At 36.8% G+C, this 72,089-nt stretch overlaps 5 protein-coding genes across 14 annotated transcripts; 4 read left to right on the top strand and 1 right to left on the bottom strand.

Annotated features, from left to right (window-relative positions):
* The first annotated feature begins 13,137 nt into the window (after positions 1 to 13,137).
* On the top strand, positions 13,138 to 16,212 carry LOC111920401 (metal-nicotianamine transporter YSL3). Its single transcript, XM_023915981.3, has 7 exons — positions 13,138 to 13,690; positions 13,769 to 13,941; positions 14,027 to 14,124; positions 14,203 to 14,337; positions 14,441 to 14,630; positions 14,701 to 14,812; positions 15,131 to 16,212. The coding sequence occupies exons 1-7, from the start codon at positions 13,327 to 13,329 to the stop codon at positions 16,051 to 16,053; spliced, it is 1,995 nt and encodes a 664-aa protein (XP_023771749.1). The 5' UTR covers positions 13,138 to 13,326; the 3' UTR covers positions 16,054 to 16,212.
* Positions 16,213 to 17,356: 1,144 nt separating this feature from the next.
* Positions 17,357 to 18,270, bottom strand: LOC111920432 (uncharacterized). Its single transcript, XM_023916017.3, has one exon. The coding sequence runs from the start codon at positions 18,111 to 18,113 to the stop codon at positions 17,460 to 17,462; it is 654 nt and encodes a 217-aa protein (XP_023771785.1). The 5' UTR covers positions 18,114 to 18,270; the 3' UTR covers positions 17,357 to 17,459.
* A 7,722-nt stretch (positions 18,271 to 25,992) lies between these two features.
* LOC111920402 (cytochrome b5) lies at positions 25,993 to 27,531 on the top strand. Of its 2 annotated transcripts, none has more exons than XM_023915983.2 (4): positions 25,993 to 26,138; positions 26,271 to 26,375; positions 27,008 to 27,074; positions 27,152 to 27,531. In XM_023915983.2, exons 2-4 carry the CDS (start codon positions 26,289 to 26,291, stop codon positions 27,409 to 27,411), a joined length of 414 nt encoding a protein of 137 aa, XP_023771751.1. In that variant the 5' UTR covers positions 25,993 to 26,138; positions 26,271 to 26,288; the 3' UTR covers positions 27,412 to 27,531. The 2 variants fall into 2 exon arrangements, with proteins under 2 accessions (XP_023771751.1, XP_023771750.1); XM_023915982.2 differs by having other exon boundaries at positions 26,268 to 26,375.
* A 19,201-nt stretch (positions 27,532 to 46,732) lies between these two features.
* Positions 46,733 to 47,910, top strand: LOC111920403 (cytochrome b5). The gene is made up of 4 exons (XM_023915984.3): positions 46,733 to 46,890; positions 47,005 to 47,105; positions 47,381 to 47,447; positions 47,523 to 47,910. Exons 2-4 carry the CDS (start codon positions 47,019 to 47,021, stop codon positions 47,774 to 47,776), a joined length of 408 nt encoding a protein of 135 aa, XP_023771752.1. The 5' UTR covers positions 46,733 to 46,890; positions 47,005 to 47,018; the 3' UTR covers positions 47,777 to 47,910.
* A 2,044-nt stretch (positions 47,911 to 49,954) lies between these two features.
* Positions 49,955 to 54,593, top strand: LOC111920398 (uncharacterized). Of its 9 annotated transcripts, XM_052767184.1 has the most exons (11): positions 49,958 to 50,657; positions 50,864 to 50,923; positions 51,162 to 51,215; positions 51,595 to 51,663; positions 51,743 to 51,846; positions 52,438 to 52,539; positions 52,715 to 53,112; positions 53,241 to 53,393; positions 53,550 to 53,616; positions 54,119 to 54,175; positions 54,357 to 54,593. In XM_052767184.1, the coding sequence occupies exons 1-7, from the start codon at positions 50,565 to 50,567 to the stop codon at positions 52,743 to 52,745; spliced, it is 513 nt and encodes a 170-aa protein (XP_052623144.1). In that variant the 5' UTR covers positions 49,958 to 50,564; the 3' UTR covers positions 52,746 to 53,112; positions 53,241 to 53,393; positions 53,550 to 53,616; positions 54,119 to 54,175; positions 54,357 to 54,593. The 9 variants fall into 9 exon arrangements, 5 of the variants coding, with proteins under 5 accessions (XP_052623147.1, XP_052623145.1, XP_052623144.1 ...); XR_008226236.1 differs by lacking the exon at positions 52,438 to 52,539 and adding an exon at positions 51,412 to 51,503 and having other exon boundaries at positions 49,957 to 50,657; positions 52,715 to 53,393; XM_052767185.1 differs by having other exon boundaries at positions 49,957 to 50,657; positions 52,701 to 53,393.
* The last annotated feature ends 17,496 nt before the right edge of the window (positions 54,594 to 72,089 follow it).

Here is a 72,089-nt window from a genome sequence, read left to right as displayed (position 1 = left end):
ACAACCAGTCAAACAGATATGCAGATCACTAAGCATAGCATCATCTTATATACTATGATACCGATCTAACAGATCACCACAGTACAATATCAAGCATAACATGATATTGATCCAATGGGCCAACATTGATCACACTGAAAATATCCGATTGATGGCTCACTAAAATCCTTGCGCTATCACAAAAAAATCATCCAATTAATAATTGGATTCCAGCATTTAACTATCAGTCCAAAAATTAAGGTAAAAGGCCACTTTACCCTTTCTCCTAGCTTGGGCCAAGGCTCAAGCCCAAAACCAAGTAATCACTCAAGGCCCATATTCAGCCCAATTTTCCAAATTGGGCCCAAACTCCTACTTGGGCCTTACCCTAAGTCCCATCTCTTCACTTAGTCCAAACACCTTCACTCAAACGACCTAATAAGGGACCAAGCATCTAAGTCCAAAAGATGGCCCAAACTTGAAGCCAAACTCGTTAAGCCCAACAGACTGAGTACGCAGGGCATACTCAGTTGTACACTAAGCGTACACACATTGCAGCTTGTACGTTGCGCGTATTGGCTTGTATGCCTAGCATACTCCGCCTTTGACCAAAAAATAAGCTCTCGACCACCTACGCCCTAGTATGCCTAACGTACGCAGTGGCCATGCAAACTCCCCATTAAGTGCTTAATTCATCCAGTCCAAACGTCCAAATTCCAGATCCAAGTCAAAAAAGGTGATCTTAACCATAATGTTTCCAACTTTATGGTTATGCATGCATTATTAAGTCCCAAAACCAATTTCCTAGTTTGTCTTAACCATTTAAGACCTTTATACTTTGCATGCAAGCATGAAGTGAGTCGAGAAAGCATTTTTATGACTTAGCACAACTTAAATCTTCTTAAAGGGTAGATCCTTTGGTCTTAGAGTAGCATTTACTCATTAAGTCCAAGAAAAGGGACTAAATTCATAAAACTTCATGTGGCTAGATCTCTAAGAAATACAAGTCAAGATCAAGGCTTTATATCTTCTAGAGCTTCCCAAAGAGATAAGGATCTCAGATCTACAAGCTTGCTTCTACACCAAAGCTCCTTAATGAATCCTTTCTTCTTTCTTCAACACAAAGAACACAGACACACTCAAGCTCAACACACACTCAAGGGCTAAGGCTTACAAAAGCGTATCAAGGAGAGTGGAGGCTGAAAAGGTGAGGGAAATGAGGCTATAAGGAGGATTATATATGTCTTAAACCTAGTATTTAGGGTTTTCTACATCTGATGAGTACGCCTGCGTACATTGACGTACGCCCAACGTACACACGTACACATGGTGTACTCTAATTTCTTCCAAATTACGGTTTCTCCATTAAGGGTTCCAATGGCTACTTCCTTTTACTATAGGGACCAGAAATAACATGAATTTAAACTATAAGAATGAATTTAGAAGTACTTGAAAACCGGGGTGTTACAATTCTCCCCCACTTGAACTATACTTTGTCCTCAAAGTCCGATGTGGTAAAAACTTAGGATAATGCTCCCGCATCTCAGCCTCTGACTCCCATGTCCACTCGGAGCCCCTCCGGTGCTGCTATCGTACCATTACCAAAGGTATTTCCTTTTTATGCAAAACCTTCACCTTCCTTTCGAGGATGGCCAGCGGCTTCTCAACATAGTTCAGGCGCTCATCGACTTAAATATCATCCCAGGAAACCACTACATCCTCATCTAGTATGCACATTTGTAGTTGCTAAACATTGAAAGTGTTGTGAATCTAATTGAGCTCCTTAGGAAGATCCAATCTGTAAGTGACCTTGCCAACCCTGACAATCACCCAAAAAGATCCAATATACTAGGGACCCAATTTTCCCCTCTTCCTGAAGCATATCACACATTTCCAAGGTGAGACCTTCAATAATACCATGTAGCCGACCCGAAACTCCAACTCTAATCGGCACCGGTTGGCATAGCTCTTCTGCCGACTCTGAGCGGTCTACAGTCTCTGTCTGATCTGTTGAATGAGCCCTGTGGTCTGAAGGACCACCTCAGTCCATCCCATAACCCTGTGACCAACTTCGCCATAACAAACAGGGGTACGAAATTTCCACCAATACAAAAGATCGAAAGCTGGAGCACCAATGTTGGAGTGATAATTGTTGTTGTAAGAAAACTCTGCAAGAGGCAGGTAGGAGTCCCAACTCCCACCGAAATCAATGAAATAGGCTCGCAACATATCCTCAAGGGTATGTATCGTCTGCTCACTATCGTCGTCGATCTGCGGATGATAAGCAGTACTGAAGTGCAACCTCGTGCCCATTTCCTCATGGAACTTATGCCAGAACCGGGAGGTGAACCGAATGTCACAGTTTGAAACAATGGAGACCAGAACCCCATGGCGAGCAACGATTTCGTGGACATACACATCGGCCAATTTCTCGGCCGAAGAACTTTCCCAAATTGCCAGGAAGTGGACACTCTTGGTCAATTGATCCACAATGACCCAGATAGCATCGAAACCCTTTGTCGTCCTTGGCAATTTGGTGATAAAATCCATCGAAATCTGCTCTCATTTCCACATGGGAACCTCCAGAGGCTGCAGCTTGCCATGTGACCTCTGATGCTCAGCCTTGCCATCCTACAGGTCATGCATCTCTCAACATACAAGGCTATATCTCTCTTCATACACAACCACCAATAGCTTAATCTAAGATCCCGATACATCTTGGTGGCCCCCGGATGAATATAAAAGTGAGACTGAGACTTATGAGCCTCATCTAACACAATCTGCCTGACCCCACCAGTCATTGGAACCCATACCCAACCACAACGGGTCAACAACCCAGGACTATCTATGACAAATCTGTCAATCTCACCTCTGATGCATCCTTTCTTCCAGTTCACTTTTCGAACTCCCTCGGCCCGAGCCTCCCTAATCAATCCCAAAAGCGGGGAATCAACTGATATCCTCATACATGACACCCCAACTGAATACCCTGCCGACTTGTGGCTCAATGCATCCGCCACTACATTCTCTTTACCCGGATGGTAAAGGAACTCGCAATCATAATCCTTAACTACGTCCAGCCACCTATGTTGTCTCATGTTTAGGTTCGGCTGATCCATGATATGCCTCATACTCTTGTGATCCGTGTAGATGGTACAACGGGCCCCTTAAAGATAGTGCCTCCAAATCTCGAGGGCAAAAACCATTAATCCAACTTCAGGTTGTGAGTGGGATATCACATCTCATGCGGCTTCAGCTGCTGCGAAGCATAAGTAATCACCTGTCCTCTTTGCATGAGGACTGCTCCCAAACCGATGATGGATGAATCACAGAATACCACAAAGTCCTCAAATCCCTCTGGTAGGGTCAAAACTAGGGCCTCACATAGCCTATGCCGAAGAGCCTCAAATGTTGATTGCTGCTCAGGGCCCCATCAGAAATCCACCCCTCCTCATCAGATGAGTGAGGGGTACCGTAATCTTGGATAAATCATGAATAAATCTCTGATAGTACCCTGCCAAACCCAAGAAACTCTTTATATACGAGGGAGATTTCGGAACCTCCCACTGCATCACGACCTCAATCTTGGCCAGATCGACCAAAATCCCATCCTGGTTAACGAGGTACCCAAGGAACTGGACCTCTTGTAACCAAAACATGCACTTCGAGAACTTAGCATAAAGTCGTTCTCGCCTCAAAACCCCTAGAAGCTCGCGAAGATTCTCCTCATGCTGCTCTCTGGTCTTGGAATACACCAAAATATCATCAATAAACACAATAACGGAATGATCGAGCATCAGACTGTATACCCGATTCATCAAATCCATGAACACCGCAGGCACATTGGTGAGTCCAAACGGCGAACTCGTAATGCCGATAACAAGTCCGAAATGCGGTCTTCTCCACATCCTCTTCTATCACTTTAACCTGATGATACCAAGACCTCATATCTATCTTGGAGAACCAAGATGCACCATGCAATTGGTCGAAGAGGTCATCAATCCGTGGAAGGGGATAACGGTTCTTCATCGGTAACTTGTTCAACTCCTAGTAATCAATGCACATCCGGTATGAACCATCCTTCTTCTTGACGAACAATATCAATGCTCCCTATGGAGAACTGTTCAGCCCGATGAAATGATTGCCTAGCAGCTCCTGCAACTGAGATGACAACTCCTGTAGCTCAGGCGGTGCCAAACGGTACAATGCCTTGGTAATTGGGGTTGCACCTGGCACAGGGTCAATCCTGAACTTGACCTGCCTCTCGGGAGGTACACCGACAACCCCTACGGAAACATATCTGCAAACTCCCTGACAACCGGGACCTCTGAGACTGAAATCGGATCCCTAACACGCGTATCCACCACATAAGCCAAGTAGCCCGCACACCCATGCTGAATATACTGATGAGCCCTGACCGCTGAATAAAACCCTGATCCTATCCTAGTGACCTCTTCATAGATAACTAGTTCTAACCCACTTGGGGTTCGAACAACCACTCTTTGACCCTCACAATCAATCATGGCACGAAACCGGCTCAACCAATCCATAGCTACAATCACACAAGCATCCACCATGGGAATATGGATCAGATCGATCAGATAAGGAACCCTGGAGATCTCCAATACATATCCATGATACGCTGATGATGCAAAAACACTGTGCTTATTGGCAATGGACACCCACAACGGACACTCTAGCTCCCCAATAGGCATATCAAACTCCCTACTATTGAAGGATCGTGATACAAAGGACCGAATCGCACCCGAGTCAAACAACACAAGATCATGCAAAGAGTTCACTAGGAACGTACCTAATAGAGGTACATAATAATAAGCATAACACAAGCATAATCAAACCATGTTGGATAAAAACATACCAGTCACAACATCTGGAGCTGCTCTGGCCACCTCGGCAGTGAGCTGGTAAGCATGTCCTCAAGCCCTCGGGGGCTCCACCCTGCCCTGATTCCCATATAAGATCCTCAAAGTAGCCAAAGTTAGGGCCTGCATCGGCCTAACAGCAAGCAAGGGAGACTAGGCCTTCATATGGCCCACCTGATCACAGTGATAATAAAGTCTGATGCCGGAAGCTGGAGCCTATTGTTGGCAGTCCCTCGCAATGTGACCCTGCTTGCCACATTTGTGGCATCCCGAAGAAGATCAGCAAGCTCCACATGTACCTTACCACATGCACTTCCCAAAAGTGTGTCCCCTCTGACTCCCCGACCTAGAATTAGTGGTCCTAAACCACTTCGGCACAGGCTGTGACGGTGTTGGGGCCGGTCTCTTCTCCCTCGTCTGCAACTCAATCTCAATCTCATGCCGCCTGGCGGCCTCCTGCAACTCCAACAACGAACCATAGCGTTGGGTGGATACAATCTGTCTAATCTCCATATTGAGCATGCTCAAGTAAAGGGTCATCTAAGCCTGCTCAGAGGCGGAAAACATAGGACAAACCATGGCCCTCTCCGTGAACATCTTTGTGATCTCCGTCACCGACTCCGTACCCTGCCTCAAATCCAAGTACTCTTGGGTCAACCTCTCACGCTCCACCAGATGCACATATCTGGAGCGAAACATCTCTGAAAACTGCTCCCATAACAAAGTAGCTCTCTGCTCAGAAGAAAACTAACTAGTAGCAAGTCTCCACCAATCCTTCGCTCCGGAACTCAGAAGGTTCATAGTGCACATGACCTTTTGGTCAGCTGGGCAAGAGCAGCTGAAAAAACATCCCTCCACATCATATAGACACCTCATGGCTATATAGATACCTCATGGCTATGATCGGGTCCTAAACTCCATCAAAAGTCAGGGGCTTCGTATTATCGAAAACCCAACACTGAAAAACTCGCCCCGCACCAATCCCTGTAGCCGCGATGGCTGCAGCAGCAACATCCTCAGACAAAGCATCATATATGTCATCAAAGAACTCCATCATTGTGGTTTTAATAGACCCAAATAGCTTCGGAATCTGCCCCTGGAAAATGCTTACAACCTCCTCATGGATAATCTCTCTGATACGGTCCTCAGTCACTACTGGCCCACCCTAACTGCCTGCTCCTGATTCCGATCCGGATCCAACCTCAAATCGTATCGTCATCACCATACTGAAAATAAACCTAGGAGATATCAAATAACACGCATATCATATCAGGGGATCCCAACAAAGCCGTAAGGGTTGTGTTTTCCTTGTTACGCGTACGAGTCCTATGCTTTCGGTAGTACGGGCTCATACTACCTTCCACACCTACCTGTATTTGTCCCAGAGGATCATCACAACACTCTAATAGTACATACTATCAAGCGCATACTCTCAATCCTTACTCCCTAAAGGAAGGCTAAACATCACGAGACTGGCCGGATAACCCCACACATCCATCCATGAAACTTCCGCCAACCCTGCAGCACTTATGTATGCTAATCATACATAACATTGGATCCAATAGACAGTCGAATATCTGATCCTACCCTAAGCCCTTCATCAAATAAGAACAGGAAATAAGGACAAACCAAGCATTCTCAGGCTATATAATCTTAATTATGTATAACTATGATGCATACACAAAGCAATTACAGTAATGATGTCAATTCCATTGAAGAAGAACCCTAGGCTATCAGGAATCATATAATCAAGCAATTCTATCATGCAAATTCCTGAAGATCCCTAGCCAATCACTAGCATGATGTTCTAACATATCATAGTATCAAATAACAGTGTGGTATTTTGGGGTCTACTTACTAGATCCGGCTGATCGTACCCTAATTTTTGGACTGATATTTTGAAAACCATTTGAAAATTGTTTAAAAATTCTATGTCCTTAGTTTGATTATTTTTGGACTGATAGTTATAGGCTATCACAAACAAAATAATCATCCAATTAATAATTTGATTCCAGCCTATAACTATCAGTCCAAAAATTAGGGTAAAAAGCCACTCTACCATTTTTCCTAGTTTGGGCCAAGGCCCAGGCCCAAACCTTTGATCCAAAAGGCCCAAAACCAAGTAATCACTTAAGGCCCATATTCGGCCCAATTTTCCAAATTGGGCCCGAAATCCTACTTGGGCCTTACCCTAAGGCTCATCCCTTCACTTAGTCCAAAACACTTACACTCAGATGGCCCAATAAGGGCCCAAGCATCGAAGTCCAAAAGATGGCCCAAATTTGAAGCCTAAACTCGTTAAGCCCAACAGACTTAGTACGCGGGGCGTACTTAGCTGTATGTTAAGCTACACACATTGGATCTTGTACTCTGCCTTGGACCAAAAAATAGGCTACTGACCACCTACGCCCAACGTACGCCCTGGTATGCCCATCGTACATATTGGCCATGTAAACTCTCTATTAAGAGCTTAATTCGTCCAGTCCAAATGTCCAAATTCCAGATCCAAGTCTAAAAAGGTGCTCTTAGCTTGAGAAACCTTCTTCTTGTTTGTACCATGTCCAATGACCAAGACAGAAGCAGTAGGGGTCGAGATTTTGGTCTTAATCAAACTAGCTTCAATGGTTTTCAACATACCATGAAACTCCAAAAGGGCCTTATTGAGATTGTTCGTATTATAGTTCATGAAAAACATATGGTATGAACCAGAGAGCGACTTTAATAACATGTTAATGGCCAACTCCTTTTGAAACTCAACACCCAAATTCCCCAGTCTGTTAATGCACAAGTTCATCTTTTGAACGTACGTACACACATATATGTTTACATGCCACCAAGGATTTGACGATCTCAAATCTTTCTTGGCGACTTAAAAAATAATATTGTTATTATAACATATAATTTCAAATATTTATATTACATTATTGTATACAACTCAAGTGTTTGAAACTCCCATGTAACTCAAGAGTTTTCTATTTTAAATGTAGTTTTATTCCAAATTTATTGTAATTAGTCATGCCTTTTTATTTTCCACCACATTCAAAAGTTTTTTTTTAAGTTATGATTATTAATGTTTAATGTTTTTTTTAGTTTCCACTTATTTATACACATTATAGCTATATTTGTATAATATAAATAAGTTTTCATCAAAATATGTTTGAAAATATCTGTAATTCAAATATGAAAAGAGTTGAAAAAAATGAGTTTTGTGGCATCAATGGTTATTTCAATGCGATTTTTTTTTGTAATAATGTTTCTATATATATTAAATGTACGTTGATTTCTAAATATTCATTTTAAATGATTTATAAGTGCTTAATAAGTTTTGTTTGATGTAAATGTTATACTAAATGTTGTAATGTTTTATGTTGTTAAAAGCTATAGAATTTTTCCATATTATTTCTCATTTGTTTTATATAAAAATCAACAAATATTTTATATATAATTGCACAACTTAGAACAATCTATAAAATCATCGAAAGTTATAATATTTATTTTTTCATACTACTTTTTATTTTATATATATATAGAAATCAACATATATTTTATATATAATTTACACAACATAAAACAGTCTATAAAATCATTAATTAATAATAGAAATAAGCAATGATATAAACTTATTACAATTAATAAAACTAATAGGTTAACTATATGTCTTATTATGCTACTGACATTGGTTTTTGTATGTATAAATACTAAATCACAATTTGTAAAATTTTATTATTTTAATTATATCAGGGGCGTACTATCTATGGGGCTAGGAGGGGCAGTGGCCCCCTGATTTTTGGGCTAGAAGTAGGAATTATAGTTCAAAAAAAATTAGTCATTAGCCTGCTATCTTCAAACTTGGGCTTTGTCCCCTCCCGATTCCTTATCAGACTCCAATAGTCCGAATTCTCTAAGCAATGTCAAGAAATCAAAATCGGTTCATCCCCATTTGCCCAATTCGCCATTCGCTGTGTCGTTGTCTCGCCTGTTGTCACTGTGTTGCTGTCTTGCTTGTGTTGATGTCTCGCATGGTCTCACTCTCGCCATCACCAAGTGCCCAAGTCGCCATTTAAAAAAAATCAGGTATGGAATCTCGAGACCCGAATCCAATTCTTTCTTTCTTGATTGTTGATTATTGGTGTTGCGCTATTGCTACTATTTGTTGTTGCTGTTTTTGAGTTTCTCTAATTCTCTACATCTCTTTTTTATAATTCTCTAGGTCCAAACTCTAAATTAGGAATTAGAGTTTCTTTTTTAACTTGGCTGTCATTTGCCAATTTGATTTGTCAGTTATGAACATATGATTTGTTTAGCTCTTCTAGTATTCTTTCAGTTTTGATTTAATGTAAGCTCTAGGACACCAAACAGGCATAGAGAAAAATTGATATGGTTATGCTTCAAACAAAACTGAAAACAAAGATTGATTTGGTTATTATTTTGATTTTTGATTTCTGTTTTCACTTTTCAGCTTTCACACATTGTTAATTGTTAAATGACTTATTGGTTATTGTTATAATTTTGATTTTGATTGAATCAAATGTTCCTTCATTTTGATTTTTCTAGATATAATCATGGGAAAGATAAACACCTTAGATTACTTTTTCAAAAGAAATGTAGATGATAAAGAAACTAATCATGAAAGTGAAGAGAGTAAACGTCACAAAGCTTCAACAAGTGAGCCACAACCGCAAGAAACGACAAATCAACAAGAGAATGAGCCACAACCGCAAGGAAAGGAAAATCTACAAGAGAATGAGCCACAACCACAAGAAAAGGAAAATCCTAATGAAGTTGATTTGAAGAATCTAGAAAGAGATCCCGCTAAACGAAATCAAATGTTGGATTATCCGATCAATTTAAGGGAACAAGTGAGACAAGCTTATATGAATTTAGGACCTTTCCAAATACGTCTTATGGAGTATAAGGCTAAAGGTTCAACGAAATTATTGGATTCGTGTCTAAGCCCGTAACTATATTTGGTAAGTACTTGACCCGGTTATGCATGGTCCTTTTGGGTTGCCTTCACCAAAGCAACATGATAGGATGATTTATAAATAAAGAGGTTATTATGATTTATTAATATATTATATGATTAATATATTAAAGGAGAAATCATATAGTTTAATTAATATTAGACAAGAATTAATTAAGAATTAATTATGTGGCTAAAAGAGATTAATTAAATAAAAGGGACTAGAACTATCAATTGTGTGATAGTTGATTTGGGTTGTGGATCCTTATGGATCATAGGGTGGACGAAATTAAGGTGTATGGGCTCCTTGAATGCGTCCAAGCCTTATTCTAGAAGGATCCTTGGACTGCTTAAGGCCTAAGTTATCCAATTAGGGTTTCAGGCTATAACCCTAGCAACTTAAGTATTTAAAGACCCCTAGGGCTACAGAAATTGGCTACCAGAAACCCTAAGGACTTCCCAAAGTCGATTTTGTGCCCACAACCTCTCTTCCAAATCATCCTCTTGCTTCTTGGTGTTTGTAAGTCATTAAAGGAGTGACATTTGTGACTCTAAGCTCTAAGGATAACAAGATTCAAGTTTTCAAGATGAGATAATCATCTAGATCTATTTTATTATGTCAATTTCGAATTGTTTACTCTAGATCTAGGGTTTGCAAGTCTTGGATGAAAAGCATGTTCATTAGAGAAACCTAGATCCAAGCATTAGAGTTTGCATGTGTACATATGAATGTTCTTATGGCTCAAACCCATCAGAAACATCCTCGTAGATTTCAATATTCTTGGTTCAATATTTTCCCTAATTGGCTAGAGTATTCTCCAACAACACATGCTTCTTATTGTTTTATTTGCTATATATTTAATGATAAACCAAGTGTGTGTCATGGTTACGATGTATTTACTATTAAAGGATTTGATAATCGGAAAAAAGTTAATGATGGGAAAATTGTGCGTTCTTGTAACATATCGGTTGCTCACAACATAGAAATGTTGTTGCATTCGTTGAAAACTTGATGAACCAAGCAACACACATTGAAAATATCATAGTGAAGCAAAATGAAGCGCAAATGAGAGGGGAATGGAATGGATTACAAGCACTTGTTCTTAAGGATTGTCCTTATGCATATTATGTTCACTGCTTTGCTCATAGATTACAACTAGCCTTGGTGGCTACTTCAAGGGAAATTATCCCGGTACACCAATTTTTCACAAACTTACTTTTTACAATTAATGTAGTTTGTGCTTCCGGTAAGCGTCATGATGAGTTACAAAAGGCAAAGGCAAATGAGATTGAACAATTATTGGAACTAGGTGAAATCGAATCAGGTAAAGGATTGAATCATTGAATCAAGTTGGGACATTAAGAAGAGTTGGTATACATGTTGGGGTTCTCATTTTCGTTTCTTTTGTAGTTTGATTGACATGTTTGCTTGTACTCGTGTTGTTCTCTAAGGAATAATTGACGACGTGTCTGCTACTTATTCTCAATACGGAGATGCTGATGCAGCTTATTTTATCTGAAATTATTTGAGTTTGTGTTTATTCTTCACATGATAAAGGAAGTAATGAGAAAGATTGATATACTTTCTCAAGCTCTATAAAAGAAATCCCAAGATATTCTTAATGCTATGGAGTTAGTTTCAGCAACAAAGGAGGGTCTAAATGAGTTCAGAAACAAAGGATGAGAGTCTTTACTTGCACAAGTAAAGTTTTTTGTGAAAAACATGAAATAAATATGCCAGATATGAATGCTCCTTATACTTCTACTCGATATCGGCTTCGTAAAACAGATAATCATGTTACTTTTGAATATTTTTATCGAGTGGATTTGTTTACAGCCACATTGGACAAACAATTATATGAGTTGAATAATAGATTCAATGATCAGGTGATGAAGTTGTTAAGTCTTAGTCCTACTTTAGTTTCTAAAGTGATTAACATTGATCAAATTTGTCGTCTTGTTGAGAAGTATTATCCTGAAGATCTTACGGAGCAAGAAAGGATTCAATTACGATATCAATTGGAGATTTTTAATATTGATATGACAAAGAATCCAAGGCTAAGTGGTGTATCAACTATTGCTGAGCTATGCAAGCGTCTTGTGGAAACTCAGAAACGTGAGACATTATTTGTTTGATAGAGTGGTTAGGTTAATCTTGACACTTCCAGTTTCTACCGCAACAACAGAGAGAAGATTTTCAGCAATAAAAATATTCAAGAACCGTCTTCGCAATAAGATGTCGGATGATTTTCTCGCAAACAACTTGGTGATTTACATAGAAAGAGAAATTGCTGAAAACATTGATTCGAAGTCTGTAATTGATGAATTTAAAGACATTAAAGGTCGTCAGACTGAGTTGTAATTCTTTTTCTAGTTGTTTTTGGTGTTTATTTGTTGAAAACAATCTGTTTTTTTTTAGAATGTTAATTTCAGTTTATAATATTTTCGGCCCCCAAGTTAATTGTTCACGCTCCGCCACTAAATTAAATATTATATTTGCTCGCCACGCACGAGGATTCGTCTAGTTTCTAATATACGCCTCAATCACTAGTCTCCATATCATGAGAACATTCGCCTAGTTTCTAATTTACGCCTCGGTCACTAGTCTCCATATCATGAGAACATTCGATAATAAATTACATTTGTAAACTTAACTTTTAACTTTTCACATGCCCTTGTTCAAACAGTGAAGATGCTTAATTTCTTTAGGGTAAGAAAAACACAAAAACCAAAACAAACCATGTTTAATAATTCCAATTTGGTTTTGGTTCTAATTTGATATCGATTAAAAAACAAATATTAACTTTTAGATTGAATTTTGAAATAATATAAACTAAAACAAGCGGGTGTGCTAATATATGTATATCAATTTTGTTATTATAAATTAATAGTTCACATCATCAAAACCTAATTTAAACGAAAACATATTATTGACAACCCATATTTCGAGTTCGATTTTATTGATTTGAAACCAAAAATGGAAACACAAACCCTACTGGGTCTTTGGGTTAGTTTAAGTAGTTAAACCAAACAAACTAAACCAATAAATTAATGAACATCGCTACCAGATTTTCTTAAAAAAGGTTAAGGGTTCATTTGGTATATAATCAAAAAGCAGGGTTAAATTTGAAAATATCCCATAAATATAACATGGTTTGATTATTCACGGAACAAAATATTCTAAACTATTCACAACCAAACCAGTCTCTTTCTAATTCACAAAAAGCAAGTCAAACAACTGGTTGGATGCATATATTTCAACTCACCACTTGGAACCTCAAAATCCAATTATGAGTCGATTATTGTTGAAATTGATTGTACTACAAAGCATTTAATCCTAATCCCATTTGTACTACACACGTCTGAAGGTACATTCAATTCATCTTTAAAGTCGTCCAAAATTCCTTCTCCTACACCCAGTTTCGCAAACTGTACATCATTCAAACTCTGAAAACCCTCTCGATTTCTTACTTTTTGATCACTAATTTGAATAAGGCATTTATGACAACTGAGGGGGCGAGAGAGATTGAAGAGAGCGAAATGATGGATCATACGACACCCGAGGAAAACGACGACGGTGGCTCAGTTAAGAGGTTGCCGCCGTGGAACAAGCACATCACGATTCGAGGATTGGTGGCTAGCTTATTGATCGGAATCATGTACAGTGTAATCGTGATGAAGCTTAATTTAACCACTGGACTCGTACCTAATTTAAATGTCTCAGCTGCTCTTTTGGCGTTCGTGTTCATCAGAACATGGACGAAGCTCGTTCACAAAGCTGGATTCGTAACGACGCCGTTCACCAGACAAGAGAATACAATCATTCAAACATGTGCTGTCGCTTGCTACAGCATTGCCGTTGGAGGTTCTATTCCATTCAATCTGATCTATGCAACGATGTTTTCATTTTTTTAATTGTTGATTAAGTCAACGATTTCTGTAGGTGGATTTGGATCTTATTTGTTGGGATTGAACAAGAAGACATACGAACAAGCTGGAATCGATACGGAAGGAAATTCACCTGGGAGTTTTAAAGAACCTGGAATCGGTTGGATGACTGGCTTTTTGTTTGTTAGTAGCTTTGTTGGGCTTTTGGCTTTGGTTCCTCTTAGAAAGGTTTGTACCTTCTGCTTCTTGACTTGTACATAATATAACTTTCAGAGTTTGAACTTTGATCTTTGAAGTATGAATTATTTTGCAGATTATGATCATAGATTATAAGTTGACTTACCCTAGTGGGACAGCTACAGCAGTGCTCATCAATGGTTTCCACACTCCCAAAGGCGACAAAATGGCCAGGTATCATTCAGAACTCAGAATTCAGAACAATGAACTAAAAGAATTTAACATTATTTTTATTTGTACGATTTTATACAGGAAACAAGTTGTGGGGTTCACCAAATTTTTCGGTGGTAGTTTCTTGTGGGCTTTTTTCCAGTGGTTTTATTCGGGTTCGGGCACTTGTGGCTTCACATATTTCCCCACGTTTGGGTTAAAAGCTTATGCGAACTCGTGAGTGTGTACTTACTTTATTTGTGTATATTCTTTATAATAAATCGTGATCCGAGGGCTTGTTTTAATATAAAAAATATGTTGTTTTTTTTTTTATTTGCAGGTTTTATTTTGATTTTAGTATGACTTATATAGGAGCAGGGATGATATGTTCACATCTAGTGAACTTGTCGTTGCTTGCAGGTGCTGTACTATCCTATGGTATAATGTGGCCGCTCATAGGTGATCGCAAAGGCGATTGGTTTCCTTCTAGTTTACCTCAAAGCAGCATGAAGAGTTTAAATGGTTACAAGGTTAGCTTAAAAAATATATAAATAAAATATTTATCGATTTTTGTGGTCTAATCGTTTATTGTATTCCTAGGTTTTCATTGCGATTGCACTTATCCTAGGCGACGGTCTGTACAATTTTCTCAAGATAACCTTTTTCACTGCCAGAAACATATATACCTCCTCAAAAAAGAACTCCAAAAACAGTAAGTACTTCAAAGCTACATCATCAAAAATTAGTTCCATCATGTTGCCCCACGTGACCTCTGCTATCTTGTGTTTGTCACACCAGAAAGAGAGTACAGAAGAGAGTACTGAACATGACTGGACAGACTTTCTCACCTTGTTCCACTTTTTTGACAGGACAAAAAGTTGCAATTTTTGTTGATTTACGTCATTCCCAGTCCGGTGCATGTACACAACTGTCTGTGTCTGTCATGTCATGTACATGTCATGTACCATACATATTTTGTCATGTCATGTACAGACCGTTTTAATAACATTATTGTCTATGATAAATACAGATCCAGACAAAAATACCCAACCCCAAGATACCCTCCAACAAAACGAAGTATTTTTGCGAGAAACCATTCCCTTCTGGGTAGCAGCGGTCGGTTACATCGTCTTCTCTGTTGTCTCCATCATCATCATCCCAATCATGTTCCACGAGCTCAAATGGTACTTTGTTCTGGTCGCTTACATCATCGCACCATCCCTAGGCTTCTGCAACGCGTATGGAGCGGGACTAACCGACATGAACATGGCATACAATTACGGAAAAGTTGCCCTTTTTGTCCTCGCAGCAATGTCGGGAAAAAACAACGGTGTAATCGCGGGACTTGTCGGCTGCGGTTTAATAAAATCAATCGTATCGATTTCGTCTGATTTAATGCACGATTTCAAAACCGCACATTTAACCCTAACTTCACCTCGGTCAATGCTGGTCAGCCAAGCAATCGGGACTGCAATCGGATGTGTAGTGGCTCCGTTAACGTTTTTCCTTTTTTATAAAGCGTTTGATGTCGGGAACCCGGATGGTGAATATAAAGCTCCGTATGCTATTATTTACCGAAACATGGCTATTTTAGGTGTTGAAGGATTCTCTGCATTGCCACGTCACTGTTTACAGTTGTGTTACGGGTTTTTCGCGTTTGCCATGCTGGCGAATATTGTACGTGACACGTGGCAGAAGATCGGGAAGTGGGTCCCGTTACCGATGGCTATGGCTGTTCCTTTTCTTGTTGGGGCTTATTTTGCTATTGATATGTGTGTTGGGAGTTTGGTTGTGTTTGTGTGGAGTAAGTTTAAGAAGGAAAAGGCGGATTTGATGGTTCCTGCTGTGGCTTCGGGTTTGATTTGTGGGGATGGGTTGTGGATTCTTCCTTCATCCATTCTTGCTTTGGCTGGGGTTAGACCTCCGATTTGTATGAGTTTTTTGCCTACATAGAATTCAGGAGTTTGGTTGTTTAAACAAGACTTAGATAGTAGTTTAGAAATTGTAATAAATAGAAATTTTTGTTGCTCAAATAGTAATATTTAAATGTTGTAATAGAGAAAACATGTGAATCATGCTTCTAACATATAAAAATTTCACTTTCTTTATTAAGTCGTTTTTGCAGTATGTCAAAATGAAACAATTGTATATAACATACCGGATTAAGTCCTGTCCCATTAAGTCTGTTAAATAAAAAAAGAAAGAATATCTAAAAATAACAAGTTGAAACTGTTATGGGTCACAATCATTGAAGGGGACATGAAAAGATGATGCACTATTTAATGAGTCTAGTCTTGATAAGCATCAAGCACAAGATGCTCTTATCTTTTGTCCAATAATTTCCATATACATCACCTTCAGTTGCAATCGTACACAATAACATGGAAAATTTAGCACCTTTTCTAGCAGCAAACATAATCGGAAGCATATATGCAATAATGCAAAATAAAAAAAATAAAAAACTAAGAAATATACCATTTTCGATTGCATAAGCAATTATAATAAACTTTAAAAGTGAGCATACTTTTGGCATAACCTTCATCACGATTAGCTTGAAATCGAAGCAGGATATCCAAATAGACAAGATGTTTAACAGTTTGAGTAATCTTCTTTGGATTCAGCAAGATATGAAAAGAGAAAGGACTTAACTAATCATATTACGTAAGAATCTATATTAGGTACCAAATGATGTGACAACTCTACATCATTCAAGAAGGATGGTGTTACGAAATAAAATTGTTTGTTTCCTTTGCCAAAACAAAGTTTAACTGATTCATTACAACGATTGATCATCAAAATTCAAAAGGCAACAACACAAAGAGACGTATGAATGAAAGAGAAACAGAAATAAGAAAAAGGGGGACCCAGTTGGAAAGAAAAGATATGTACCTTCAAGTTGCAGAAAAAAGCTCCAAATCCCATTAGATTTCTGGACCATAGCTTGATCTTGTAATATGACATTATTATGAAGCACATCATTGCATTAAAACAGCAAATGGATGAAACAAGTAGCTTAGAAGCCTTACCAACAAAACCAGATGAAACAGAAATATAGGGAAGAAGCTAAGAAGTTTGAATCTATCATCAGCCTCTTCTTAAAAGAGGCCTGAAACACTGAACCTAATTTATTAGCATGAAGTATGATCACAACTTTAATGCAATGATGTGCTTGTTTCATCAGAATTTTCACTAAATTGATGACTGAATATCAGTTGAAAGTACTACTTCCATCAGATCAAAAGTATGTAACTGACAATTTGTCATAAAACAAAACAAAACAAAACTTTTATTTTCATCTAGAGGAATTAGGTTACAAAATCGATAGATTACAGAACTGAGAAAGAAGAAGATTTCAGTTTTCAATCAAGAAAACCTGTCTTTTGAAACACCGCGTTGCGAACACGACACAGGTCCCTCCCTTTGAGAGTACGACCAGCTCCCTCAAACACAGAAAACGTCACATACGATCTCGCCACAATCTCATGAGGCGGAACCATCTCCCCGTCATCTTCCTCCTCCTCCGCCGCGTTATCAGCCACTTCATCGAATTGCCCTAAATAATTAATCGGTTTGTTTTTCGGCCAAATCGGCACATTCACCGGCGCCGACTGGTGGTAAGCGGGAGAATGCTCGGAAGAACGCCTAAGCGCAACCGGAGGTATAGTCCGAGCAGCCGTGGCGGCGGATTGGGACGGACTCATCGCAGGTTTCCGTCGAACCAAGGGATGCTGATCGTCGGATAACGCAGCGTAGAGGCCGGAGTTGTATTGACGGTGAATAGGCGGAGAACTGGAAACGTTTGGTGACTGAATGTCTGAAACGTCGGAGGATGATGACCAAAATACGTCGCTCTCGTTGAACTCGAGACCACCGTTGTTGTTGTTGTTGAGATCTGGCGATTTTTCCGGTACTGTGAGTTGACCAAGAAATCGGATGGTGGGAGAAGAAGATACTGATGACGTTGGTGAGTAGGACACAGCGGAGATGCTGCCGGCGGCGGTTGATTTAGCCATGAAGGAGGGTTGTCAGTGGTCACAGAATTGGGTTGACCAACAGACTCCTCCCCCCTGTGGTGATTTTTGTGAAGAAACCACAGGGGTTCGTTAAAATGTAAACGGAAATTTTGGAAAAAATAATAAAATAAATAAATAATCAGAGGAAAAGGTTAAAATGGTAAATTCGCAATGTATGGAGCAGAAAGAGAGTGTGTTCACCGGCCTTTTAATATCTGCCGCGTGTAGTTGTTCTTTCACATTGTGTGGATGATGTTTTTTCGCAGTTTAATAATGTAATCACTGAAAGTCTGAAACATATATTAAAATTTATTATTGATTGTTTTGATAAATCGTAAAAATATAATATTTTTTTTTTCGAGATGTAAGATGATGGAGCACGTCGATATAACTAAAATAATAGATATTTTATTGTTTACCATAAATTTAAAATACTAGTCATAATAAGTTAATTAACAAAAGTGTTACTGGATTGCATCAAGAGCTACCATTATCATATAATAATCACTAATTAAAAATGATTATTTGTAGGTTTATTGTTTAAAATAATAATATTCGTCTTCGAGACAAGAAGAACGAAGCATCAAGGTATAATTTAGTAATGAATATTTTGTTATTAATATAAATGTAAAAGGATTTTTAATAATAAATAATAAAGGAAATACGTTATTGGAATGCATAATATAATAACCACTAATAAGAAAAACAACATTTGTAGTAAAAGATTACCGAAAAAGGGTATAGAGTTTAATAGTTTTTCTAAACAATCAACTTTAAGATGTTTTAAATGCTGTTTATTTTCTAAATAGTACACCGGCAATAGTTCGGTTGTTGTTAGCAAAGGAGGCGACAGAGATTGATGCATCTGCTACATGTTCAATGTTGGTTTCCATTAAAATTACAATTTTGCACTAGTTATAACAAAACCTCATACAAATGTGGAATAGTAAACAAAAACTTGTATAATTGATATCTTTGTTGATATTGTTGTTTAGTTTCAATATTTTTTTAGATAGACATAACTCTATTTTATTTTAAGTTTTTTTGCATCAACATATATGTATTTTAATATATATTTATTTTATTTTGGTGATAATAGTGGCATCAACACATTTAGTGTAGTAACGATTTCAAGGGTCATCTGGGGGCAGCTCCCCTAGTAGGGTTCCAAGGGTCATCGCTCATTCGACTCTGGCGGGATATAAGGGCATCTCCCCTAAGAGGTTCAAGGACCAGAGGCGGTGGTTCTGCTAACTAGTCAACGGGCGAGGTTGAGTGGGCGCCCTGATCCAAAATCAAATCCTTATATGAATGAATTGACCCCGACATTATTTCTTGCCAAAGTCAACATAACAATTATTAGGAATAGTTATGGCTTTTTCCTTCAGAATAACGGAATTAAACTACCATCATCTCTATGTGTATTGATGGTGTCAAATGCTACATACGTATATAGGAAAATTGCATCGTTATTATGCAAAAATTTTGTCTTTTTGTGAATCAGATCAATCATGTAATCTGATTCACTTTCTTTAATTATCCCATAATTTGATTTCGTGTAACCCCATGAATACGACCAAATTATAGCTTTCGAAAAGTATTTATACACGATCCAAGAACTTATTCAGGTTTTATTGTTATTCGAAATCCATAAGAGTAACATTTGAAATCTGTAATTTTAAAGGAATAACAATGTCTTCAAAACTTATAAGAGACATGAGTTAAAATGTCTAAAGGGAACGACTTTCATCGTTGACATAAGAAGATGCACTTCATTCTCAACACTCTGAAAGTTGTTCATATTTTGAGTACCCATTGCATGCACCAGAAGCCCTAGAAGACGAAACTATGGAACATATCATAAACTATAACGTCCTGATTTTCAAACCAAAAAATTCATTTTTAAAAGATAATATTGATGGGTTTTAGCCATATGAACATTCTTATGTGCACATGCAACCCTAATGCTTGGATCTAGGTTTCTCTAATTGAACATACATTGAATCCAAGACTTCTAATGGCTAATAGACTATAATAACAATATGAAATCAGAATTAGAAGTTTACCTTGAAATACTTGCTTGATCTTCTTGTCCTTGGAGCTTTAGAGTCACAATTGTCACTCCTCTAATGGCTTACAAACACCAACTAGCAAGAGGATGATTTGAGAGAGAGAAGAGGGGATCAAAATCAGTCAAGGTTTCTTTCTAACGCACAAGGCCGATTTCCTTAACCCTTGGGGTCTATTTATACTTGTAAGGCTCCTAGGGTTTCACCCTTAAACCCTAATTGGATAACTTAGGCCCTAAGCAATCCAATACCCTAATTGATAAGCCTTTGGACGATTTCTATGGCTATCCTAAGCCCCAAAATCGTCCCCCCCCCCTTATCCATAAGGGATTTATAGCCCAAATTGCAACTATCAAACAATTGACAGTTTATGCCCCTTTATTCAATTAATCTCTTTAAGTCACCAAATTAATTCCTAATTAATTTATGACTTATATTAATCAAATAATAATATTATTACTCTTTATTTATTCTCATAATATATTAATAATATTTCTTCTCTCATAATAAATCATCCTGTCAAGTTGCTATGGTGAAGACAACCCAAAAGGACCATGCACAACCGGGTCAAATACTTGCCTAATATAGTTGCAGCCTTAGACACTATTCCAACAAATATTTCATTCAAACATCCATTCATCCATTCGTTCACAAATGAAACCCTTTTTGATAATCAAAACTCACCCATTTAAATCAGATTATAAAATAGAACATGCGGAAATCTCAAACATGATGTTGATACGCATGCATAGTCAAATTGGGCCCTCCTTCTAAGAGTAGAACTTCCTGAAAAACATTTAATTTACAACTGTAAGTATGAAGATTAGTTACATACAAAAATATACATAGAATGCATACACATAATGGCCTTCGACATACAACTGATCTGCCTCTTTGGCCTTCAGTATAAAGTTGGTTTGCTCCTTTGACCTTCAACATAAAGTTGGTCCGCCCTTTTGGCCTTCAACAGCATACAACTGGCCCACCTCTTTGGCCTTCAGTATAAAGTCGGTCGCCCCGAGTATCTTGGTCTTCAACATAAGTTTGGTCCGTTCTTAACTCACAACATGGTATTTCAACATATCAAACAAACAAAAAAACAGTTCAACACAATAGTCAAATGACTAAACTAGTTTATTTGCCTAATAGCACACTACAACACAATTATATCATGACATACAGATGATACATACTTTAATATATAATATAGTCATAAAACTTTTGGATTAAGGTGTCTAAGCCAATAACTAAATTGGTATATTCTTAAATTAAAAGCAAAGTCGTTTTTAGGTTGCCCTCATAACCAATAACCGAATAGAATGATTTTTGGAGAAAGATGTTGTTTTGTTAATTTATTAAATGATTAATAAATTGTAAAAAATTGTTTATTAATATATTATATGATTAATATATTAATTTGAAATATCTATAATTAATTAAGAATTAATTTAAATTAATTTGAATTAATTTCGGGTTAATTAGAATTAATTGGAAGTACATGGACTAAGCTGTTGTTCAATAGTTGAACAAAGAGTGATTCTAGAACCCTCCTAGCATGGTTGGTTTTTGGTCGTGGCTTTAGGGTTTCTAAAATGCACCTTATTAATAAATAAGGAGTTGGATAATTGTCATATTTAAACTAATATTATTATATTCTAATTAGTGTTATCCAAGACTTCCTTATCATCTATAAATAGGACCCTCGGGGTCTCATATTTTTTTCTACTCTTCCTAAGCTTCATAGAGCCGAAATTTGCCTCTAGCCTTCTCTCTCCTCAAGTCTTCTAGTTATTAGGGTTTTGGGTACAAGCCGTTAGAGGTATCCAAGCTTTTGATGCTAGTTTTCTAAGGAACTCAAAGGATATTTTGGTTGATTAATTGCTACATTAATCAAAAGGTATGTAACCCTAAACCTTCTTGTAATTTCAATTATATTAGGGGTTCCTAGGGTTTCTTGATATTCATATTTAGTTGCAGTCAATAGAGAAAACATAGGTCCTTTATAGGTTACATGTGAGCTTAAGTGTTTAAGAGTTTTTTCGCTACATGAATTTTTTTTATAACCTAGAAAATCCATCAGTGGTATTAGAGCGTAAGTTTTCTTTTTTATTGAGGATATAAATGAATTGATCAAATTAGGGTTTATGGAAATTAAACCCTAAAGGTTTAAATTTCGATAATGGCTAGGGTTATTGAAACCATAGCCATTATAACACCCGTGTTCCCAGGTATTTTCATTTTTGGCTTGGTGTATTAATTTTCTTGCAAAATTGGTCCCTACGCATGGTGTAACGCTTGATTGAGTATGTTTCTTTTTTCCATTCATATTTAATTTTTGCATTATTGGTCCTTGGAGTTAGTATGCAGGGCGTACCACATGGTACACTTAGCGTACTAAGGAGGGAGGTTGACCGCGGAGTCGAAGCCTCGTAAGTTGGGCGTACGAGGTGGATAAGAAAACCCTAATTTTCGGGTGTTGCACCCTATATAAGGTCCTTAAGTCCCTAGGGCTGGACTCTTTACCAGCCTCCATTGTCCTAAAACCCAAATAGCATCTTTGAGTGTTCTTGAGCCTTGGTCTTGATTTTTGGTGGTTTATGCTCCTTGGAGTGAAAGAAGAAGAAGTTGGAAAACTCATTCATTAGAATGAAGCTTATAGATTCATATTTAGCTCTATCTTTTGGTGACTTTTAAGGTATAAAGTCCCAACCTTGATCCTTGTATGGTTAGATCTCTTCATGTCAAGGTTTTTATGCTTTTGGTCCCTTTTGGGGGTTAGTTTGATGAGTTAAACCATTTGTGGGGCTTATCCTTTTAGATCTAGGCATATTATGAGTTTCCTAAGCTTAAAGGTGCAAACTTTATGGTGTTTATGGTCTCATGCATGCATTAAGTCATATATTAAGTCCTTTTGAACTTTAAGAGCTTCATTAAGCCATGCATGCACGTAAAGTTGGTAACTTTACATGGTAAAACCACCTCAAGGATTTCAGGTCTAAGTTTTGGAGTGAGTCTTAATCGATTAAGAGCTAGAAAATGCAAGATTTTCCAAATGGAGGAGTACGTTGGGCGTAAAAGTAGGTACGCTTAGTGTACAAGCCCTAAAGCGAGTATGTTGCGTGTACATGTTGAGTACGCCCCGCGTACTTAGCCTGTTTGGGCTTCGGTGTTGTGGGCTTCTCGGTAATGGGCTATGTTGGATTTTGGTTGCCTTGGGCCTTGTTAGGCCATCAAAATTCAAGTGTTTGGGCTAGGAATATTTTTGGGCCTTGGATTAGGACCCATGAAAGGTTTTGGGCCCAATTTAGAAAATTGGCCCATATTTTGGGCCTTGGGTGTTTATTTGGAATTTGGGTCTTTTAGATTGTTGGTTTTGGCCTAGGCTTTGGGCCAAGTTGGGTAAAGGGTAAAAGTGTCTTTTACCCTAGTTATAAGAACTTACAGGGAGAAAATCCAGACCTATTTACGAGTAATATTTATTCAAATAACTTCATTTGACTAGTAACCTCACAAGCGGATTACAAAACAAACTTACCTCAGTGGTGTTATTTTAAACAATACTACTGCAAGTCATTATTTTCCATTATATACATACAGAAAGTTTCATACATGAATAATCATACTATTTTACTAGAAATGATAGTCTACAATTATGGAAAACATACATTATACAATTTCAGAGTACAAACATACATTATACAATTTTAGAGTACTAAACTTACAAACATTTGGGTCTTAGGGTTGAAGACTACTTTTCATTTATAATAGAAAATATAGGATTTTCTGGAAAACATAAACTAACACTTTCATAGATCAAATACAAACATTAAATACTAAATACCTATGAACTCACCAACTTAAATGTTGATACTCGCTTTCAAAATAACTTGTATTCTCAGGAAAATAGTAGACAAGTACGCTAGCATAGGTTTCGAGAAGACGGAGCATGTTCAAGACTCGTCTTTTATTTTGCTATACTTTTAGTTTCATACAACTATACAATGAATACACATGTATTAACTATATTATTTTATTGTGCATTGTTATGATACTGTATATGACGTCATCCACCCTCGAACATTTCCGTCGTTCAGGTTTGGGGGTGTGACATATAGGAAGGGTAAAATGGTCTTTTTGCCCTTAGTAAGAGAAAATATGATTTGGACCTTTAATTACGAGTTATTACCTTAAATAGTAATTAGGGTTGGTTTGTATATGTTCATTGTGAGGAGCCTTTGTAGCAGCAGTGCGTGTATGATTCAAATATCTTCAGATTAAGGTGAGTCTCCTCACAATATTTTGGGTTGAAGAAACCAAAGTTAGCCCATTGATTTATGCTTATAGGATGCTAGTTGTCTGTGTGACTTTTGCATGCATTGTATGTATACCGGGCGGGGCCTGATAAATGTGTTGGGCGGGGCCCATCGCATGTTATTGACAGATCTGTATCGGGCAGAGCCTATTGTATGTATGTTATGTGGTATTTTGGAAATTCACTAAGCATTGTGCTTACGGTTTATGTTTAAATGTTTTCAGGTACTTCCAGTCCAAAATGGAAGGACCCGACATGATTGCAACACATCCACCAGTGTTCACCATTTTATGATTTGAGATTGTACTTTAATAACTATTTTTCCACATTGTCATGGTGGTTTGAAATGAAAGATTGATGGTTTTGGTTAACTTAAAAATAAAAATTTTTACCAAGTATTTTTAGGATATTTCATTATGACCATTGGCACAATACACATTTTAATACGTATATGAAGTAATATCAAGTTTTGAAATTGAACCATCAACGAATCCAATCTTATTTTTTACAGACAACAAAATGATCATGAACTGTTTCCACTGCTTGAATACAACTCCGTTGAACATACTAGAAAGAAGAATGGAATTGGGATTATCAGAAGATCCAACAAAATATGGGCTTGAAGGGGTAATGGATTGAACAATAGTTTCATTTGAATATGATTCTAACATTTTAATTGTAAAATGAAGATGATTGCAAAGTAAATTTGATTTTAGAAGAATAAAATTTGAATCCAACTTCGTTAAACATATTAGAAACAAGAACGAAAATGGGATTAGCAGAAGATTAGACAAAATACGGGATTGAAGCGGTAATGGATTGAACAATAGTTTCATTTGAATATGATTGTAACATTCTTAATTGCATAATGATAATTGCAAATTGAATTTGATTTTAGAAGAAAAAATTGCAAAAGAAAGAAATGTGGAATAAAAAAAAACTAAAAGATCGACTAAACTGATACCATCTTAGAATGTATGAACTTAAGATTAAAAGAATTGCATATTGAAAAAGTTTTCGAAACCGATACTAATTACGAGGGATAAGTAATAGTAACAATAACAATCATATAGCTAATCATTTAATTGTAATCTAACAAACCCTTTATGGAAATACCAAAAATACCCTTCATACCAACATACTACAAATGAAAAAGTGAAAGAGATAGAGAAAAGTGAGAGGGTAGGTATTGTGCATTCTCACTGTGGACGTTCAACAAATACAGTGAAAGATAGAGGGAACGGTTGTTTATACCGATTACCCAGGATGCCACATAAGTTCACACAACTCAATAATGTTATAAACTATTACATATTGGATAGCAGTAGAACCTATAACTTATAACTTATAAGTAGAAGTGTTGTATCACTAGTAGTCATGCACATGCATGTATTTATAATAATCGAGTGGACGACCCACTAATATTAAATTTATTATATAGAAAATAAACATGTGCTTTACAACATAAATGTATTGTCTATTAGTCAAAAGGGGAAGGGGGAGCCATCGCCCATCGGAGTCAAAACGTGCGTGCTGGGGAGCTATCCACGATTCAGTATCACATATTTATACTCAACCTCCTTTCATGTCTTTCTACCTGCGTATTCGTATCGAGAAGAGAGAGACAGACTGTCTTTATCGCTCGTAAGCAGATTGATTCCTCTTAAATCGTCTCTGTTTTCTTAGATCCATACTCCTTTTCCTACTACAAGTCAATTTTTTAGATCTGATTCGTTATTGTATTCTATGATCTAATTGTTTTTGTTCGTGCAGCAGATATATATAAATATATAAATGGCGTCGGATCGGAAAACTTTCGTCTTTTCTGAGGTCTCCAAGCACGACACAGTTGATGACTGTTGGCTAATCATAGCCGGAAAGGTCCGTTATTTTCTGATCTGATTGCTTTCGTCTGATTCTCTACTTTATATTTTTTATAATTTTGTAATGTCTGAATTCAAATCGATCATTGTTTGATTTTGAGGTTTGGTAGTTTGTTAAGTTGTTAGCAACTAGGTTCTGTAATCCGATAGTAGAATTTAAGCGAATCGAGATAAAAATTACAACTCAATTAGAAATCCTGGATAACGAAGAGAGAATATATTGATGAATCTTACCTTATCTGATGTTTGTAATGATTTGGTGTTGTTTGAACTTTGAAGAATCCATAACTTATAAAAGGTTACTATAAATCCTTACTTCAAGTCATCCTTCTCAAGATTTTATCATCATTAGGAGAAATTCTTAAATCATTTATGCTAAAAACCTTTCTGCCATTTTTCTTCTTGGATTACAATCCCAAAATAATGCAAATTGTGTTATTGGATTACAATCCCAAGCCCAATAAGCTCTTGACGGGCCGGAATTTTGAATTCCCTTCAGTTATATGCAGTCAATTTTAATTTTTTTTGAAATTTCGCCATACATGACAAATAGTTTGTTCCCCATTTATAACAATAAAAATATGATTATTTTTTTTCAACACTCCTCACGGAATTTATAAACTGCATCAGGTTTATGATGTAACCACGTTTATGGATGATCACCCTGGTGGACAAGAACCTCTGCTAGCAGTAGTCTGTAAGTTGAATCCATCGACCACTCCAACGTGAGACTAAACAAAAAACAGTTTTATTAAGGTACATTTTATATTACAGGCAAAGATGCGACAAAAGATTTTGAGGTTCTTGGGCACAGTGATGAAGCTAAAGAAATGATGAAAAAATATTGTATTGGTGATGTTGACCAGTCAACTGTTCCTTTGGATCATACAACCAATCCAACTATTGATTATAGCTACAGGGCAGAAGGGAGGGGTCTAGGATCATCTGGCAAATTATTTCAATTTTTAGTGCCGTTTGTGATAGTTGGGTTGGCTTTCATAATTAAAATCTACACCAAACAAACTTCTGCTTGATGGGTCAAGAATCATATGTTTATTCAATTACAGTTGGGCGTTTGCCCAACAATTTATATAAGTGATATGTATTTTTAAACATTTTATAATTTACTTCTAGAATGATGTATTTTTTTTAAATGGCATACCACCTCAAAAAATTGTAGTTTTAAGGGTAAAATGAACCCAGAAAAAACTAAAAAATCATAACCCAAAATCAAAATGATTTGAAAAACAAAACCGATGATTTGGTTTTTAACTAAAAAAACAATATCTTAGATTCGGTATGGTTTCTTTATTGATAAAAACCAAAAAAAATAACTAAAATGGCATTCACAATATCCAAATGATCACCATTAGACAATCTTGATGTGTTGGAATTTAATAGGAGATATCAAATTGGTAATTCATTTGTCTTTTAAAACTATCATTACATTGTAAAAAATGGAGGGGGCCAAACCTACACGCGTGACTAGCCATACTCGTGGACGCGAAGTTCACAAAGTGATGCGATGTAGGCATAATTTGTATAATTTCCACCGGCTAAGGAACTTTTATTTTTAGTGGGTGAAAGATCGGCTTGGACCAATCCAATAAAATGAATCATCCGTCAACAATTTGACATTATGTAAGAGATATAGTAGATATATCTTGTGGCCATGACGACCTCCAAAGTCCCATGATTGCCATATGACATGCTATGATTTGTGTTATACGCAATGCTTCATATTCGCAATCATTCGAGAAATTTGAGCATCATCAGAAGAAAGAAGAAAGATAAGAGTTTTGCTAGTTCGTTTGCTAGGTCGATCGAGCATCCGAAGTAGCAATGAGCTTATCAGCACACTTCTTCTAGTTGTCCTGCTACTTTGATCTAGCATTCGAACTAGCATTAAGATGGTTAGAACACTTATGCTACTTTGTCCGCTAAATGCATTCTACTTCAATCTAACAATTTGGTCATTTAGGATTACTTAGTTTTGCGACATAAACTAGCATCAGAAAGATGGTGTTTGGCTGATATAAGGCATTTTTAGGTCATTTTGACCAGTTTCTTGGCTCTTATTATCTTGAGCGATTTCTCTGAAGATTAAGGGTTGTGTGTCTTCAGTTTGGTCACTTGTAAGTAATTTGTAACCCCCATTTGATTGTTGATTAATATAACAATTTGTATGTTTCTTCCCCTTGATGTACACAATCACGTGGATTGTGGAGTCACATTAAATACATGTGTCTCGTAATTTATTTACTTTTCATTTATAGTTGCTTTATCCTGATATGTGTAGCTCTCGTTATCAGTCATTCTATCATATTTAAACATCTCGGTTTACTGTCCGTTTTGTTTTTGGATTTTACACTTGTTTATAGGACCAAATGTTTGATATCTATTTGGGATATGTTTGGATTGCTAAGGTAATCATTTGGATCCTCCATAAGATCCCTAATAAGTGGTATCAAAACTTCTAGCTTTTTGTTGGAGTGCATTTGAGCTTCTTTTAGTTTTAGGGTTTGCTAATTTTGGACTAATATTTTGGCCACCAGATTATCATGATCATATGTCGAGGGCTTATGCTATTTTGGACTCCACTCTTCATAGTGAAAAGTGTTATATATATATATATATATATATATATATATATATATATATATATATATATATATATATATATGGTGATTTTGGTATATGGCAATTATAAATGAGAGAATGGGGAAGCTAGCTTTATATGACCAGTTTCTCCACACCCATAACAAACAATGGATTCCTTGTCTATTTTGCATTGACCCGGATGATTCCTTGGCTGGTAAGAGTAGGGCAAAAACGCTTCTTGTGGCCAGTAATACCACATGCATAGCAAGTCACATCCTTCCTTGGGCAAGCTGGCTTTATATGACCAGTTTCTCCACACCCATAACAAACAATGGATTCCTTGTCTATTTTGCATTGACCCGGATGATTCCTTCCACAAACGCGACATGAAGGCGATTGAATAGAAAAAGATTGTGACCTGCCACGGCCACGAAAAGCACTTTGAGATTGCGCTTGCTTATTAGGATCAGTTCGAACAGATTGAGTTGGCGGAATAGTGGAAACAGGAGTAGTTCTTTTAGTACGTGGATGCTTTGGAATAGTAAGAGTGGCACCACGTATCTCTAAGTCATGCTCACGCCTTCGAGCATACTCAACAGCTTTATCAAATGACAGAACATCCCGATTAGCTACAAAATCATGGATTTCATGTCGTAGTCCTTCTAAAAATAACTGAATTTTCTCATCTTCAGTTGGAATGTATTTTGCAGCAAACCGTGCTTTTTGATTGAATTGAGTTTCATACTCATGCACAGTCATTCCTCCTTGTTTGAGCTCGAGGAATTCCTTCTCCAATCTTCTCCTCATGTCTAGAGGACAATACTTCTCCAGAACACGAGTTTTGAACAACTACCAGGATAAGTTCTCCTGGTCACATCCGTTGAGAGCTTCGTATGTTGCTTCCCACCAAACCAAGGCTTCTCCGATGAGCATTGCAGAAGCATAGATAGCCTTGTCTTCATCATCCACATGAGAGACATGAAATACTTTCTCGGTGTTCTAAATCCAAGTTAGAACAACTATAGGATTAAGGACACCAGAAAACTCCGTAGCACCACTACTCTTGAAATCTTTGAACGAGGGACGCTTCACCTTTCCGCTTGAAGATTCTCTGAGTGGCTTTCTCTTTTCCTTTATCACCATTCTTTTTGTGTTCTTCGAGAGTCTGTCGAATAACACCAGTAAGTTTACCCAAGAGTCGCTCCTCACGAGGAGATACTAGAGTATTCACTTCCTCGGGTTGAGGACCTCCACCAACCTTAGGGGTATGGCTACTTACTTGTTCAGCCATCGATCTGAAATACGGAGTAACATTGTATTTTAGAATATTAGGGTTTATTATTATCTAATACTTTTACTTATATATTTCCTATGGTTTGTATCCCTAAACTTACAATGATTAAGTTCATATATTGAACTTCCAATAGTTTAAGTCTAAATACCAATCCATGGAATTTAGTTCGCTTAAACTACTACTCTGATATCATGATTGAAAGACTCCAACTTTCGTATTTTTGAAAGACCCAAACTTTCATATTTCACAATATTATTACTCCAAAACATGCTACTTGCATATTCATAAAAGCAATATTTTACATTAATAAAGAGGTTACAAACTACTGGATACAAATCGACTATTACAAAGTGTTATATAATATATAACTACCCAGGATGTTGTAATTTATACAAACATAAACTGAAGTACAAAAGTATTAAACTATTCTAAATCTTTCAACAGTATAAGATCTTACTGGTTACTTATCACCTGCAATAGTTAAATATTGATAGGGTAAGCGGTGACGCTTAGTGAGTTCAATAATAGATACAATATAACGTTATGCCATATATATACTTAAATATGGCAGAAGCAAAGAGAAACAAGGAACACCAAAGACATATGAGAATCATGTGTTAAGCTTTTCATATCATGCGATGACTTGATTCAAAGATATACAATCAATGAGACATAACAATTTCCATACTTGATATACATCAATAATATTTTGGCCCAAATGGCATAGAAGACATACAATTTCTGATTAACATCTTGTTAGATTTCAGGCTTATAGTCCTGTCTAACCATTTGCCAATACCATAGAATAGAAGTCATTCTCTTACGGAGACATGCTCTACATGGCCAGAGGCTATGTACCAGTACCAATGTGAATCTAAGTCCTTTCACTGATCACATGGACAAAGGTATTACATTTGCTATAAAAATAGCGAATAAAATAACACGGGAAAATAACCCGGAATAATAACACTGAAAAGCACATAGCACATATAACACATAACATACAATTGTTCCTATATATTGAACTCACCTTGAAATAACCGGGGTTAAAATAATAATTTGGACAGTACCTCGGCTCCAAATATGATTTTCTGGGGCGAAACCGGGGTTTTTAGTTGAAAAACGGACTTTACTCGGGCAGAGTTTCGACTTAAAATATAGTTTCCTCGGGATCTTCGGGGCGCCAGGGCTTGCTTCAGATGTCGGGGATGATAACGGGACTTATGGGGGTAAAAAGTGGCTAAAAATGGGATTAGAGGGTGTAAAAGAGTGAAAATGAGCAAACATTTCCGGAGACCTTCGCATCCCTTATATAGGGTGCGAAGCACCTTACTACGCGGGGCGTAGATCCTCGGTACGTTGGGCGTACGCGAGGTGTCGCATGCTCTGTTCCCGGGTCTCGGACGTGGCTTCTATGTGCTGACCATGCGAAGGCGGACTACGTGGCTGACTCCGGACCGAATACGTGCGAAGTACACTGGGCGTAACTCTCGCGTACGCGGGGCGTACGGCTTCGGATAATACTTCGATTTTTCATTTATTTTTATTTAATAACTTCAAAAATTCATATCTTTCACATATGAACTCCGTTTTTTGACGTTCTTTATATCCACGCGTAGGTGAGAATATACTCTACAACTTTCGTTTAGACTCCATCGGCCAATTTTGACTTTATTTTTATTATTATATTTTTAACAGACCGGGACAGGAAAATCCGTTAAAAATTCATAACTTCTTCATCCGACGTCCGTTTTCGTCAGACTTTTTACCGTCCTACTACAAATGACGAGATCTTCAATTCTCGTTTAGGTTGTATAGGCTGAATATCGCTCGATCTAAAATTCGAGTTTTTAGCTGTCTACTGCTAATCTGAAACTTAGAAAAATCATAACTTCCTCATACGAAGTCAGATTTTGACGTTCTTTTTATCGAACTTCTCAGTTTAATGAATAATACGACTTTCATTTAGATCACTAAGTCTAAAAAAACAGTTTATCAAAAACTCACTTTTTACGTCAATCAGCGCTGTGCCGGTTTTGTCGCGAATCTCCGATTGATCATAACTTTTTCGTTATAACTCGGATTTCGACGAGGTTTTCGCTTACGAATTTCTAACGAGATTATTTACAACTTTCTATAATAAAATTTTACTTATTTCAAATTTATTATTTTCATTAAATTTCACTATTTGGCTTTTAATTTGAATCTCATAAGACTTCCAATATTTTCTGAGTGATTCTAAACATAGTTTTACTTCATTTCTAGTAAAAACCATCTGTTAGAACTCAACACTCAATTTCATATAGTATTTCACAATTTTATTCTTTACAAAACACGATTTCAAAACGTGTATGTTATAAAGGGTTTACTATCACTAAAGAAGGTTCATGTAGGTTGGTTCTACATAACTGTTTGGTGACTATTAGTTTTGTTCAAGCATCTAGTATCAAATGTATTTAGTCGTAAGGCATGTTTTTTTTTAAAGACATTAGGGTTAAAAGACATTTAAGGGAGACACATTTAGTTGTGCATTCAAGTTTGGTTTGAGATTGGTCAATTTAGTTTCATTAGGTATGGCATTTTGTAACATCAAGAAAAGGTATCAAGTATTAAGGGATGAAGTTTTGGACCCAAAGGAATTGGTTTTGTGGGCTAAAAGAATAAGGTTCCAGACTATAAGGGTTAGTTTTGGAATGTGTTAGTTGTATCAGCTGCTAAGGGTTGTTATTGAGGTTTTGTTGTTGGATCAGGTGAGTTTTCTTACAATACTTCGTGTAACATTATATATCCTTTGTATGGTAGGATGTAGGTATTGTTGGAGTACAAGTGTGCTAGTTGAATTGGATAATTCTTTTTATGTATGTCATTATAGGACACTTCGTGTCATGGTATGCTAGACTAGTAGGGTCTTGTTTGTTGATTGTATAATATTGTTAGGTATCATGACTGGATAAGGAAATAATAATATCGGTCGATCGTTGAGTGGATACCCTAGGGGTCGTATGTAATTTAAATTAGATAAATTGAGAACTCTTGGTCTAAGCCTTATTGCATGGTTCTTGTTTGATATGTTGCTTTCAGGTAGGATCATCTGTTCGACTACAGATCTTATTCCCAACTACGTATGACTACGTATTCATAAGGCAATCATTAATGTTAGCATTGGCCTCATTATGTGTGACATCCCCGTTTTCACGGCCAAAAAAAAACCGATTTTGTTTATGCTTTGTTTGAAAATCATAGTAACATTTTAAATGAAAGTGTTGCGTCATTTGTCCCAAAACAAAATATGATAAAGATTTATCAAAAGCATTTCCAATGAAATATATTTCATTAAAAGACTTGGGATGTCATGTTCGTTACAGATCAAAAGCATAAACAGTACAATATAAGCCTTACTATATTATTTCATATCTACAGGCCTATATCCGTAATCCCTTATCCAAAACATCACATCTATGCTCATGCGCCACTACCTGTAATACAAGAAACTGAGTGGGTCAGGCTTAGGAGCCTGGTGAGCACATATGGTTTTCAACCCACAATAAATAAGTTATTTATTTTCATCAATCAACAATAACCCAATTACCCATTCCCGTTATCCTCACTTTACGTCCCTAAACACCTATCATAAGGGACCTAGCCTAAGGATCATCATCGGGATGGACACTATTGCTAAGGGGATTCCTCGGCAATAAATGTCCTAAAGGCAACCATGTGGGGGATGGAGTACACCGGTGAACACATCGTTCACAAACATCTACAGGTTGCGAGCTTGCTAGTGTTCCACTGGACTATCTAGAAGAGTCCGTGGTTGTCATCCATATTATAACGCTCATAGATCCGGGCTAGTCAATTTAGAGGCAATAAGTGTCGAAAGCGACTTTTTGGAAAAATATTATTTAGAATAAATAATCTTAACCAATTTGTAGTATATGTTACAAGGTTTTCGTACATATAAAGAACGCCAAAATCCGAGTTATAACGAAGAAGTTATGACCCGTCAAAGTTTTTCGGCAAAACCGACACGGCACCGGGAGACGTAAATAGTGAATTTATGTTGGAGGACTTTTTAGCCTTGGTGATATAAACCAAATTTGTAGTATATGTTAAACCGAGAACATCTATAAAAAGAACGCCCAAATCTGACTTCGTATGAGGAAGTTATGATTTTTCTAAGATTCGGCTTAGCAGTGCACGGCCCGAAACTCGAATTTTAGTTCGATGGGTTTTTGGATTATGCGACCTAAATGAGATTTGAATATCTCATTAATAGAAACTCAACGGTAAAAAGATAGACGAAAACGGAGTCCGTATGAAGGAGTTACGAATTCTTCACGGTCATTTAACAGTCTAAACGCCTCCTACTGTTAAATTTGAGATCAGTCGAGAATTAGCCGACGGAGTCTAAATAAAAGTTTTAGATCTTGATTTTACCTACACGTTGAAAAGAATAACGCCGAAAACGGAGCTCGTATGCGAGAGTTATGATTTTTCTAAGTTTGAAGGCTGATACGCGATAGGGGGTGACGTGAGACCACCAGAATTGGACACGTGGCACCACCAGAAGGCTTCCATATGCCCCAACTCAGCGAGTAGGTCCTCCTACTCGGCGATTCCATCAGTTAGCACCCCTACAAATAGAGGTGTCGGGTTCCCTCACTTCCTCACACCTTCAAACCCTTCTTTCTCTCTAGTTTCTCTCTCTAAGCTCCCTTAAGCCCCCTAAAGTCTAGGTAAACCCCCTAGCACCCGAAGGAAGCCCCGAGGCTCCCGGAGTCCCGAGAAAAGAGTCTTTCGGCTTGGGAACGCTGCTCCAGTGAAGCCCGGTTTTCGAGAAAACCCGCTGTAAGTGAGTTGTACCTATCCTATCTTTAGTATAGCTTATGTTTTAATATAGTAACGTTATTAGGAACTTATAATGAGTATTTGGGCTATTATTATGAGTTATATTGGGTGTTATTTAACGCTTATATAATAGTAATTATAGCTAGATTATTAATTAGTCACGGTTAACGTTAAAAACTAAACCCTAGTGGTATTGATACTAGGTTTTGTCGAGGAAGATTGTTTTGAGATAACAAAGCGTTGTCTGAGTTTGGAATCGTCAATTTAACAAGTGAGTACATAGTCCTTTTCATCTTACACATAGATATGAAGTATTTTAATATAAATTACGTGCTATGTGTGCATATTGTCTGAATACTTGCTGTCTATGCTGGGTGAAAGATTTTTATACATGTTTTAAATGATTTAAACTGTATATGTATTTTATATCTACAAAATATGTTTGGTAAAACATGGGTAGATGAAATAGTTGTTGTGTGATAACACGATGAAAGACATCGATGTTGACAGTGATCCAGTCATCTAGTGGAGTATAGATGACGACCATGGACGATACTAGACAGTCCAGTGGAACGCTAGCAGGCTCGTAACCTGTAGGTGTTTTTGAACTAGGTGCTCATTAGGTATTTTTGAACTGAGTGTGTTCACTAGGTATTTTGAACTGAGTGTGTTCACTAGGTATTTTTGAACTAAGTGTGTTCACTAGGTATTTTGAACTAAGTGTGTCCACTAGTTACTTTTGAACTAAGTGTTTACCAGATGTTTTGGACTACGTGTTCACCAGTTGTAATCTATAAGCCTTGGTAATGATGGACTTCGTGCCGATTCCTTAGGATGATCCTTAGGAATGAATAAGCGAGGAATAGTTGATTCTTAGGGTAGATGCTTAAGACTAAAGAAGATAATGGGGATGGGTAATTGGGTTGATTGTTTGATTGTTTAAACATAATAATTATATTATTGTAGGTTGAAAACCATATGTACTCACCAGGTTTTCCAACCTGACTCACTCAGTTTATTTATATTACAGGTGTTGATATGAAGTCACATTACACTGAGTGATTAAAGAGATGTAGATCACTAGTGTAAATAAATGTAAGTTCCGTTTATGCTTATGTTTCTGTATTGAAAATGACATCCCAAACGTTTTAAAATGAATAAAATACGTTTCTCCGAAAATGTTTTGATAATCATGTTTTTCTGAGAACAAATTCCGCAACATTTTTATGAAAAGTACTCTGATTTTTACAAAACATAAACAAAATCGGTCTTTTCTGGCCATGAAAAATGGGGATGCCACACATACTTCGCTAGATGACAGAATCAACTACATCAACATCAAGGCCTCTCATCATTTTATCACACATCACCTATTACATCTACCCATGTTTTACCCCAACATTTGCGTAGATATAAAATACATATATAGTTTAAATCATTGAAAACATGTATAAAAACGTTCATCCAGCATAGATAGCAAGTATTCAGATAATATGCACACATAGCACGTAATTTATATAAAATACTTCATATCTATGTGTAAGCTGAAAGTAACTATGCACTCACCTGAAAAGGTGGTCACTCAGCACTCAGACAGCGCTTCGATACTCTCAAAACAATTTTCCTTCGATAAAACCTAGTATCAATACCACTAAGGTTTAGTCTAACGATAACCGCGGCTATTTAATAGTCTGACTATTACTATTATATAAGCGTTAAATAACACTCAATATAACTCATAACAATAGCTCAAGTAATTATTTTAAGGACCTGATAACATTACTATAATTATTTGAAAGCTATATTAAAAATTGCGTAAGCGTAGCTCACTTACAACGGATTTTAAAGAAAACTGGGCTTTGCTCGGAGCAGCGTTTCCGAAACAGAAAGACCTTTTTTCTTGAGACTCCGGGAGCCTCAGGGCTTCCTTAGGGTGCTAGGGGATTTTTCCTAGGGTTTAGGGGGTTAAAATAGGCTAGAGAGAGAAAGTAAGTTAGAGAGAGAAGTGAATTGGTGTGAAAAATCCGAGAATTTTCGCATCTATTTATAGGGCTAGTAGCTCCTCGGAACGCTGGGCATTCAGCAGCTACGCGAGGCATAGCTTCGAATCAGACCTCTAGGTGGCAGGCTTCGCATGGTACAACGCGACTTGTTCTCGGACCACATGAAGACTCTTCGTACGCGGCACGTTCTGAATTCGGACACTGGGCGTAGCGAGGGGCTATGTGTCGCAATCCGAAGTGACTTCTGGAACCAACATCGGACGGCTGTGGCGCTGCCACGTCATAAATTTCGCACCAGATTTCGTAATTTCGACTTCAAACTTCAAAATTTTGTATCTTTTGCATACGAGCTCCATTTTTTATGTTCTTTATATCCACGCGAAGGAGGGAGTGTACTCTACAACTTTCGTTTAGACTCCGTCGGCTAATTTTAACTTTATTTTAAAAGTTATATTATTAACAGGTCGGGACTCGATTGGTCCGTTAAAAATTCATAACTTCTTCATCCGACGTCCGTTTTCGCCCATCTTTTTCTCATTACGCTACTATTAATGAGATCTTCGATTCTCGTTTAGGTCGTGTCGGCTAAAAACCGCTCGATCTATTATTCGAATTCCGGGCTGTACATTGCTAATCCGAAACTTTGAAAAATCATAACTTCTTCATACGAAGTCAGATTTGGGCGTTCTTTTTATGGACGCTCTCGGTTTAACGTATTCTACAACTTTCGTTTAGATCGCTAAGGCTAAATCTTGCTTTATTGTAAATTCACTATTTACGCTTCCCGGTATCGTGTCGGTTCCGTCGCGAAACTTCAACGGGTCATAACTTCTTCGTTATAACACGGATTTCGGTGTTCTTTATATCCCCGGAATCCTTGTTTCGACCACTACAACTTTATATTAAGATATCGGGCTTATCTCACACTTTAATTTTGACGCTTATTTTTATTCTTTATTAATTATACATTTATAATTAAATAATAAGCACATAAATACACATAATTCACATAATACTCAAATATTTCATCTTTATTACTTCAAAAAGAGTTACAATAGTTGACCTAGACTATTACATTGTCAAAAATTCTTAGCCCTAAAACCTGGGCGTTACAGTATGGATATTGTACGACTAAAAGTCGATGGTTGCACGATGTCTGAGAGCTGGTGGTAGTTTATGGCTGAGAGCCAGTAGTGGTGTGGTGGTAGAGTGCCAATGTTTGATACGCATGTTTATTATATATATCGATATGAGAGATGGTGGATTAGTGGTAGAACCGAGAGCTTTGCATGTATGTATAAAATATGTGGTATAATAGGAAATTCACTAAGTTTTATGCATACTTTTTTAAGTTTAATATTTTTCAGGTTGTTCGTGGGAGGGGCACGACGTGACTGTACACTCACATCAATGTTACTTGGTTTCCATTGTTTTGTAAGTCAACTCTGTTTAACCCTTTGATTTTCAACAATTGGATATTACTTTATGTTTTCAATAAAAAGGGCTTTAAATGTTTAACCTATTTTTAAATGAAAATTTGATTTTGAATTTTAGGACGTTACACATTTGTATGGCTTCGACCATTTTGAGATACGCTGCAAGTGTATTTTGGGTAATGGACATGTCAAAACTAAGGGTTTCAATTGTATTATTTGAGTTTTCGATATACGCATATTGGGGGTTAGTTTTAAAGTGCACTTTAGATGTATGGATTCTTCGGGTTGTAGGTACGTTGGTAACTTTTTAAGTTTTGTGATAAACGTAATTCTCTATAAATAACCATTTAAGCGTCACCATAATTTTTGATTATTTGTTTCGGGGTTGTGGGTGCATTGATATCAAGGTGGAGTGTTATTTTATGTTCTAAACAATGTTTCTCATTCATAAAAATTAGGGAAATTTGAGCCTTACTAGAAGCAAGAAGAAATGCAGGGCTTTGCTAACGAACTAGCACTAAGTTGATCAGAACACTTCTACTATTTAGTCTTGTAGTTTGATATAGCATTCGAACTAGCATTGATTATATCAAAACACTTTTGCTACTTTGTCTGCTTGATGTATGATAGTTTGATCTAACAATTTGGCCCTTCCGTGATACTTCATTCCACGAACTAAAATAACACTAAGCTCTTGGCTCTTATTCTCTCCAACGATTTATTTGAGTTTAAGGGTTTTGTATCTTTATTTTGGTCACTTGTAAGTGACTTTTAACCCATGTTTGATTGTTTATTAGTAATACAAGCCATCTATTTTTTCTTGTTGATGTATACAATCACCATGATTTTGGAACCATGCTAAATACCTATGTCTTGTAAGTTATTTGCTTGTCATTTACATTTGCTTTTATCTTGGTATGTGTTGCACTTATTATTAGTCATTTTATTATATTTTTGTACCCTAGTTTGTTATTTTTTTCATTGCTCGCTTTTAAATTTGCTTATAAGACTAGGTGTTTGATATCCTATTTATATATGTTTGGATTGTATTTCTTATGTATGCAGTATTTATTTATGCTCATGTGTTATCTATATAATTAACAGTTTGATACCTAGTTCACAATATTAATTGTCGGTTCGATTAATAATTATATATGAAGTACAGAATCTTAAAGGTTTTTAGTTCCTTATTAATAATTATATATGGAATTCACAATTTCTTCAACTAATTTCCTCAATCAAGAACTTGTCATGTTAGACCAATTTGACAACACAAACTACACTCGTTGGACCAAAACATCATTTTTTTATTTTCATACTATCATGTGTTGATGGTATGAATTATGTACCGGAATACGATATAGTATTCCTTAGATGACCATAAATGGTGGATCAAGATCAAGCAACCAGCAGGTATGTTTGGTCATCTCCCAAAGTAAGATGACAACACTTGATCATTCTAAATGGTCTTGTGAATTACGTTGCTAGTGTGGATTATAACCCACTGACGTAGATGAAATAAGATACCATATTCATCAATTACTCTGATAGCTTACACCGGCCAAGGAAGCCCCTAGCTATGTAGTCAAACTGTTGTTCTAAACAATTCACCTTGAGAGTTTATTTTCCTGATAATCATAGACTAGGATTTATGAAAATCGGTTGCGATGAGTATGTAAGGGTGTAATGGTTTGTAGATATCTAAGTTGTGGGATAGATCTATATTGTTTGGTAACAGTTGGTTTTGCAGGTTATTGATTATGGATTAATATCATAATAACATTGTGGGATTGAAAATTCTATGTATCTCACCAGGTTTCCTAACCTGACCCACTCAATTTATATAAATCACAGGTAGCGGTGATGACACTGATGAAGACTTGAATAGGATGATGAGTGATTAAAGAGAATAAATGCAATTGTGTTCATGATTGGTTGGTCTTTACGCAGTAATGTATGTTATGTATTGATTATGACATCCTTAGAGTTTTTATTATTTTAAGATAATCAATTGTACTCAAAATGATTTAATATACTGAGATTTTCCGCAAATAAACATGTTATGATTTTAAAAGCGTAAAGAAGTTTTTTTTCGGTTATGGAAAAAAGGGGATGTCACACGAGGGTCGCTCAGGTGCTCTCTGAGTAATGTTCGCAACGTAGGTAGTATTATATACCAGTCGGAAATGCTACTGGAATTTTGTTTTTCCTAGTTACTGATAGCTTATTTTATTTCCTTATTTTTATTAGTTTATTTAGTATTTTTAGCTCTTTTTATTAGTATTGCATTGTATATTATTTATTTTCTTTATCATGGACCGTGTCGGGTACTTTCTATTTTGCATGAGATATTTTGCAGGGTTTTGGAGCTCATTGCGGTTGCGGTTTGACTGGAGTTGGGCTTAGTGGGCTTCTCGATGCATTATTGGGCTTTGCGGATCCATCAAAGGAGATTTGGGCTTAAAAAGTTGAAGATTTGGATGAAGTGGGCTTTTGAAGATGGGTCATGGACTCTTATTTTGGGCATGAACTATCCATATTTAGAGCTTGAAGGTGATTGGCCAATTTCAATCATGTGTGTCATGGAGGGGACCAAGGGAATCTTGGGTAGTGGAGAAAAATGGACCAATAGCATTCCAACAACACTTGCGAGGGTGGAATCTCAGGTGTGTGGGTGCCCGCGCAACTGCACACTTTTGGGCATTTTGGTCATTTTGTTTACCATTTACCTTGGGGGGTGGATCTTTCAGATACACTTCGTTTTCCACCATTGGAGACCATTAGAGGCGATTTTGGAGCTTGGACACTCATTTTTCTCATCTTTCTAATTAATTGGTAGATTCTTGATGCAAAAACACTTGTGTGATTGTTATTTTGTTGCCATGAATGACTAATTTCTCTATTATGGTTAACTTTGGCTAAAACCCTTAAATGTTTGTGGGTTTTTGAAGGATTCATGCTTAATTATCATTTATCTAATGTTTATGATTCTAGTTCATATTTCTTATGCTTGTTTAATACTTTGATCATGAGCTTGGTACTTGAATGAGCAATTGTTGGTTTATTTCTTTGGTTTAACATTGAATAATTGAATTTACATAGAACAAGGGCTTTATGATGATATAAATCATCTCTAGCGTATGAATCATGACTCATTTTATGGATTTGGGAATTCTTTCATTCTTAAGGCCAATCAACTTCTTGGGTTCAATTGCTTTAATTGGATCTTTGATTTTGATTAAGAATGTGTGTTGTGGACTTTCCTAACCTCCATAATACCTATGAGAAATCTTGGCATATCATGCTTCATGACTGCTATAGCCAATTTGGGATGAATGATAAGCTTCATGTTGAATCCTAATGATAAACACACAAATGTTCATTGTGTTGAATTGCCTTGGTTGACCAATTGTATCCAATATTTGAGTATCTCACCATCTTGTTTAATTGCAAGCTTTTTAGTTATTCAAGTCTTTTATTTTTCAAGCAATCACAACCCCCCCCCCCCCCACTTTTAGTTTGTATTTAGTTAGTTTATTTACACTAGTTCTTTTGGATTGCATTGACGATTGGATACAAACAATTCTCCAAGGATCGATACCCCTTTTTACCATTATATTACGTTTTATTTGCAAACAAATGGTGTAATTTGCTTGGTGGACATGACATCCCACCAGTTACTTTGTTTGTTTAATTTATTTATAGCACAAACAATGTTAAAAATAAAAACTTTGAAACATGAAAACTAAAGGATCCACATCACAAGCTAGTCAAAGGGGAAACATGATAGCTAGTCAAAGGGGAAACATGATAATAAGGGAATACCGGCTGCCATATTTAAAAATATGGAAAAGTTTAAAAATATAAATGCTACAAAGATCCATTTTAAAATTAAACCAATGAAATAATATAAATGTAAGAATTTTTATATCAAATTCCCTTGATTATGTCATCAAATTTTAGCCGTAGCAACATAAACTTTTCCATTTAACACCGACTTAAGGAGGTGGTTTGTTTGGAGTGGTTCGGAGAATAATCAGAAAATCAATTGGATGTCTTGGGACTTGGTAACTCGCCCAAAAGAGAAATAAGGTCTTGGTGTGAGAGATCTAAGATCCCTAAATATTGCTTTCCATGCGAAATGTTGATAGCAAATGAAATGGGAGCATACTAGCCTTTGGGTTACGTGTATTAAAGATTTTCATAATATTGTTTGCATTTATGGAAAGCCTTTAGTGAAACAGGGTCTCCCGGGAACTTAGCTTTCCATTTATCAGTTTCACTTGGAGCTTGAAGATTGGGGAATCACTCTTGGTAATATTTTCGAGAGGTGTATGTAGGCTGGAAATCATATTTTCTTTTGGAAAGATAGATGATGTGATGATGTAATTTTAAAAGATATCTTTCTTGAATTGTATAAACTTGAATCTTAGAAAATTTGTGTTGTTTCAGACATGGGGGCGGATAATCAAGGATGCTTGAAGAGAAATTTGAGGTGCGGGAAGGAGTCTGATGAGCTGTTGAATCTCTCGAAGTTGGTGGATGATGTGTAGCTCTCAACCGCCTCTAATTCTTGGAGGTGGAAAGGAGTTGGGTCGGGTGTTTTCTCAGTGCAAGCTCTTAGAAGAATGATGGCTGATGGGTTACCGGATACTTTGATGTAGGTTAAATTTAGGTGGATAAGTTGGGTTCCCTTAAGAATTAACTGTTTTGTTTGGCGGTTGTTCATTAACAAAATTTTGGTTGCTTGTAATTTGGTTTAGACGGGGAAAGAGTTCAATTTCTACATGTTGTCCTCTTTGTAACGTTAGGGTTGAGGAAGTAGATCATGTCTTCTTTGAATGTAGTTTCTCTCGAGAGATTTGGGAGTGGTTTTGCTCGTGGAATGGTTTGTTGTCTGTGACTCCTTCAAGTAGATTGAATCTGCTTGCTTTGATTGAAGCCACAAGGTTGGATAAGAAGAAGTACAAGCTAGATGGGCCTTGCTTTATGCTATTTTTAGAGTATTTGGAAGGCAAGAAACTCGGTGGTGTTCAAGAATTCAAAGTATTCTGCAATGAAAGCGGCGAATGAGATTTAACTTACCTTTTTTAATTGGGGTAAGGTTATATCAAAGTTTTATTCTTTATGTTGGTATGACCAGTGTATTTCTCCTATTAGACTGGAGGGTATGGGAGGGAAGCTTCCCTTATTTTTTGTAGGCCATACCACCATTTTTCTCACTTTCCTTTCACTCACCTAAAACCCAAGGAATTGGTGGGAAGAGCTTCCCTCACTGTTTTTTTTTTAAAATAAAATTAATTTTTTTATGATTTATAATTTTTAAATTAATACTAAACATAAAAATTTAATTAAAAATAAATAGCATTTCATTAATTAAAATAAAAATTACATTATACCTAATATTTAAATAAGTAGAAAATTAAAAAAAATGCAAAAAACAAATCAAACAAAAAATCAAAATACGTCACTCGGAATCATCGTCATCGTCATTAACCTCGTCTTCTTCCTCATTCTCTCAAACGTCACTCTCGTCGTCAGAATCTTCGCTCTCGAAGAACATATCAGAATCTTCGTCTAATTCGTCAAACAAATCATCGCGAGAAACCTCTATCGGGGCTGAATATGAACCCTATAAATGTGCTCCACCAAATCAGCACGAAAGGCGTGATGAATGTCGCGATTGTGTACTTCTTTTTTATTCGCCATATACTCTTGTGTACCAACGGCTACTCCTTCGACATTTGGCAAAACTTCATTTTCGTTGTACCGACATATCGCTCTTCCTTTGTCTTCAAGAATCATATTATGCAATATGATACATGCATACATTACGTGTTGTAACCTTTTCACTTCATATGACCTTGCCCCGATTGCTAGTACTTGTCAACGTCTCTTAAGTGCACCAAATGTTCGCTCCACATCCTTCATAGCTGACTCTTACGCCTTTTTAAACTTTTTCTTTTTCGGGTCGTTAACAACTATATAGTCGTATGAATCAAAAAAGAAAAAAATAACAGACGAATGAGTTGAAGAGTGAGAACGCAGCATCCCCACCCCCCACCCCCTTCCAGCGCTCTGCATCCCGCATCGACGGTGTGGTGTTCCCGCATGCGGGAAACGTCCCGCACCCCTCCTTGCAGCTCCATTCCGTCCGGCCTTATTGTTTGTACTTTGTAATTTCTAACGTCTCGCTAACTTGTTTTTAATATATACACCGTTCAAAAAAAATAACGGCGGCTCCCTCAACCTCAATAGTCAATACAATGGCATTTGATTATTAAATTAAATATGGTTTGTAGTGTCTTTTAGTGCTATTTAGTTCTTAAATCCTGAAAACGAAATACGACCTCAAATTTTAAAAAAATAAGGAGTAATCTTAAAAAAGAATCAAAAGTCAATATCAGTATACAAGTAAATCATTATGTGACATGGCCAGTCTTATTTGATACAAACACGATCAATATTTTTGACATTTCACTTTTAGAGTTACCCTTATATGAAACGGCATAATGCGACGAACAATAAAAATATATAAATATGTTTTATTATGTACAGAAAATCCCCTATCAGATCATATTCTTGTTTTATGTAATTTATCATGAGGTTTAAAGGATGGTGTTAAATTGATTCTCATGGATAAAACATGTATGTGTATGACCATATGAGTAAGATGAACGTTTATTTAAGATTGTCATGCTTAAATTGTAATTTACATTAATAAAATATTAACTAAAATAATCATATTTCATATTAATATTAAAGAAAATAAGCTAAAAATAATTTATTATTTTTAAATGACCAACTAGCCCGGAATGGGCTATTTCGGAAGTATAATTCTGACAAAAAATATAGTTCGGACCGAAATTTTAGATCAGAATTCCAGATTTCGGATATAAAAAAATATATTAATAAGTCTAAAATCCTATAAACAATTCTAGAATTTCGAGAAAATATTTCATTTTTAATTAAAATTTAACAAAAAGTTAAAGAAAAAAAAAAGAAGAAGTATATATATATATATATATATATATATATATATATATATATATATATATATATATATATATATATATATATATATATATATATATATATATATATATATATATATATAGGGAAGAGTTATATGGAAAATGAATGATTAAGGCAACACATATTTGAACCAATGAAAACATGACAACACATCACTTCCACAATACATTACTTGTGAAGAAATGGACACGTGTCATTTGATTATTGGTTCCGGTAGATGTTGCCCTAGTTATTTGTTTTCCATAGAACTCATTAATATATATATATATATATATATATATATATATATATATATATATATATATATATATATATATATATATATATATATATATATATATATATATATATATATATATATGATAAGAGGCTTAACATATATTTGATTAGAAAAAAATATATTAGAATAGACATTTCATATAGATATTTTGAGAAAAATTATATAAATGATAAAAAAATACAATTTATAATTTTTTTATTAGTTTGTAATAATCTATTTTAGACAAAAATTATTATTTTTATAAAACAAAATCTCCATAAAAGTCGTGTTTTGGGACAATTTATGGTTTGGTCATAAATTAAATTTTATTAACGAAAAAAATAGGAAAATGGTTATTGTAATCGCTTTAACATTTTTTTTATCTTTTGAATCAGTTACCTGTTAAGGTGGTGCGCCAAGTGGACTGTTGCGCTAACGTGTCGTGCCTTTTACAATTGAAAATTTTAGATTTTTTTCAGAAAAGGCATCTGCCAACAGTCCATTTGGCGTCAACAGGTAATACGCTGGAAAGATAAAAAACGGTTAAAATGATTACAATAGCTCGTTCAATGTTCTTTTTCGTTAAAGAAATTTAATTTAGATTTAGATTATAAACTGTTTCAAAACTTTAACATTTTTTTACATGTTTCACTCTTATAAAATACAAAATTTTTATTTTTATTTTATTTTATTTTAATTCTACTTAACATTTGATTAAAAAAAAATTAAATGGACGTTAAAACCAAAAAGAAAAGAAAAGAAAAAAGCTCCGGCCTACTCTTCATTTTCAGAGATGGCGTTCCCTTTGCATTGTGCATACAACCACCCACTTGATTAAATAATTATATGATTTATTTTGTTCATAATAATCATCTCTCATATTGGGGATGTCGTCATTGGGTCAAAATGAGGGTGCTCCTAGCTACTCATGTTTAAATACCCAAAACCCCATTCATGTCTTTCAATCTGATTCTATTCGTTTTGAATAGAGAGATACAGTGTGCGTCTGTTGCAAAAGCTTCATCTCTCTATCATTCGTAAGCAGATTGTTTCCTTTAAAATGTTCTCTGTTTCCTTTGATGCTAAAAAACTGAACTTTTAGATTTGAATTGTTTTTATATGATTCTTATAGTATGGTTTTGTTTCTGCAGTAACTGATATAGTAATGGCGCCAGATCAGAAAACCTTCGTCTTCAGTGAGGTCTCGAAGCACAACAAAACTCTGGATTGCTGGGTTATCATCTCCGGAAAGGTCCGATGTTTTCTGATTTGATTCTAGTTTAACTGATTCTGATGTTCATATAATCCTACTGTCATTTTTTTACGCGAATTGGCCATAATTCGTTATGATAAGTAGATATTCCCCTAATTCAGTGTTCGATTCCATTATAATATCAACATGATTTGAATTTGTGACAATAAATAAACAGCACTACGTGCTGCATTAACCTATATGATGTTTGTATAGGTTTTGTGCTTGATATCGATCTGAATGTATTGAGTATTAACAAACATAATCTGTATCAGGTTTTTGATGTAACTCCATTTATGGAAGATCACCCTGGAGGTAGTGAAGTGCTACTAGCAGCAACTGGTATGTTTGTTTAATTGATTACTGCATTCAAAACTGAATGAAATTCACATTTTTAATCTCATGGAATTATTACAGGTAAAGATGCTACGAATGATTTTGAAGATGTTGGACACAGTGAAGAAGCTAGAGATCTGATGGACAAATATTACATTGGTAAGATCGACAAATCAACTGTTCCAGCAAAACGTCAATACGTTTTATCTGAAAATCAGAATTACAGCTCAAACAAGAGTGGATTCATCGTCAAGATATTACAGTTTTTGGTGCCTTTTATGATTTTGGGATTAGGTTTTGCAGTCAGAGCTTACACCAAAGAGAAATCTGATTGATTTTATGTCGTGTAGTTTAATAAAAATGCATCATTGGATTATTCAAATTACAATTTAGTGGTGCAAAAATATTTTGGGCAAATTTGTATTGCAAGAGGCCTTTTGTGAAAATCAAAATGTGGTCTTATATATAATTTTTTTTTGTTAAATATATTAAATAATTTTGCTACTGTTTAAATACAAAACTTAAAGTCGTTAACATATATTTTATAAATTACCACCACAACATCACGTCTTTATTAATATTGTTTGTATTGTTCAAACCTTTATTACAATGAACAAATAGTTTGATCAACTATATACACAAAATATTGAATCATGAATGACTTTTGAAGTGAAAGTTCATGCACCCGTGACCTAATGACACTCTAGTCAAAATATATTTCGTTATTCTTTTTTTTTTTAATTTCTAAATAAACACCTGATCAATTCCTACATTAGATGTTATAGCTCTTGCACAATCCAAAGCCTTCTCAAACTCATTCTCACAATAGTCTCTAAAAAACTCAATAATTGCTCTCACACTACTCATTGTCTCATCAATACTCATACTCTCATATTGGAGTTGTTTTCTCAGGTTATTCCGTTTAGCTAATATAGGATACCTTATAACCATATCAGTTATAAAGTTAGATCTGTCAGGTTAATATCCTGTATTCTTGCTAGACAATTAACTTCACTTTTAATCTTTATATTTGTCTTTTTATCAACAAGTTTGAACGAAGCTTTTACTATTTTAGGAGTTTGAGTCAATATTGTTTTTACACTTTCAATATAACTTTCTCATCCTGTAGTTGACAAAGATTTTGAAATGAGACTTTGTTTGGCCTAGTTGTCACTTAAAATTTATTAGAATTTGATTTTTTTTTCTATTAGACTTTTTGGGTAGAGTGTATTTTATAAAATATAAAATTGTTTGCTAGAATTTATATTATAAACAAATACAAATTTGTATTTTTCTTTGTGTATATTAGAATTTATAATAGAAATATATTTTTTTTTCTTTGGATACAGATATTTTCCCTAAACTAGTTGTGAATTATAGAATTTAGGATTAGATTTTGATTTTTTTGATTTTCTTTGTTTTTTTTTTCATGATTGAAATGACTTCAAAATTTCAAAATTGCAAACAGCAAATTACATCATGTATATGACTAACATAACTAATTTTTTTTTAATGATAACATATAAAAATGTATTTAACAAATCCCAACACTATAACTACAGATTTGTCCTAAAATTCAGAGGCCCCCTAAAATCGAAGACCTCGTACGAATGTACTGCACGCACACCCTAAGGTCACCATTGTAAGAGTCCAAAAAAAAAGCAATCCATTGCCCCTTCCAACCTGATTATTTTATCACTAAAAGGTTTAAAATAACAAATCCAAATATACTACATAAAGAACAATTAGAACAATTAAATGATTGATCTCTAAACTAACCAAAATAAGACCACATGCATTTGGTTCAACAAAATCAGTTTTTAATTTTTTGGTTAAACGGAAAGTTTTAAATCAATTAGCATTGAGCAAAACCTTTTTTAGATTTAAATAAATTGATTTAAATACTTTTTAAAATAAAGGAATCATATCCATATTTTTTTAATTATCTTATACGATTAAATATAAATATATTTAAACATTTATAATGTCTTTATTTGAAAAACTCATATCAATAGATTTTATAATTTATTAATCTTCACTAACGAAATAATAAATATTTATTATATGAATTTATAAACCAAAATTAATATTGAACAATAATATTGTTTTTTAGAATGATGGAAATGTTTGACATGGGTTCCTATGAAATTGAAAAATCTTATTTACTTTAATTATAAATTTTTTTTATCATTTACTAATATAGTAATATGTGTATTTTTTTTACCAATTGAGAAGCTTAAGCGGTGCACCTGGTATTAAAATTTAGAATGTTTTTAACTTTCACTACTAGAAACCTGACCTACAGCGACGGAATTTGCGACGGATTCTATCTGTAGCTAATCAGTGACAGTTTACTGAGGGATCAGCGACGGAACCCACAAATATTTCGATCAAAATAATTATAGTATTTTAGGAAGGTATTACTGAGGGATTAACGATGGATTATCAGGATTTTATCGACAAAAAATCATCCCTCGCTAAACCGTCAGTAAGTAAAACCTCATAGCGAGGGAACAACAACAGATTGCAAAAATTACAGGCCTTTTTTTCTTGATCCTCGCCAAACCATCGCAGAATTCTATGCCTCCTTTTTTCATTCCCCATTTTTCTTTGTTTTCTTGTTCCCTCGTTTTATTCTCATTCCCTCTAAATTCTTCACAAATGAACAATTTCCTCCCAAAGCCCTAAATGACCGTCAAGTCTCTCCTCCCCCCAGGAAATCGCCTCCACCATAGTCAACCGGCATCGCTCGTCTTTGAAGCCTCTGAAAGGAAAACCTAATCATAAAGCACATGCTAGTTGGCTTTCCTTTCGGTCCGTCTCCTTTCCTTGTTGACTCGCCACTTAATTCCCAGATAACGCCTTTCGATCTATTGGTTCATCATATATTGTTGATTTAGATCGTACAACTGCTCAGCAGTAACAGCGGCGTCGATCACCAGCGGTGTCGATCACCTAATAGCGTAGCGGCGGCGGTTCTGTTGGTGATCTAGAACACTTTGAAAACTTTTAGTAATTACAAAATTACTAACAAAAACGCACAACGAAAGCAAGAAATCGAAAACGCACAACGAAAGCAAGAACGGTGGGTAGCAGCAAACAACTGAAATCGACAGGTCCAAAATGTTTGAAGGTTCCAAAAACGATACAAGCATCAATCCCCGATGTTGGGTTGCTATGAATTTCAAACAATCAATTTCATACGCACTTCTCCAGGTTTTTGTTTTCTCTATTACTAATCCTAAATCAAACCTTGATCCTAATCCTAACCAATTTCTCAAATCACCCGTAAATTTTAGAAAAACTCAAGTTTTGAATTAAGTTTGGTCATTGTGTTGAGTGTAATTTTAGATTTATGGATTGTTGAATCCAACATGGACTTCTGCAAATTTCCGTTGATTTACTCTGGTTCATTGCATTAGATTGCAGGTAAATCAACTTACTACAGACGAAGATTAAAACTACATCTTCAGAAAATTAGGGTACACAGGATGACAAATTGAAAATTATTACCAACCCTAAGCTTTTACATGCTCCATTTTTCTTAATTTTCACACTTTCCTTCCTTGGTTTTGAGAAATTCGTGAGATTTTTTTGTTTGTATAAAAGAAGCTTTAGATTGACTCATAACCAACTACTCTACATTGAAATTTTATGCTTTAATTCTCATTTTTTGGTGGAATTTTTGTAATTACTAAAATACATTATTTTCAATTTCAGAGTAGTGTAAGACCAATGTATGTTGGTGGTTCTATTGATGGCTATCTTATGAAGGTACATATTCCTTTCTCCTAATGAAAGTAAACTTACTTTCTTTTAATCATGCATTGTAGTTAATTGTTAGGAGCAAGAAATCCAAAAGATGCTACATGATGGATCAATTATTTTTTAGGATTATCTCATGAAAAAGTACAAATTGCTTAGCGTTCAAAACACACAACCAACTTCTCATTTGCTCTAATCAATGTAGGTGAACCAGAATCCAGGAAACTTTTTGGTTGTCATAGCTATGAACAACATTAGTATTCTAGGCATATGTGAAAGTTCTAGACTTTTTCCCTGGTGAGGTGTCAACTGATCCCATTACTGTTATAAATCACATTTTTTCTTCAACATTTTAGATTTCATTGTAAATCTATAAAGATATGTTCAGGAGGCTTATCGGGATATGGCATCTGCACTTTCCAAGGCTGATGGAATTGACTATACTGACCCTGAAGAGGTCAGCAGAAAAAAGAAAACCAAAATATAAATTTCAATTTTTTTAAATGAAAGTAGGAGGCTAATTCAATCTTTTGCAGCTGGAGTTATTGGTTGCAACAATAATGGATCTTAATGCAATGGATGGTAAAGGGAGTGTGTCGTTATTGGCAGAGTGTTCAACTTCTCCTGATGTCAATACAAGGTACATCTTTTCATACAAAAATACTAAAACGGGCTTCTTCAATGAGGAGGGTATTTACGTCATTTGTACAATATATTGTGTCATGTCTTGACAAATTGGGACATTATTGGACCATCGATGTGATGGGAGCCTTATAGGTAACTGGTTTTATTTTCATGAGAAAATGGTATTTTGGTCATTTAAGTGATGGGGGTTAGATAAGTGTGTGTTTATAAAGTATTAGAGTTTAGGATAGTGATAGATTTTAACTTGTAGTTTGATACCAAAACCAACTCCTCAAAATGATTGATGTCGGGTACGTTTTAAGTTTTTTAAAATAATATTTCATGATATAAACTTTAAAAATTTCATGATTTAAATATAAAATCAAATATCTCTCTCGAATGGGATGGGAAGAAAGAACAAGTCGTTCCCAAAAAGGAGCTGATTGGGATAGCCCGAAGGGAGTTGACTCCATTTCTTGAACTTCTTCCACATTCCCAAAATGCCCTTGGTGATGTCTTTGTAGCCCCTTCTGAGTCATTCTAAGTAATACTTTGCAAAAGACAATTATACCCTTGTTTATTCTTACATGACTAAATTCATGTTCAGGGGCTCTTCGGTTTGCTCAGGAGATTGTCCTCCTGATGCCATTCTCCGTCACGAAGAGTGCAACAAGGCTAACAAAATTGCATATTATTCTGAATTGCATAAGTATGTCTGTTATGTCCATTCTCATTCAATATATATTTTATTTTTTTACCTCTTTTATCTTGTTGATAATATTTTTTTGGGTAGAATGATAGGAAATCTGATAATACTTTTATCGTGTTGATAATATATTTTATTTTTTTATCCATTCTCATATTTGTCAGCATTTGAATTCCAGAGTTCTTGGGTGGTACCTACAACTGTATTGATAAGGTTGGTTGCATGTGATCAAAAAAGGGTCAATGGCACCAAAGACCATGAAGGTTAGTTTTGTGATTTTATTACTAATTAAAAAAAAAATTAGTTTTGGTGTGGTAGATGGCCCATTATGGTCAATACAAATGTTCAAAGATCAAACCCCAAAAGAGAAATTTCTGAAGACTAATATGCAAACACGGTATTTTCTTTCATCAACATGTTTTTTCATATATTTTTTGGTCGGAATCGGAATTCAATTCCATTATAGTCCTGCATTTAGTTTAGTTTCAAATGAGTTATGAGTAGACAATAATGTCCCTTATCAACGGAAAAGCATGCTTCCAACAAACACCATGTGTCCTTCCATTGCAGAAAAAAGTAAGTAGAACTCCCTGTCAGTTAAGTTTTGTTTCTTCTTTTTGTTTTGTTGATTAAATTTCTAGTTTAGTTGTTTGTTGCAATCCATTCCTTTTTGACATATTGATGAAGAAATTTCTTTCTTGCAGGAAATATCACAACTCCCTGATCTCAATCTTAAACAAAAAGTAGAAGAATTCAGGAGTTTAGTATCATCAGCTTAGTATCATCAGCTGATAATTTTAAAAAGTTTTGGAATTCATCTCCTTATCATTTGGAGGATCCGAGTGAAGGTGGTAAAAGTAAGCTTTCTATTTTTTTTTAAACTATTTCTTTCCTACAATAGACTTTCATTCTATCTATTATGATTTCATATGTCCATTAAGTCTCAAAACTTCTTCTGTTATCTTTTTTTAAAACTAATTTTGGTTGTAATTACATGGAAATTGTGGTGGCAGAGAATAGAAGTATTATTAGAAGGCCTCCACATGATGTTGACTATTGACTATGTTCCTGCAGAACTAGGTAAGTAAAACTATATGGTAGTGTTTTGTATAATGGAATCACAATAGGAATGGAATGGTTCATTCCATTCATGGAATTGAATCAGCCATTCTTGAAGGAATGTGGTTCCCTTCTTCAGTTATGTTAATCTTCATTCCTTACCCTGTGGGTATTTTCTCTATTATCTATATAATTTTTCATGATATACATCTTCTTTAAGAAAAGACTACGAGTTTAATTAAATTACAATTTTATATTAGTAGAATTACTCGAAAATATATATTTTAATCTTATATGAGTTTTAATGAGCTTTGTATTATATTGAATTTTTCTTATTTTGTAAATAAATAATTCGTTAATTAAATAATATATAGAGTAAGCATTTAATTTACATATATTATAATACATTCATTCCATTTCAGCAAACAAACATATTGTTTAAGCATAAAAACATATTGTTTCACATTTTATACCTTAATATGTTTAACGCAACTGACATACTTTATTGATTTTTTTCAAACAGTTGGAAAGAATGTGAGGCCTATGAAGAAGAAAAAGACCCAATGGGATCTAAAGTCAGGTTTGTAATTTATTTCGGTTTACTTTAATTCTTAAAATATCTTTTATTTGATAAATTTAATTCTTTTAAAAAATGGTCCTAATACTTTCATTTAATTGTGCATTATAGCATCCTAGATTCTTGTATTCAATTTATTAATTATTACTTAATTGAGATTTAATTATAATATTGTTTTGGGCAGGCCTACAGAGATTGAATTTATTTGAAAATATGAGACGTAATTGAAATTTTGGTACATATACTTGGAAATAAGATTTTGTTACATTACTAAATTTTGATATTTGATGATTTTGATGGTTTTGGTAAAACATTGATATTTGATGTTTTTGGATGTTTTGTTAAAATTTCATAGTTGATTATGGTATTTTAATATTAGTGTTTGGTTTTGGATTGTATAATAATTTGATATTTTTTAGTATTTTATTATTGTTTAGTTTGGGATTGTATAATTATTTCATGTTTTTAGTATTTTTTTTGTTTTAGATTTGTAATAAAAAAAATTAATATTATATATTTGCGAGGGATCAGCGACGGAAACAACAAAAATATCACATTTAAATTTTGCTAGGGATCAGCGACGGAATATAAAAAGACAGATATAGAGGTTTGCAAGGGATTAGCGACGAAATATAAAAAGACAGATATAGAGATTTGCAAGGGATTAGCGACAAAATATTTATTTAGTTTTGTCGCTGATGTCCTAAAATGACGGTATTAAGGGAGCAATTTGCGATGGATATTCCGTTGCTAAAGTCGTCGCAAAGGAAAATTAAATTCGTCGCTAAATCTCTTGCTAAGTTATTAGCCACATTTAATTTGGCTATGGAGTAAGTCTGTCACAGATCCGTTGCAAAGATCTTTAGTGACGGAATAGCAACGGAGTCATCCATCACTAAAAACGATGTTTCTAGTAGTGTTTTTATAATTATAGTTTAGAAAAATTAATTTATCATTATATTTCCATTTTTATGTACATCTGTTTTTTTATATAATTTTACATATTTCAAATGTTTCCGACTACTTATGTCGAACACTATTGTATGAATAAAATTTATAGCTTCCAGCTTTCAAAAAATAATCATCTTAGATTTTTGAATTTATTTTTTAATATAAAAAATAGAATATTGTTCACAATACTAAATAAAAGATATATACTTATTATTTGATGTTTGAATTTATTGTGAGCCTGGTTAAGTTAAAATGGTCACTTTTAAACATATGGTGTGTTCGACAATCGCCATATAATTTTCGAAAGCTTTTAAAACTCGAAATTAAGTTTTCCTCGATAGTAGAAGCTTCTAGCTTTTAGATTCAACAAAAAAAAAACTTTAAATCCAAAAACTATGTCATGTAATGTCCAACAAAACACTTTTATATTTTTGCAAATTGACTTAATTACCATTTTTAAAATTATTTTTCTATTTTACAATTTGCAGAGATGTCATTTTATGCAATTTAAGTATAATTATTTTTTGTATTCGGTTGATTGGTCCGGTAGTCATATCATACGGTCAAAATGATAATGTTTCGATGGCATGATACATAAAAAAATATTTATTTCTAAATGACTATAATAGTTATTTTTAAAATTTTTTACCATAAAAATGAAAAATGATCCAAATAGCCACTATTTTCGTAGTCAACCATCTGTGAAAATATAGTTGACTGGGAAAATATGATTTTCTTTTTTTGTTTTTTAAGATTTTCGCAGATCAACAGCTGTGAAAATCTATGTTGACTACGAAAAAAAAATTCCAAATTATTGTAGTCACCATTGTGATTGGGATAACCCAAATGATATGATACTTGTTATAAAGTTCGCATCAAAAAGCGGTTTTTTATATTTATGTAAGACACCCTGATTGATAAAACCCAAATAATATGATAATTGTTATGAAGTTTGTATGCGAAAGTTATGCAGTTTTTTTTTTCAATAATTTTCATCAAATTTGGAGTGTAATGTCCATGGAAAATTGGTTGTTACAAGGAACACAATTAAAAAAAAATAACTCAAACCAAGTTTGTATGCAAAATTTATGAATAATCAAAATCGACTTACTTTAGAGCTAAAAAAATGATTTTCAGACATCCAAATTTAGAGTGTAATATGTTCATTGAAACCCTTATTACAAAGAACTGAAGAACATAATGAAAAAAAAAAAAGCAACTCAAATAGAGAACGTGAGAAAGATTTATAAACGTTCCAAGTTTGAAAAAAACAAATTGCAGCCAACTACTGTAATTTACTAACACTTTTAAGAATACTTTTTCAGTTTGATTTCGATTTGATATAAAAAAAACTTGTTGTTTCTAAGAATAAAGAAAAAATTACAAAAATGGTCCATACGGTTTGTCAAAAGTCAGTCTCTGTTAATTTTTTGTATGCAAATGGTCTTTGTGGTTTGCAAAACTTGCATGGATCACCATTTTTACTAATTTCATTAGTATTCAGTAATTACAGACTGAATTTGTAAAGGCATTTTCATCTTTTCAAGTATAAAGGTATTGAATTCGTGACATTTGATAAACCAAAAGGACCATTTTTATAACTTGTCTTAAAACTACTATAAGTGTTAGAAAATGAGAAGAGTGAGATTCAAACTTGTGACCTCCTCCATATTTCCTTCGATTAGTCAAAGCCTTAGCCAACTAGAAACAAACTTCTTTTATATTTATGAAAACTAATTAATATTATACAATCGTAAATATATTAATAATGATAAAAAATTAAAAAAATATATTTTTGAAAAAAAACTTTTTTAATAAAACAAAATATATTTTAACGTATTGTAAAAAAAATTACAAACAATTTTTTTGTTTTCTTACGTATTTGTTTTATGTAAAATATAAATTTTTATGTATTTAAAAATACATTTTCGTAAAATATGTTATTACATTGTTATGATCCAAAAACATATTTTTACGTTTTCTGTAACATCCATAAAATTCGAGCAAATTTAAACATTTCAAATCATATAAAACCATTCAGTTATTACAATTTGTTTTCAAAATAGTTTAAACATCAGAGTTCCCAGAAATCATAATCATCAATCGAGGAAGTGTACGGTTACGCTTTCGTCTTCCCGCGGTCATCCGCTGAACCTGAAACAATAAACTGAACTGTAAGTCAGAAAGCTTAGTGAGTTACCCCCAAAATACCAACCTCAACAATACCATAACCATATCATATAACAACCACAAAACAACCATGCATCTCGAGTTTACAGTGTGACTGGTCCGCCTGCATCGGGACTTCACTCCACCTGGTCCACTCTCTGAGTCTACAGTCTAACTGGACCGCCCGCATCGGGCATTCAGTCTATCTGGCCCACTCTCTGAGTCTTGGCACGTCTGGACCACCCTCTTGGTGCCTTCAGCGTATCCAGACCGTTCGCCGGGCCTTCGGCCTGACTCTGTGCCCTCCCGTGTCTGTAGTTTATCCGGTCCGCCCTGGTTATGTTGGCCTACAACACAAAGGAGGACCCGCCTTAACCCAACCCCAATCAAACAACCATGTGCACATATAACAGATAATCACATAACAGTCTGTAGACAAACAAACCGATCTAGCAGATCATATAGCATAGCAACATCCTAACCAGGATACCGACCTAACCGGTCACTAACATAGCATCATCCTTTATACCAAGATACCGACCTAAACCAGGTCACTAAACATAATACCATCCTAATTACCAAGATACAGATCTAGAAGATCAATAAACATAACAAACGAATACCCAAATACAAATCCGATAAAGGGCCGATTTTGGTGCCTTAGACCCTGTTGATATAGTGAGAATAACTCAACTCGCAACGCCGATCTGAACTGAAGAAACGAACTGCTATCTCACTGGAAATCCCAAACTATCACATAATTAAATACCAAGACATTACACAACATAACAATCTTGGCTAAGGGTCCAGTCAATCCATCATGTCCATTCTTTTTTATTGGGCCAAGGCCCGATTCCAAGTCCATAACCTTGATAGTCTTTATGCAAGGCCCATTATTGGCCTAATTTACTAAATTGGGCCCAACTTCCTTATTGGGCTTAAACCCGTGATCCACTATCACCAAAACTGCTCCAAAACAAATGTAATCAAAAAGTCCAGCACAGCCCAAACCCTACTTTCCCAAACAGTAGCCCAAACCCAAAGCCCAAATCACCAAAAGTCCACAGAAGACGTACGTTGGGGTACCCCAAGGCTACGTGGGGTGTACACGAGTCTCGCATTGACTGGAAAACAGGGTCATTGGCCCAGTACGCTGGGCGTATGCAGGGTTTCACCAAAACCCTAATAAGTGCTTAATGGCTTAAGCACTTAAGCCTAAACTCCAGATCCAGTGACCAAATGTGCCTAGGACTCATAATAATATCTCGAAGTTTATCACTTTAGATGTCCAGAAAGTACTTAATCCAATGTCTTAATCCATTAAGACCCTTCTACTACATGCATGGGACATCTTAAGCCATTGGGGCCTCATTTTTATCACTTAAGACCTCTTCAAGGTCCAAAAAGGACATCTTACCTCATCCAAAATGAATCATGCACCATATTGGGGTTTTGGGGACAAGAAATGCTTCCATAATGCTACAAAGGCTAGATCTATGACCTACAAGCATAAAGTTTGAAGCTTTTTACCTTATGGAGCTTCTAGGGTACAACACAACTTCAGATCTACAAGCCAATCTCCTTCTTCAACTATTTGTTGGAATTGCTTCACCTTCAAGAGCTCAAAATACCCACCAATTCACTCTCACACACAAGAAATAGGGTTTGGGGACGTTTTTGGAGGATGGAGACTGAGAATGAGGAAAAAAATGAGCCATAAGGATGTCTATATAGCCCCCAACCCGAGATATTAGGGTTTCCTTCCTTTATGAGTACGCCTAGCGTACACAAGTGTACGCCCAACGTACCCTTATCTACGCGCAACGTACTCCTCCTGGTCCCAAAATTACAATTTAGGCCTTAGTCGCTTTATGGCTTTACCCTTCCATCCCCAGGGACTACAAATAACAAAACTTGGGATGTTGCAGCTCTCCCCCACTTAAATTCAATTTCGTCCTCGAAATCATTCCTTACCATCCCTGGAACCCGACATCCTGAGGGGCACCTCCACAACCATAACATCCGACGACTTTCGATGGAGACTAAACCCGAAGGGGATCCTTTCATTCCAGAGAAAACAATTCCATAATCCCATGCGGCACACAATCCTTCACCACCTAAAAGCCGCAATCTGGAAACCTGGATTCGGTCTGACCCCCTGGCCGACCACTCGTACTATCCATCGCTAGCTCTCTTTCCATTACTACTAACGGACTATTCAGCCCTGAGAACCTAAAGTTCCTACCCGAAATAGAACCATGGGTCATATTCTGTTGAATCCCTGCCCCTACGACTCACCGTTGGTCCGCACCGGGTATCTTGGCCTACAGCATAGAGCATGACCGCCTCAGCCCGATCAAGCAAAACATGGCATCTAATAGACCATCAGAAAAAAGATGTCCACTTAATACCGACGATAATTTACCAAGTCGTTCCTTTCCATCCACCACTTCCATAGAAAACAGTCCCGCAAGCGATTACCACCAACAACATACCTACCATTACCGACCCACCATCACGACACTCGTATCTATCTCGTACCACCCTTCAGGTGGGAATACCAATATGCCAAGTCCAATTGATCATAGGGTCCGGTCATCCTCGAGATGGAATACCCTTGATTGAAATACCAACATGTCGAATCAATTCAACCATCGAGATGAAACTCTCAGGGTTTTTTGGCCTACCGCCTCAACCCTACTACTCCTCCTGAGCCTCTGTGCCTACGACTTTCAGTCAACCCACACTAGGTATCTTGGCCTATTGCATAGAGCAGGACCGCCTTAACCCCACCCACGTTTAATGTGTCACCATAGACAATCAGGAGAAAGATCTAACCCGGACGCGCTCCTACAAAAGACATACTCAACACAATCTCTATACCCACAGCCTATGACTGTAATGTTCCTAATAACCTATCGACACTGATGTCGTCACTTCAGTTGTCCCAACGTATGACATCCCCAAAATCTCGGCCAGAAAAGACCGATTTTCATTTATGCTTTTAAATATTTTCAGAGTAAATCCTTTTGATTTGAAAGAGTTGCGGAATTTGTTCCCAAAACAAAACATGGTAAAATAATATTTATCAAAGCATTTCATCAAGAGATGCATTTCATTATATAATCAAAACTCGGGATGTCATGTTCCGATACAGACCATAAAGCATAAACGATAAACATTACAAGTCATTCAACAAATATATACATATACAGACTTGTAAACAAAACAACAAGATGATCCATCCATCTTACGCCCTTGTGCCACTTCCTGTAATACAAATAAAACTGAGTGGGTCAGGCTTGGGAGCCTGGTGAGCATATAGGGTTTTCAACCCACAATAAATAAGTTATATTTAATTTCACCAACCAAACACTATCCCGATTACCCATTCCCGTTATCCTCACTTTACGTCCCTAAAACAACTATCTCAAGGGACCTAATCTAGGATTTTCATCGGGACGGACATCACTGCGAAGGGGTTTCCTCAACAATAGATATCCTAAAGGCAACCATGAGGGGGATAGAGTACACCGGTGAACACATCGTTCACAACACCTACAGGTTATGAACCTGCTAGCGTTCCACTGGACTGTCTAGAAAGAGTCCGTGGTCTTTATCCATACTCCGCTGAATAACTAGATCAACAACAACAACAACATCGAGGCCTCTCATCTGTTTATTACACACCAACTATCTACCCATGTTCTACCCAACATATTAGTAGATGAAAATATACATTTGTATACATAGTTTAAAGAAAACCTGTATAGCATGCTTGAATCAACACATATATCACATAACAGATGAGGCACACACACACATAACACATATCTCATAAAGAAATAAGCAGATCTATAAGATAGAAGAGAGTGAATACTCATTCACACATAACACAACCAAATATATACACATAACACGTATTTTTATATAAAATACTTCGTATTATTGTATTAGAAGAAATAACTACACACTCACACTTATAAACAACAATATAATTAATACACTCGAACCAAACTCGTATTATTATTGTGTTTAAGAACGTTAGTATACACTCACTTGATCAGAAGACGATCCGACAGCACTACGGCTTATAGAAGTAGTAATCCACAGCAGATCTGGAAGATCTCCTCGAAAATCGAACTTCTCGCGGGCAGAGCTTCGACTCGGGAACCGCGCTTCTCGGGATCTTCGGGATCTCGGGACTTGCCTCGGGGCTAGAGTATGATACCGGGGCTTCGGGGTAGCTTCGGGGGTTTACGCGCAGAGCTTCGGCACAAAAACGAGAGGAAATTAGCAAATGACTCGGCTGCCTTCGGATTCCTTTTATAGAGGCTGGAGCCTCGGAGTACGCGGGGCGTACAGGCGTACGCAGCGCGTACGCGTCCGAAATCGTCACTGCATGCGTCATCCGAAGTGTCGACACTATGCGGAGTACGCGATAGCGTACTCACGTACGCGGGGCGTACGTCGGATCGGACTGATGACCCGGCTTCGGATAATGCCTCCAATTTTGATTTAAAAATAAATACAAAATGATTAATAAACTTCGGAAATTCATAACTTCTTCATACGAACTCCGTTTTCGACGTTCTTTATATCCACGGAAAGGTGAGACCATGCTCTACGACTTTCGTTTAGACTCCGTCGGCTAATTTTGACTTTATTTTTATTAATTATTTTTAATAGGCCGCGACAGAAACTTTCGTTATAAATTCATAACTTCTTCGTTTGATGTCCGTTCTCGCCTAACTTTTTTATCGCTTCGATACCAACAATGAGATCTTCGATTCTCATTTAGATTGCTTCGGCTAAAAACCGCTCGATCTCAAATTGAGTATTTCGGGCTGCACACCGCTAAGCCGGAACTTCGATAAATCATAACTTCCTCATACGAAGTCAGATTTGGGCGTTCTATATATATTCGGAAACCTCGTTTCGACTACTACAACATTAACCAAAGATATTAAGTTTATTTTACACTTAAATTTTGACGCTTATTTTTATTCTTAATTAATCAGACCACATAATTAAGCAATTAAGCACAAAACACATAATACTCAAATAATACATTCTTATTATTTCAAAACGGGTTACAAAGGTTAACCTAGACTATTATATTGCTAAATACGGCAAGCCCGGAAACACAGGCGTTACAATTCTCTCCACCTTAGAATGATTCCGTCCCCGGAATCACACATCAACAAACAAATGCGGATAGCGACCCATCATGTCACTCTCCGTCTCCCAGGTCAGATTCGGCCCATTCGTGTGTTTCCATCGGACAAGCACTAACCCAACCATCTTGCGTCGCAATTTCTTAGTCTTTCGGTCAACAATTGCCTCTGGTTCTTCAATCAACCTTTTGTTCTCATCAATTCTCAATTCAGAAATTGGAATTATGTCGGGAACTTCTCCCGTGAACTTCCTCAAATAACACACATGAAAAGTGTTGTGAATTCCATTCAGTTCTTCGGGTAATTCGAGCTTGTAAGCTTGGTTCCCAATCCTCTGAAGAACTTTAAACGGTCCAATAAACCTTGGACTCAACTTTCCCCTTTTACCAAATCTTATAAGTCCCTTCCACGGCGAGACTTTAAGCAAAACCGAATCCCCAACCTCAAAAGTTATCGGTCTCTGCTTCTTGTCAGCATAGCTCTTTTGACGATCCTGAGCCGCTAACATTCTTTCCCTAATTATTTTCAACTTTTCAGCAGTTTGATGAACCAACTCCGGTCCCATAAACTGCTTTTCCCCAGCCTCAAGCCAACAAGACGGCGTACGACACTTCTGTCCATACAAAGCTTGGTAAGGTGCCATCTTAATGCTCGAGTGAAAACTATTATTATAGGAAAATTCTACCAACGGTAAATGTTCATCCCAATTACCTAGGAATTCCAAGGTACACGCTCTCAGCATATCTTCAAGTGTTTGTATCGTTCGTTCGCTCTGACCATCAGTCTGCGGATGGTAAGTTGTACTTAAACACAACTTGGTACCCAATTCCTCTTGTAGACTTTTCCAAAACCTCGATGTGAAACGGCTATCACGATCCGACACAATCGTTAACGGAACACCGTGAAGCCTCACAATTTCCTTCACGTAAGAATTTGCAAGCTTCTCCATAGACCATTTCTCCCTGGCCGCTATGAAATGCGCACTCTTAGTGAATCGATCAATGACCACCCAAATCATGTCGTGACCATTCTTTGTTCTGGGCAGTTTAGTGACAAAATCCATAGCAATGTCTTCCCACTTACCCATAGGCACAGACAAAGGTTCTAAACTCCCGTACGGTTTCTGATGTTGTGTCTTGACTCTCGCACAAGTCACACACTCGGCCACATACTTTGCAACATCAAGCTTCATCGTCGGCCACCAGTAGTAGGGTTTCAGGTCCCTATACATTTTAGTGCTACCCGGATGAATCGAGTACATGGTCTTGTGAGCTTCTTCCATCAGAAGATCTCTGACTCCTCCTGTCTTAGGTATCCAAATCCGATCTTGGAACACCTTCAGTCCATGACTGTTTACACCGAACACCAACGTTTTGCCCAAACGTTCCTCCTTTCTGTCATTCTTCTCAGAAGCTTCGCTCTGAGCTTTCTTTATACTTTCCAAAATAGTTGAGACAACTTCAATTCTCAACGCTCTTGGCCTTTTCCTTTCGGGATTGACTTTCCGACTGAGAGCATCAGCAACAACATTAGCTTTACCGGGGTGGTAAAGTATCTCGCAGTCATAGTCTTTAAGTAATTCTAGCCAGCGTCGTTGCCTCATATTCAATTCTTTCTGATTAAAGAGGTATTGGAGACTCTTATGATCAGCGAAAAGTTTGCACTTTGTGCCATAGAGGTAATGCCTCCATATTTTCAGAGCGAAAACTACCGCTGCCAACTCCAAATCATGAGTCGGGTAATTCTTTTCATGCTCTTTCAGCTGTCGAGACGCATATGCTATCACCTTTTCTCTTTGGGTCAAAACACAACCCAATCCAACCCCAGACGCATCGCTATAGACAGCGAAGTCTTCAACTCCATCGGGTAGAGAAAGTATCGGTGCCTCGCATAGCTTCTTCTTTAGCTTCTCAAATGCTTCCTTATGCTTCTCACCCCAAGCATAAGTAGCTCCTTTGTGGGTCAAAGCTGACAATGGACTAGCGATCGAAGAAAAGCCTTGGATAAACCTTCGGTAATATCCGGCTAATCCTAAAAAGCTTCGAATCTCCGTGGGACTCTTCGGTTGTTCCCACTTCGTCACAGCTTCGATCTTCGCTGGATCAACCATTATCCCTTCTTGGTTGACCACGTGACCCAAGAATTGGACTTCACGAATCCAAAAATCACATTTGGAGAACTTAGCATACAGCTTCTCCTTCTTCAGAACTTCCAACACTTCTCGCAAGTGTCTGCCATGCTCCTCCTGGCTTTTCGAGTAAATCAGAATGTCGTCTATGAACACTATCACGGATTTATCAAGGAACGGGTTACAAACCCTATTCATCAAATCCATGAACGCTGCTGGAGCATTGGTTAGTCCAAACGACATAACCAAGAACTCGTAGTGTCCATATCTTGTTCTGAATGCAGTCTTCTCGATATCTTGCTCTCTTACTTTTAGCTGATGATATCCTGACCTAAGATCGATCTTCGAGAAATAACTCGAACCTTGCAATTGATCAAACAGGTCATCAATCCTCGGCAACGGATATCTATTCTTTATTGTTGCCTTGTTCAGCTCTCTGTAATCAATGCACATTCTCATACTTCCATCTTTATTCTTTACAAATAACACCGGAGCTCCCCAGGGCGATGAACTAGGTCTAATGAAACCGTTGTCCAATAACTCCTGAAGTTGCATCATTAGCTCCTTCATCTCCGTCGGTGCTAATCGATAAGGTGCTTTCGCAATTGGTGTCGTTCCTGGCAACAAGTCAATACGGAATTCCACTTGTCGATCAGGCGGTAATCCAGGAAGATCTTCGGGAAATACTTCCGGATAATCACACACAACTGGAATATTCTGCATCACCTTCTTTTCCTTCTTAGCATCAATCACGAATGCTAAATACGATGTACACCCCTTGGTCAAACATTTTCTGGCTTTCATCAATGAAATGATTCCAGAATTCACTCTGCGTTTATCTCCATACACCATAAACGAATCTTTCCCAGGCGGGTTTACTTTGACTATTTTCTTCTTGCATAAAATTTCGGCATCATTGACGCTAAGCCAATCCATTCCCAATACGATGTCGAAATCATTAAGTTCGATAGGCAATAATTCCTCGTGGAACTTATTCCCATTCAGATCAATTAAGATGTTTTTCATGCGATAGCTAACAGGTACAAACTTGCCACTAGCAACTTCGACTAATAAAGCATTATCTAGTCTAACAACAGGCAAAGCTAGCTTTCTACCAAATTCATGCGATATAAAGGAGTAGTTGGCTCCAGAATCAAATAAAATTTGGGCAGGCAATTCGTTAACGAGAAAGGTACCTGAAGCGACATCAGCTTCATCTTTAGCAGCTTCCAGTGTCATCTGGAATGCTCTCGCCTTTGGCTTTGGCGGAATGCTGGGTCTAGCTGCCTCCTTCTTCTTCGGGCAGTCTCTCGACATATGACCCTCCTCACCACAACCATAGCAAACTTTCTTTGTGAGGGTACACTCATTGGCATAGTGCCCTGGCTTTCCACACTTGTAGCATGTGTTCGCCACCTCACATCTTCCATGATGCTTCTTCTTACATTTGTCGCACCATTTCGCCTCACCTCCACCTCCCCTCGAACCAGACTTCGAGAACTTGTTTTTCTTGTTGGACCCTGAAGTTCCATCGAACTTCCTCTTTTCTCCAACATCTATTCTTTCCAGACCCTTTTCCTTCTGCTGGGCCTCCACATTCTTAGCTGCACGAACAGCCGTTTTCAGAGTGGTTGCCATTTTGACTGTCGGACCAAAGTCAGCAGGCAGTCCGTTAGCAAACCTCTCAATCTTGGAGAGTTCCGTTGGCACTAGGTACGGAAACAACTTCATCTTCTCAGTAAATGCAGTAGCATAGTCATCTATGCTCATCTTCCCTTTCTTCAAGTTTTGAAACTCATTGTTCAGATCAATCAGATCTATCTCCGAACAATACTGCACCCTTAACTGTTCCAAGAACTCCTCCCATGACATTTTCAGAGCTTCTCCTCGTGGCATAGTATCTGCCAACAACTTCCACCAACTCAAGACTCCAGTCTTCAGTTGTCTAACCGCAAAGACGGTCTTCTGCTTGTTGCTACAGTCGCAACTTTCAAATACCATCTCCATTTCGGAGATCCAATCCATTATCTCAACAGGCTTTGGGCTCCCAGAAAGACTTGGCGGTTTGGCACCCAAGAAATTCTTGTACATACGCCCATCCTTGTTGTTTCTCCTTTCTGGATTGTTCCTTCGTTCCTCTTGAGTCCCAACTTGACTCACCATGCGACTATTGTTCCCTTCCTCCGATTGCTCGGGAATCAATTCCGGTTCCTCAATAGGTATGATAGGTTCATCCCTATTATTATTCAACATTTGTCGCATCTCCTCCCTTTGTTCGGCTAGCATAGCCCGAATCATGGCTTGCACCGCAGCCATTGTTATTGGTTCTGGTGCTGCTGCTACAACAGGTATTTGCTCAATCACTGGCGGTTGATTCCTGTTTTCATCTGTGTTTCCAACGCCACTCCTTGTTCTCACCATTTTGATCTACACACCGAATAATTTCACCTTATTACTCCAAACGATTACATGCTAGTTCTAATAACGTAGGCATACGCTTAGAATCCTAAACACATAAACCTTCAGATCCGGTTGGCAACAAACCGTAGATCTGAACAAATAATATCATATATGGCAACATATAACATTTAGCACATAAAAGCATTTTAGGCAACTTTCCTAAAATAAACTAGTGCTCGTGTCTAAAATCCAACAGACACACATCTCATCATTACATTTAGCATTCTAAGTTTAAGTCTAGAAATCCTACAAATTCCTAGTTCGCTTAAACTAATGCTCTGATACCAACTGTGACATCCCCAAAATCTCGGCCAGAAAAGACCGATTTTCATTTATGCTTTTAAATATTTTCAGAGTAAATCCTTTTGATTTGAAAGAGTTGCGGAATTTGTTCCCAAAACAAAACATGGTAAAATAATATTTATCAAAGCATTTCATCAAGAGATGCATTTCATTATATAATCAAAACTCGGGATGTCATGTTCCGATACAGACCATAAAGCATAAACGATAAACATTACAAGTCATTCAACAAATATATACATATACAGACTTGTAAACAAAACAACAAGATGATCCATCCATCTTACGCCCTTGTGCCACTTCCTGTAATACAAATAAAACTGAGTGGGTCAGGCTTGGGAGCCTGGTGAGCATATAGGGTTTTCAACCCACAATAAATAAGTTATATTTAATTTCACCAACCAAACACTATCCCGATTACCCATTCCCGTTATCCTCACTTTACGTCCCTAAAACAACTATCTCAAGGGACCTAATCTAGGATTTTCATCGGGACGGACATCACTGCGAAGGGGTTTCCTCAACAATAGATATCCTAAAGGCAACCATGAGGGGGATAGAGTACACCGGTGAACACATCGTTCACAACACCTACAGGTTATGAACCTGCTAGCGTTCCACTGGACTGTCTAGAAAGAGTCCGTGGTCGTTATCCATACTCCGCTGAATAACTAGATCAACAACAACAACAACATCGAGGCCTCTCATCTGTTTATTACACACCAACTATCTACCCATGTTCTACCCAACATATTAGTAGATGAAAATATACATTTGTATACATAGTTTAAAGAAAACCTGTATAGCATGCTTGAATCAACACATATATCACATAACAGATGAGGCACACACACACATAACACATATCTCATAAAGAAATAAGCAGATCTATAAGATAGAAGAGAGTGAATACTCATTCACACATAACACAACCAAATATATACACATAACACGTATTTTTATATAAAATACTTCGTATTATTGTATTAGAAGAAATAACTACACACTCACACTTATAAACAACAATATAATTAATACACTCGAACCAAACTCGTATTATTATTGTGTTTAAGAACGTTAGTATACACTCACTTGATCAAAAGACGATCCGACAGCACTACGGCTTATAGAAGTAGTAATCCACAGCAGATCTGGAAGATCTCCTCGAAAATCGAACTTCTCGCGGGCAGAGCTTCGACTCGGGAACCGCGCTTCTCGGGATCTTCGGGATCTCGGGACTTGCCTCGGGGCTAGAGTATGATACCGGGGCTTCGGGGTAGCTTCGGGGGTTTACGCGCAGAGCTTCGGCACAAAAACGAGAGGAAATTAGCAAATGACTCGGCTGCCTTCGGATTCCTTTTATAGAGGCTGGAGCCTCGGAGTACGCGGGGCGTACAGGCGTACGCAGCGCGTACGCGTCCGAAATCGTCACTGCATGCGTCATCCGAAGTGTCGACACTATGCGGAGTACGCGATAGCGTACTCACGTACGCGGGGCGTACGTCGGATCGGACTGATGACCCGGCTTCGGATAATGCCTCCAATTTTGATTTAAAAATAAATACAAAATGATTAATAAACTTCGGAAATTCATAACTTCTTCATACGAACTCCGTTTTCGACGTTCTTTATATCCACGGAAAGGTGAGACCATGCTCTACGACTTTCGTTTAGACTCCGTCGGCTAATTTTGACTTTATTTTTATTAATTATTTTTAATAGGCCGCGACAGAAACTTTCGTTATAAATTCATAACTTCTTCGTTTGATGTCCGTTCTCGCCTAACTTTTTTATCGCTTCGATACCAACAATGAGATCTTCGATTCTCATTTAGATTGCTTCGGCTAAAAACCGCTCGATCTCAAATTGAGTATTTCGGGCTGCACACCGCTAAGCCGGAACTTCGATAAATCATAACTTCCTCATACGAAGTCAGATTTGGGCGTTCTATATATATTCGGAAACCTCGTTTCGACTACTACAACATTAACCAAAGATATTAAGTTTATTTTACACTTAAATTTTGACGCTTATTTTTATTCTTAATTAATCAGACCACATAATTAAGCAATTAAGCACAAAACACATAATACTCAAATAATACATTCTTATTATTTCAAAACGGGTTACAAAGGTTAACCTAGACTATTATATTGCTAAATACGGCAAGCCCGGAAACACAGGCGTTACACAACGCTCCATCTTGGAGATTCTCATCTCCTCCATTGCCCAAGAGGGCCTAATCAATGTCCTTCATAACACCAACCAGCGTCACAGTACTGAAACCTCACCCCACACTATCCAATTGTAGAACAAGTTGCTACCCTATTACACATATATACTCAGAACCTGATCATATAACTAACAAAACCCATACAAAGTCTTCAACATGCTCCAACAGGATGTTCAATACTTAGGGACAGACCTACTGATTGCTATCGCATGGCAGCAAACTCAATATCTGCACATAGATCTACTAACACACATAGAGTCTTCAGCATGATTGGACTGCCTCACCAAGCCTTTAGTCTATCTGGACCACTCTTAGAACCTTTAGCATGTCTCGACCGTGTCTCTGGGCCTTCAACCTGACTGGTACGCCCCACCGGCCTTTAGTCTATCCGGACCGCTCTAAACTGTTGAGCATCTCCCTGGCCCACCCCTCTTGGTGATCTATCCCATGCAGGCTGCTCTCACCCACTTTGGGTTCCGAACTCCTGATCCATTCTGTGGACTCCAACCCCGGCCTAACCCTAGGCCTCATGTCGATCGTTCACCCTCTCGGAAATCCGTGGTCTGCTCCCTGACCCATGTATCTACTACATACGCTAAATAACCCGCACACCCATGTTGAAAGTGCTGTCGAGCCCTGGCAGCTAACAAAACCTTCAATCTGTTAATCCAAAAAAACCTCAAAGTCGAGCACACCCTCGACCGAAATACTCGAACTGAACTCAAATCATGACCAGAACTCCAACCTGATTCCCCAAATTATGTTATCAACCACCGAGAAGAAGTGAAAAACATTTTGGGGGGTTTTACCGAACTCCCAACTCACACAATCCTCAAACCAAACAGCCACTTGGGTTGTCTTCCTTCCTGACAACGATGCGAGACTTATCCCATTTTCAATACCGCTCCTACTTTTGTATCCCGGGACGATTCTTCCCCACTTTGATTTGACTAAGTCTTCACAATACATGGAAATTGGAGAATTCCCAACCCTTCTCACTTCCCAACGATCGATCCGATGACAACCAGCTCTTTCCCAATTGATCACACTCTTCTAATAACCAGATGAACACTTCCTGAATCCCAGTGAAACCGACATTCATTAATGCTTGAAAGACCACGTACTCATGTCCCGAAGACCAAAAGATAAATGTTCCAACTAATACCTCGGCGACGAACCACTTCCCTTGGCGCTTTCATTTGCTAATCACTAACGGTTGCTGGAACCATTGAATCTTGACAATGATGGATAACCCTTATGTGGGACCCTATCTGCAAACCTCCCACATAATACCCTTTTTCCTAAAGGTGCTCCAAACAAGTTTCCTGCCCTCGGGCTCTAGAATCATTTTATTCAGGGTTCGCACCCTGACTCACTTACCCGCTCAAACGTCCACAACTGAACTGCAACAGCTGAAGCAACCTCTGCCCTAACCCAGGCTACAAACTACTTCCCAAGACCTAGTCTACAATCCCAAAAGTGAAATAGGTCACACAATCAATCCATACCGCACGATACAAGAGATCCAAGGCAAACCAATCCTCACAAAATACCTATGCCACATCGACCCACCTACGCTCGCCGGCGCTGAAACAATGTTGGCCATCCCTGCAACCAACTGACCCCGAGCTAGAATACAACCTGATCCTGGGGTGACAAGCCTGCTCACTCATTCGAGCTCGAAAAACTGAAAGGGCACAATCCTTGCCCCATAAAACGACATTCCAATCCATCAATTAACCACTCCACTTCCAACTACAAAACCCAGCTGAACATAATCATTAACCCTTTCTGGAGTCCCCGCGACTCAGGTTACGGCCACGAGCAAACCCCCGAGCCTCAAATCTAGAAACTCATGTGCCAGCCATCCCGCTCAACCCGCAAAATGCAACGAGTACAGAACATCTCCCTGATCTCAAGTAACTACAATCCTATGCTCATCAGAATATGTCCCAGCAACGAGTCCCGATACTGGAAAGCTCAACCAGCTCCTCCCCCTTCCATCGCTACAGCTGTTGAAGCTGTTGCGGTAGCCGTCTCCGCGAGGCTGCATAGCGCTCGACAAAATACTCAACCATGACAGTCTTAAAAGACCCAATCATCTCCAGAATCTGTCCTCGAACGATCTCGATCACCTACTCCCGGATGATCCCCCTGACACGATCCTATGACAATACTGGCCTATCTTGGCTGCCAGCTCTCAATCCTGATCCGGATCCGGTCTCAAAACGTCTCGAATAATCCATACCATAATCATGGGACCAACTTCCAACTAAACCCCAGGGGTTGTGACTTCTTTTCTACGCGTATGGGTCCTGTGCTTTTAGTAGTACGAGCCCATACTACCTTCCACACCTACCCATATTTGTCTCAAGTATCATCACAACACCCTAACAATATACATAATCATAGCGAGCGCTTAATCCTCACTCTTAGAGGAATGCTAAATATCTCATAACTGGCCTCCCGACCTCACACAACCCACCCATCGATGAA

The sequence above is a fragment of the Lactuca sativa genome, chromosome 9 (assembly GCF_002870075.4).
Source record: "Lactuca sativa cultivar Salinas chromosome 9, Lsat_Salinas_v11, whole genome shotgun sequence".
In the NCBI taxonomy this organism is placed as follows: domain Eukaryota; kingdom Viridiplantae; phylum Streptophyta; class Magnoliopsida; order Asterales; family Asteraceae; genus Lactuca; species Lactuca sativa.
This window is presented reverse-complemented; position numbering and strand designations above follow the sequence as displayed.

Excerpts from the sequence above, each read along its gene's own strand:
- LOC111920403 (XM_023915984.3), top strand. The coding sequence starts at position 47,019 with ATGGCGCCAGATCAGAAAACCTTCGTCTTCAGTGAGGTCTCGAAGCAC. Across the intron at positions 47,106-47,380 it reads GGGTTATCATCTCCGGAAAG|GTTTTTGATGTAACTCCATT; the intron begins GTCCGATGTTTT and ends AATCTGTATCAG. Across the intron at positions 47,448-47,522 it reads AGTGCTACTAGCAGCAACTG|GTAAAGATGCTACGAATGAT; the intron begins GTATGTTTGTTT and ends GAATTATTACAG.
- LOC111920402 (XM_023915983.2), top strand. The coding sequence starts at position 26,289 with ATGGCGTCGGATCGGAAAACTTTCGTCTTTTCTGAGGTCTCCAAGCAC. Across the intron at positions 26,376-27,007 it reads GGCTAATCATAGCCGGAAAG|GTTTATGATGTAACCACGTT; the intron begins GTCCGTTATTTT and ends AAACTGCATCAG. Across the intron at positions 27,075-27,151 it reads ACCTCTGCTAGCAGTAGTCT|GCAAAGATGCGACAAAAGAT; the intron begins GTAAGTTGAATC and ends TTTATATTACAG.
- LOC111920401 (XM_023915981.3), top strand. The coding sequence starts at position 13,327 with ATGACAACTGAGGGGGCGAGAGAGATTGAAGAGAGCGAAATGATGGAT. Across the intron at positions 13,691-13,768 it reads CTACAGCATTGCCGTTGGAG|GTGGATTTGGATCTTATTTG; the intron begins GTTCTATTCCAT and ends CGATTTCTGTAG. Across the intron at positions 13,942-14,026 it reads CTTTGGTTCCTCTTAGAAAG|ATTATGATCATAGATTATAA; the intron begins GTTTGTACCTTC and ends ATTATTTTGCAG.
- LOC111920432 (XM_023916017.3), bottom strand. The coding sequence starts at position 18,113 with ATGGCTAAATCAACCGCCGCCGGCAGCATCTCCGCTGTGTCCTACTCA.
- LOC111920398 (XM_052767184.1), top strand. The coding sequence starts at position 50,565 with ATGTTTGAAGGTTCCAAAAACGATACAAGCATCAATCCCCGATGTTGG. Across the intron at positions 50,924-51,161 it reads TACATCTTCAGAAAATTAGG|AGTAGTGTAAGACCAATGTA; the intron begins GTACACAGGATG and ends TTTCAATTTCAG. Across the intron at positions 51,847-52,437 it reads TCTCCTGATGTCAATACAAG|GGGCTCTTCGGTTTGCTCAG; the intron begins GTACATCTTTTC and ends ATTCATGTTCAG.